The sequence below is a fragment of the Lissotriton vulgaris genome, chromosome 1_1 (genome assembly GCF_964263255.1).
Source record: "Lissotriton vulgaris chromosome 1_1, aLisVul1.2, whole genome shotgun sequence".
Lineage (NCBI taxonomy): Eukaryota > Metazoa > Chordata > Amphibia > Caudata > Salamandridae > Lissotriton > Lissotriton vulgaris.
The window spans coordinates 102,104,310-102,176,398 of NC_141685.1; positions in this window are offsets into that span (position 1 = coordinate 102,104,310).

Consider the following 72,089-nt stretch of genomic DNA (forward strand, 5'->3'; position numbering starts at 1 on the left):
GTGTGTGTTCCTGAGTCCAAGGGAGGGCAGTCGAAGTCGCTGCCTCCTGTGTCGTTAACTGGATGAGTGGTTTAGCTAGAAATGCATATTGAGGAATCCATTGTCTGCAGTATGAGGTGAGGCCTATGAAGGCCCGCACTTCCTTTTGTGTCTGGGGTTGTGGCATATTTACAATTAACTGAATGCGATCGGGAGTGAGCTGTCTCCCCACTTTGGACAGCAAGTGACCCAAGTACACAACTTGCTGAACACAGAATTGTAGCTTCGAAGGAGACACCTTGTGTCCCTTGTCGGCCAGAAAATGCAAAACTGTCAGTGATGCTTGTTCACATTCGGGCTCACTTCGTGCGGTGATCAGTAGATCATCGACGTATTGCAGTAAAGCGGTGTTAACTGGCATTTGAATACAATCTAGTTGTCTTTTCAGTGCTTGACTGTAGATGCTGGGGCTTTCTGTGAATCCTTGAGGTGCGCGTGAAAATTTGAAGCTGCGTCCATTTAAACTGAATCCGAAGAGATATTGGCTCTCTGGATCAATAGGCACGCTGAAGAAGGCGTTCTTGAGGTCAATTACAGTAAAGAACGTCGCTTCTGAATCAATAGCAGTCAATAGGGATGAGATGTCGGGAACCACAGGGTACTGTGGAATAATGCATTTGTTTAGTTCTCGAAGATCAATCACCAGCCGATATACTGGCGGTGCATTGGGATCAGTACGTTTAAGGATCGGAATAATGGGTGAATTACAGACATTGGAGTCGGTCTCTACGACCACTCCTTGGGTAATGAGCTCTTCAATGATTTTCAGTAAAGCCACTACAGCATCGGGTGGTAACTTGTATTGTCTGATTCTTGGTAAAACAACACCTGCCTTGAGTGTAACGCGGTATGGGGTGATATGCATGCAACCTACATCAGTTGGGCCTTTTGCCCACAAGTAATCTGGCACATTTTTCAATCTGACATCGAATTCTCGCAAAACATAATGACCCTTGAAATCCCGTAGAAAGAGTCTAACTCCCTCCGGGGAACAGCATATTATAGCTCCTAGAGCCTTCAATGTTTTAATTCCTAACAGATTTTCCGGACATGATTTTGTAAGTAACAAGTCTGTAACACGTGATAATGGACCCACAGCCAGGGGGACTGGTTCTGATACCTCATTTACAATAGGCTGTCCTGAAAAACCCAGGGAAACATTCTGTGAGCCTGAGAGGGGTGCCCCTGGGACTTCATCATGGCTGATCGTAGTGCGACTTGCCCCTGTGTCAATTAAAAACTTTCTGTCTTTTCCCAATACGTGACTGTGTACATAAGGACCTTCTTGATCTACAGGAATTTCAATAAGAGGCAAGCCACCTTCCCTCTCTAGGCTGTTTCATGTATATCGGGGATAATCTGGATATGCGGACTGGGCATACTGGTACATCTGCTGTGAAACTTGCTGAGACGCGGCAATGGGCTGTGGCTGTGGTACCGCTACTGTCTGTGCTGGAGGTGAAGAAGCATGCATAGGCTGTGTATTCTGTGTATTCTGTGAAGACTGATGCTGGTTATGGTCTTGTCTAGGCGGATGCGGTCTTTCTTTAGTTTTACCTGTCGCTATATTATGTTTCAGGACTGGGCATTCATGTACGTAATGACCTGGCTGCTTACAGTAATTACATGTCCCTTTAACGGGAGCTGTAGTGTGACTTGTCTGGGTCCCACCCTTTCTCTGACCGTCGGCTGGGACTGTCTGAGCTACTAACATTTTCATCTTCGTGTCTTTCATGCGTTTTTGTTCCTGATCTTGTTCTTCCCTAATTCTGTTCTGATGATATTGGAGCATCTGTAACATCTGGGATGGCGTATTTGCCTGCCAAGTACTTTCAACTTTGTACACTCGGTTTTTAACTAATGGTAGGGAATTCTCGACTAGTTTTGATACAAAAAGATGCGGATAGGACTCGCTACTTGGTTTGAGGCCACTATTAATAATGAAACATTTCTCGAATCTTGAATAGGAGTCACTAGTATCTTCATCATGTTTCTGTTTACAGGACGAGATCGCGTCCCAATCTTCCTTTCTAGTTGTCAATAATCTTGGCAGGACCTGTACTATCAAACCTGGTAATGCTTTAGTTTTGTCCCCAAGGCCTACCCCTGGGACCCGTTTACTTTCTTCATCTTCTATTTCTGCCCATGCAATCTTTGTGTCTCCCACCTCCCATTCCTTTTCTTTTAGTTTCTCGTAGATGCCCGTGGGCAACAGTACTTTTAACATTTTCATGATATCATCATATGTGTAATCCCCCATCAGTAACATGTCTTTAAGCTCTCTGTGAAAACCTGCGGGGTCTTTATCATGACACGGTACTAGTTTCTTCATTTCTAACAGTTCTAACTTGGTCAGAGGCGTGTGTACATATACACGTTTCAAAAGGTGATCCGTACCCATAACAGGGTGTACTTCTCGTAAGGGGTTCTGACTTTCAATGCCACCCCCGCATTGCATGTGATACATTTTCCTTTCTGGGGGCGGGGCGGGAACATATTCGGAGCTGATGAAAGTGTCATATCTACGGCGTTGTTCTAGAATTATTTGTATTAACTTGGTACTTAAGCCTCTCCATCTATCCATGAGTAGTGCTTCTAGTGTTTCGTGTAAGGGACCTGGATCAGAATGATGTTTTCTGTATTTGATGAGGAGGTGCTGAATCATGTATACACCTGCTAATTTCTGCTCATCTGGGGAGAGGTTCAGAAATGTCTGCGCTACTGTGTCATCATTATATATGTCTGGATTTTCGGCCCATGATACAGCTGATCGGGCTAGTTCTTGTTCATCCATAGAATTGAGTACGTGGTACCCAACTCGATCTCGAAGCCTTTTATCAGTTTCCTGGAACTGATGCTCAGCAGAATTCGGATTTGTCAAGGCAGAGAAGAAAACTCTCTTGCTTTCTGGACGGATGCCTTTCCTAAGGTAATTTCCCTTACCTACATATGCTATAGTATCTGCAGCTCTTTCTGGTTCTTCAAGTTCTTCTTCCTCCTCGGAGGAAGCTTTTTCTTTCTCTTTTTGGTGTACTGCTAGCACTGCTTTCCTAATTTTCCTATACATAGTGGCTATGCAGGTCCCCTTATCATGTTTTCCTTCAGCTATATTTTGACCCCACTTGTTCAGTGCATCTAATTCACTCTGATCTGTTCCAGGCCTATCTCGTTCTCTTATTAGACAGTTTATGAAAAATCGTAGTATCTGTGCTTGAATGTCAACTTTCTGTTTCTCCATGGCCTCCTTAATACTGTCAGGGTCTTTCCCTGTCTGAACAAACTCATATATTCTATCTAGACGATCCTTCATACCTACATAACATAGCAAGATATCAGTAGCAGATCTTAACCGTAGCGATGCCAATATCATTAGGTCGTCTTTTCCGGGTACTGGATCGTATCTGCAAACTGAAATGTTTTCTTTAAATGCGTCAAAGCGGGGTGACCTGAACGTGAGAGGACTCTGCATATCCCTGAGATTTAATCTGTGTGTCAATGGCGGGGTCCGAGGACCCGCGGTCGCACCTCCTGAAGCGGAGGCTTGTGCAGTATCTCCCTGTGGAGTCTGTTTTTGAACTTGAATTTGTCGTTTAGTTAGATCAGGTAAACGTGGTTTCGGTAGGTCTGTTTTGGGTGCGGGAAGTGGCGGGGCTGGCGGAACGGGGGAGGTCTGTCGCGGTACTGGCGGAACATGATCTGGGGGCGGGGTGCCCCCGTCCCCGTCATTAGGCAAGGTGCGAACAGGCAGATTGGTGTAAGCCGGTGCTACATCCTCTAGATAAGAATTTAGGAATATATCTTTAGTAGTCTTATGCATTACTTTAGTTGGAACTAATGGTGGCGGTAAGTTTTTTGGTATTTCTGATAGGGCCTCAGGTGTACCCTCGGCCACAAGATACATACCGTTTACAAGATTATGTCGTGCGCGGTCTATCTGTTCAGTTTTTACTCGGATCCCCTCGGTAACTAGTTCATTTTCTTGTGCTTTCTCTGATTCTTTAAGTCTGTCTTCTCTACGGAGTGCTCTTTCAGCACGTTTATGTGATTCCTTACGCCAAAATTCTATGGCGTCTTTCTGAGATTGTCTGGCTTTCTTTTTCCATAGTGCTTCCTCTACCTTCATGATGCACTCGGCATCCCATGTTCCGTTAACGGGCCATCTGTGTCTTTCATCTAGGTGTTTAGTATAGTCAGTCCATAAGTCTAGATACAATATGGCGTCTATGCCATGTTTATGGTATATAAAGTTACCTGGAGTGTCCCTAGGGGGGATAGGAATTTCTTCCTCTAGTATCCCTTTCCTAGTTCCTATCTGCTTTAACTTGTTGAAAAACTGCATTTTGCTTACTTAGTACTGAATGCTCAATCCTTAGTTTACTTAATACTGGGTATAGCTAATTGTACAAGAGACACAATAATTCACATTAAAAACGGTCACATCCACATTCATACCACGACATTAATCACATGAAAAGACATTTGAGACATAGATGACTACCCCCTATACTGGATGTACTGCTAAACAGTACAGATACACTGATGTAACAGTGCAGAAATTCAGAAATTCAGAATACTAGATATACTGCTAAACAGTACAGATACACTGCCTAAAAACAGTGCAGACCGGACTTGTGTACCCAAACCCGTCTAGATACGTCCCAGCAATGGTACTCACCGGGAAGCACGGAAAACAGAAGGCCTCGGAAAACTCGACTGGACTCGACTCAACACTTCGGAAAACTTCGGAAAACTTCGGAAAATTTCGGAAACCTGGTGGGCCTCTCGACACCTCGGACCTTGCTTCTTTCGGCTAGGCTCTGGTCGGGATCCTCCGCACTCCTCACCGCCTCGTCTGGGTACTGATCGCAGTCTTCGTCACCTCCGTGGGTCAGAGGGAGTTGCAGGAAATCCTGCCGGTACGCGTAGTTTCCATCTAACTGATGGCAGGGGACACAGCTTGCAAATGCACCAACCGGCGCGTGAGGTGGGGGAGGGGTCCCTATTCGGGCGCCAAATGACGTAAATAATTAATTTACTCTCTTAATTTCTATGCAGGTAAGTACTTAATAAATAATAACTCAATCGGAAAGAAAGAAAACAGAGTCCGTGGTGTTAGAGTTCTTAGGGGTTTTATTCCTCAAAAAGGAATGGTCTAGACCAGGATATCATGTTCTGACCACCACAGGGGTGTCAGAAGGGATAGAGCGCTCTTTTATTACATTACATAGCTTATATACGTAATTCATGTCATAGGAAACAGTTATAATGGGCGTAACAGCTGAGAGAAGACAAGATAACAGTATACACGTGTTACAAGTACGTAATCAGAAGGCGTGAACTAGAGGTGTGTGCTAGAAACGTCACAGGTAGGTGTCACAAAAGGGGTGGCACTAACAGAAATGTTGCAATGTCAGCAGAAATCGGAAGCTTGGATGCGCGCGCAGCTGCATGACGTGTGATTGACGTGAAGCTGGAGGGTGCAGGGGACTTGACATTTATACTGACGGAAAGAGACAGAAGTCTGGCATGTCAGATCAACTTGTGCTTCTATCATATCTGATATCTGGTGTTTAGGAACTAAGCTATCTGGGCGGAAAGGTCTCTAGGGCAGAAGCTATTCTATACTTGCTGTGAGTGCGTGTATAAGCGCCTGAGTGTCTGTATGAGAAGCGTGGGGGCATGGGCCTTCCATGGGAGCATGGCAACAAGAGCTATGAATTACTTGAATTATTTGCACAGAGACAGGCCGGCCCTTTGGCTCTGCAGCTGAGGGGAATGTTTACTGAAGCTAGCAGGCAGGAATGTATTTTCGGGGAGCGGAACAGATAACTCGAAGGTTATAGTCAATCTTGGCAGGCAGCAGGCTAAGCTGAGCGCGAGGGGCCGCGCTGAAAGTAAGTCAGAGTTCACGGGTACAGAGGCAGCCTGGGCAGAGGCCCTTGGAGTCAGAAGCCAGGAAAGAGGCTCGGTGGCAGAAATTCAGGGCCTACTCAGCTAGAGCTGAAAAACGTAGAAGTACACTACAAAAAGACGTTGGCATAGCATACTTAGGAACGGACCATTCAACCCATTCAGGGTGGGTCTGAAAGAGGACATGTTGACGTTGGACGCAAATGTATTTGCGTCTTCATAGCTGGTACAGGAGGGAAGTTACATGCACTTTAACTCGTACATGGAGACGGTGGGGTACGCGCTAGGGAACACATCTTGACCATAAAATGTATATTTCCTCACATAAACAAGCAAGGCGGAACGAGATCTTGCACCCTTTCGAAGGAAGCACAGAGGCTTTGGAATTGGGTAATCCAACACAACATAACCCTTTCAGCGGAACATCTGGCGGGAACACTCAATGCCACATCGGACGCTTTGAGTCGCCAAAAGACTATCAGACACGAATGGGAACTGGATCAGACCATTCTAGAGGAACTGTTTGCACGTTGGGGGACCCCAACCATCGATCTGTTTGCAACTCCCCGAAATGCCAAATGCCAGTCCTACGCAAGCAGGGTTCACCATCGGGGATCCTTGGGGAATGCGCTTTTGATTGCCTGGTACGGCGCATTTGTTTATGCCTTTCCTCCTGATCCCGAGACTGATCCACAAGCTCAAGGCAGAACCGTGCGGAATGATTCTGATCGCACCAGCATGGCCCAGGCAGTTTTGGTACACAGAACTTCTTCTCCTCTCCCAGGATCAACCAATTCTCCTGCGTCCTGTTCCATCACTGTTGACAATGACTCATGGACAGGTTCTGCATCCAGACCTGAAGTCACTACGATAGACAGCGTGGCTCCTGAGTTCAGAGAGTTCCAGGGTTTAAGTCTTTCAGGAGAATGTAAAGACATTTTGGCCGAGGCCCGAGCGCCTAGTACGAATAAAACCTATCGGGCTAAGTGGAAGAGATTCTGCCTTTGGTGTCGGAGAGAAGGTCTACATCCATATACTTCTGCACCGCACCAACTCTTGCCTTACATCCTTTCTCTTGCGAAATCTGGATTGGCTCCTTCTTCTGTAAAGGTACATCTAGCGGCCATTTCTATATTTAGACAATCATCATCCGGTCCTTCCCTTTGGTCTGCAAGGATCATTAAACAATTCCTGAAGGGTTTATTCAGGGTTTTTCCACCAGTCCGGCCTCCACCCCCAGCCTGGCATCTTAATTTGGTCCTATCCCATCTAATGAAGGCCCCATTTGAACCTATTCATAGGGCCGACCTGAAGTTTCTCTCATGGAAACTGGCTCTTCTCTTGGCCCTCACATCGGCTAGAAGAGTTAGTGAGCTCCAGGCTTTCACAATTGAGGAACCTTTTCTACAATTCAAAAATGATGTTCTCATCCTAAGGACAAATCCTAAATTTATTCCGAAGGTACCCTCAGAATTTCATCTGAATGAGCCGGTGGTCTTAAAATCCTTCTTCCCGCGACCCTCCACGCCACCTGAAAGGGCTTTGCACTCTTTGGACATTCACAGATGTCTCAAGTTCTACTTGGAGCAAACGAGTCTATTCAGAAAATCTTACCAGCTTTTTGTTTCATTCAGTGCTCCACGGAAGGGGTGTCAAGTTTCTAAACCCTGCATTTCCCACTGGATATCCAGTGCAATACACTTTTGCCATCAAGCAGCGGGGAAACCACTTCAACGAGCAGTTCGTGCTCATTCTACGAGATCAATGGCTTCATCTGTGGCTCTATTCTCAGGTGTCCCGATCACGGATATATGTAGAGCGGCGACATGGAGCAGTGTCGACACCTTCACTCGTCACTACTGCTTGGATTCTTCTGTGAAAGAGGATGCAGCAGTGGGCCAGGCGGTTTTGAGGAACCTTTTCCAATAAGTCGGTGAGCTTTCCTTACTATCCCGCCTTCCTGTTTGCATATTTTGTATTACTTGTCATTGTTCTGCTTTGTGATGCAAATGTGTATCTGTTTTTCTTATCAGGATTATGTATGACATTTACAGGTACACATGTTACAAAATATGCTTCTTTCTTTACTGCTAGCTATTCTGATACAAAGCATGGGAATCTATGAAAGTTCCAATACTGGGGTAAGAAAACGAGTTACTTACCTGTAACATTGGTTCCCGAGTATTGGTAACTTTCATAGATTCCCATGCGCCCACCCTCCTCCCCTGGAAAAGCTCAGCCTTATTGTCCTATGATGTTGCTGTTCACAACGGCTACGAAAATCTGAGGCTCTCAGGCTCTCTCAGGAAGGTTCTATGGGGTGAGGCTGCTCTGATTGGCTACTGCAAGAATTTGTTCTCTTTTACAAAAAGAGGTGGATAAGCTACAAAATGAGATGAGGCCTAGGCCTATTTTTTCACTTTGTGCTTACTACTAAGGTATTTAGGCTTCGTTCTGGGCAGATCAACTCTAAGCCCCACTCTACTTCTATCCTCGTGTTAGTGCAGCCCGATGTAAACAGTAATTGTAATGTATTTGCATTTATATAACGCTTACTACCCCTGACAAACTTTGAAGCGCTTTTTCGATGAGTAGCACACTACTCCAGGATCCAAAAATGATTAGTGGTGAATTAGTGTAGGGAAATATAAAATGTATTTGAGAGCTGGAATGTTGGCCTGTTAGTTGGGTTGAAAAAGATAGCGGAGGGGTAGAAGAGGGAAGGTTTTGCATTTATATAGCGCTTGCTACCCCTGATGAAGTGTTGAAGTGCTTTTCGGCAAGTAGCATGCTACTCCTGAAGCCAAAAAGATGAATAGATAGATCAATTATGGTGGGTAGGTTGTTTTATTATATACACACAACTGTACGAAAATTTATAAAAGTCTGTTGTAAAGTTGTATCCAAGATGCAAGTATAGTCTCTGATAATAATGTATACAATACTAATACGTTTTAAGTTGCCTTTGCATCAAGACTGGTGCCCCGTAATATTGATGCAAAGTCCGTTGTGCTGGAGTATCTTAGACTCTTGTTGAATTGTACCATCCACCTTGTAGGTACTGCTATTTGTATCAGGTCCATATTGTAGGCAGACACAAACGCCAAAATTGTGCACTATTTATATTAAGCATAATGTAGGTGAACAGATGACAGTAACCACTGTACAAGCTGTATTAGGTGCTTAGAAGTAGAGTGACATAGAGGGCAAAAAACACTCCACTAACTCTGTCACTCGCTTAGTACAGACGAACGCCAAAGGCTTCGTACATGATGAAGCATCAGAGTGCACCCCCTTTCTGCGTCCCATGGGCATTTTGGTTTTTGTTCTACAGAGGAGGCTGCAGACACTTCCATAGCCCTTTATGTAGTGTGGATCACGTAGGAGAGATTCTCAACGGCATGTTTTCCTTTGTATTGGGCATGGCCACATTCAAATGTGGGAAAACCTTTTGTCTTGCGACTGCACTGTATTATTGACACGGGTGAAAGAGAAAACAAGCAGTCAGGAGGCGCACTGATTGTATACCACCACCTGACAGGATGGTGACAGACCCCAACCACCTGCAAGGGAAACGGGCCACCTCGTTTAATAGCTGCCAGACGCTTTACTTTGTAAGCAGACTGGTGGTTTACAACTGTACCTACGTTGGGGCACCACATGCTTTTTCCAGCATATTCTGGTGTACTCCCCCTGTGTGGCATGACAGCACACACTGAAGACTGCACCGTTGTGTAGTCTGGGACAGTGCACCTTCCCTGTAATTTTGAACTGGGCCTTTAAATACGGTACTATTTTGTGTGCCTATTTAATTCAGGTATACAAAGAATGTGGTACAACTTGTATACTAAGGTAGGACAAAGAAGATTGAATTTCTATGTTGGCAGAAATGTTTTTGTCAAAGTGCTTTATGCCCTCAACACCCTCCCGTACCCTGAACATAATGAGATTACGTAGAATACACCTCTGCGTGCCTAATGCTGCCATTTGCATTTCAAGACCAGTGATTAATGTGGCTTTATCAAGTTCAAAGCCATTAGGCTTTCCCGACCTGTCTGGTACTTGCATATGGAAAAGATGGGTCATTTGAACATAAAGATAGATAAACATATTCATAGTTCACGATTTATGTCTGCATCTAAAACAAAACTGTACATTAGGAGAGGTTAAAAGCAGCCGCTAATCGAGCTGCATTTGTACATAGTCCTTCCTATATTATGAGATCTATTCCTGCTTCAGTCTTTAATTGCAATGAATACTTTAATACTCAGGCATGAAGTCATCGTCGAGCTGTTGAAATAATCCACCTGTCTCGCCACCTCTTCCCCAATGCATCCTTAACCAGTGGCCTAGCCAGTGTGCCTTGGGCCCTAAGGCAGGAAAGAAAATGTGATCCCTGCCCTCTGTTTGCACTGTGGAAAACAGCAACCGTCATTGTTCTGTGGGCCCCTCAGGTCTCTGAACTGTGACAAATAGCAGTTATCAGGGTTAAGTGCTCTTTTAAGGCATCTGGGACCTGGTGCTACTGCACCTGCTGCACCAATGGGAAGCTAAGCCTCTGTCCTTAACAGCTTCTATTCTAGCCCCACTGGTGAACTGAAACAGCCAAGTACTGATCTGGCCATTTCTGCAGGCATGCAGCCGCCTCTTCCTCTGAAGGGATTTAAGTCGCATGAAAGCAGCATGCGAGAAACAACCATTTCTGAGGCAAAGTCAACAAACACCTTGATTGTTCCAACCTGAATCAGTTTAAAACCAGGGACGAAGAAAGGTTGATTGTCATACATTGCTTATCAAAAGTGTAAAACAGATTCATCTAACATTACAGTGTACCACATTAAAAAAATGTGATTCTGTGTACAAATTAAAACTAGCATGCATAAAGAAAGGAGAGCCTTTGGCCAAAATAGCATTTTTACCTACCCATACTTCTAACACATCTTATACAAAAAAAATGCTAACTACATTGTCATCCGGAAATAGTCATTAGCACCTATTCATAAGCAAATGACATTTAGAATTGTCTTTCACTTCAAGCTTTCAAAAGTAAATTGATATAAAAGCAGTATTGAATTTTTTGACATTGTGTACTCTTACCAGAGCATCAATTGTATATGACACGCCATAGAAAAAAGGAGTTGTTGTTATATACTAACACTCCAGAAACGTTTGATTAACCAGTTATAAAGTCACGTCTAGCTTAGTTAGTTTATAGTCTTCTTTTTTTTAAAAACGTTTTATTGAAAATTAAAGAAACAAAAAAGGCAATAAACACGATACAGAAGGATACCAGTCTGAACGAGGAAGGAAAAAAACAATATAGTAAGGTACTGTTGGAACTGGGGTCACCAGTCCCCTAGGGTAGCATGGCACGAGCGGGTAGGCATCAGGAAGCATATGTGTAAAGCAACCATGCAGCACACGCAACCACTGAGTCAGAAACCTGGGCACGCAATTAGTGACACCACTCCAGTGAGTTTGTGTAAAAACTCAAGTTAACTTTATTAAGATAGATAATCAAGTAAATGGAGCAGGATCAGGGTATTAGGAATTCATCATAAAATTAGCTTATCCGCTTTCCACTAAAATACATGTGTGAGAACACTTGGCAATAAATACTGGATGAATAAATAATAAATATTAGATGTTCCATAAATATTAAATATTGATTAAATACATTTTTAGAATAACACAGGCCTGACCTACGCCTTGCTCCTGGTCAGCACCTGCATCAAATACATTAAGGAGTTATGACAGAAAGCATTTCAATAAATAACAGTAGGTTTCCACTTTCCTTAAATATGAAACATCACATCAGTGGAAACCTTAGCTGTGCATAACTCTTCTCCCCTATTAGGAGTAAAACATCTCATAAATAAATAAATGAGGTATCATAACTGACTATTGGTCAAAGGTATCATTCTCCTTACGCAGGGGAAAGACTTCCTGAAGAAGTCAATGTAAAACATTTCATTTAACCAGCATTACCCATGTCATCAGGTAAGAATAAACCTTTCTTTTAACTAGTGTAAACTATCACAACACCTGAGGCTGGTATAGCAGTGCGCTATCCCTATTAATCAGGAATAAACCTCTCCTCAAATGGGAGTAACCATCTCCTTATATACCTAGAGGTCTTTGGGAACCATTGCATTAGGCAGGAGTATGCATGACATATGACCCAGGAACCATGTAATTAGGTAGTATAAACATTTCCTGAGGTAGCAAACAGCATTCAGATAACAGTGCCTTAGGCAGTAATATACATGTCATGAGAGTACAGGCAGAACATTTCATTAGTCATAAACTAACCAGACAGTTAATTACCAGTTTCACTTGGGAGGAATAACCATTCCATTACCTAGAGCTTTACGCAACGCGTATTTGAATGAACCTTACATTGGGCATTCACTAAGGCATTTAGCTAGAAATAAACAGTTCTCTAGGCAGAAGTTAGGACATTTCTAAAGGCATTGCCCTAGGCAGGAGTGAACATTTAATTAGCCAGTACCCAGTATTTCAATAGGCCCCAAGTATTTCCTTAGCACCCTATAAGCCCTGCATCAGGCTTCAAATAGGCATTACATCACTTCCAACCTGGCATTAGGCAAACTACACATCGGCTGGTGCATAAATGAGCAGCAAGTTGCTCCTATTAATCAGGGAACATTCCCATAAGGCAAGGGAGAAACATCCATCAACAATGCAGCCCAATTTAATAATTAACTCATGGCAGGAGTACAAGGTTCCTACTGCAGAGGACCCACAGTGACCTTCGTGGGCCCAGTCCCCATGCCTGAAGGGCTTCTGTAATTAATTAAGGCCAACAGGACCCAGTCACCAGTTTTCCCCAGGGAGGGGCGAACTCGGGGCCTCCCGGGGCCTTCCGCCCTCCTCCCTGGGGGTTTGCTATCTCCTCTCCGTTAATCTGAGCCAACCGGGCCCAACAACAATCTTCCCCAGGGGAGGGGCGAACTCGAGGTCTCATGCGACCTTCCGCCCTCCTCCCCGGGGGTTTACCTTAACTTCTTTGGCCACTCGCAGCAGTGCAGCCGGTGTGAAGGGCTCCGACCCTCTGGTAGGCCTCACGCGGCCTGGGGACTCTCCCTCGGCACCTTCCGGTGGATTGCGGCTAGTCAGGGGAGGCCCGCGCTTCTCCAGCGCTCTTCTCGGGGCCTCCCCACAGCTCCGATGTTGCTCCGGTCCTCGTGGGTCTCCTTCGTGGTCCCCGGCTGGGAACCAATCAGCGGCTGCTACGAGAGGGGGCTCGCCCGCGACCGCCAATGGCAACGCGGCTCGCAGGGCGTCCCAGCCCTTCTCCAATCACCAGCAATCCAGGGCGATGACATGGCAGGAGTCTCCCGCACCACGTGACGGGGGAGCGGCCGGCTTCGGCCTAGCGCAGCCTGACTGAAATCCACTGAAGGGGAATTCCTCTCACTCGTGGGCCGGGCGCGGCCCTCAGCGATACGGCGGCGGCCCTCTCTCGGCACCGGGGGCCGCCGGGGGCAAATCACGACGCCGGTCAGGGCAGCCTGGGCTGCGGCGGTGAGTGGGGGCAGATAGCGCTTCTAGGAGACAGCGCTCCTTGGCACACGCAGCACTGGTCAAGTTGCCGGATACAGCGCTTCACAGGCTCGACAGGGGTCTCTGGCAGCACAGCGCTTTAGCTAGCGCCACACGGGGCGCAGACACAGTCCAGTCAGTAGCGCTCGAGGAGTACAGCGCCTCAGGGGCCCTTCAGCAGCTTTTGCAGATCACAGTTTACAGCGCTGGAAAGCAGACAGCAACTCGCAGCGCTTCTTAGGGCATGTTAATCTTCAGAACCTCAGCGCTTCTCACAGGTGCTCAGCAGGGGAGCGCTGGGTAGGCAGGGCAGGCACTCTTCAGGTAGATTATTTGAAAGCGAGCAGTGCCAGCCGGACAAGTAGTTCAGGGTGCTAGCGCTAGGGAATGAGAGCGCTAGCCAGCAGACAGTTCACTTAAGTTAGAAACAGATCCGCAGGTTCCACAGGTCAGCTCACACAGCAGTGGCAGGTTAGCGCAGGAACCCCAGGTGGCGTCAGAGGGCACAGGGAGCGACACAGCACCAATACCTGGGAAGTTCCTCAACAGTCCTGTGGGGATTTAGTTCTCTTCTTGGCGTGATGTTTCCTGCGCCCTTAGTTCAGTTACGTGGTTTCTGGTTCCTTGATTTCTTCTTGGCACAGCTGTTTCTGGCACCCTTGTAAATAGCAGTTGGGTTCTTGTTTCCTTGAAGGGGGGTTAAGTTGGTGGCTGGTGTTGGATCTCCTCAGCCAATCCCCTCAAGTGGTCCCTGGGGGTTCCCTTCCGCTGGGCTAGGTCAGGGGGGATTTACAGGTGTGCTCAATACTTGAAAGGCAGCACTCAAAGTACTGTCACTTCCAGTATCATAGTCCCTGACTAGGCCCCTCTGCCTAAACTCCTGCGTAGGTTCCTCCCCCAGGTCCTCCCCTCAGCTTCTCTCCTTCTTCTCCTCTCCTCAGGAAAGTTCCCTCCCTTTCCTTTTATAGTGCCAGTTGACAGTTGGTAGTGTCAGTTGGTGTCAGTTGGTGTCACCTCACCTCTCCCAGAAGGTTCCAGAGGCTTCCAGGAGGTTCCACCATTCTACCTGTGGACAGGCTGGCAGGCTAAGATGGATACATTGCCTGAGGGTTCCAGCCTGCCCCTGGCTACTAGAATGCGCCCTCTAAACCACGCTGCTGCAGCAGTGTTCTGTGGCAGCCATATTAGGTGTAGAAGGCACCTGCATTTTAACACTAGTTTTAAACTAAACAGGGCATTCTCCACCACCCAAGGCCTACACACTGTTGTTTAAATAGGGGCATCCTAAATTAACAGGGGATAAAAAGCGAAACATTTCTGGGGAAAGGGCCAAGTCTCACACATCTCCCCCCCAGCCAAAAGCCAGGGTAGACTGATCATTCCCTTGACGGGCTTCCCTGCTTGGGGCGGAAAAAGGTGGACGCAGGCCCAATACCACCATGACATCCTCGCTAATCCAACCACCCCACTGGTGTTCCTAGTGGGATGCGGCCAGGACAGACCTCCAATCCAGATGTCTCTGGCCCTTACTCTCTCTCAGAGTGGGGGGCAGTCGCCCCAGGCCCGTGGTACCTCTTTCCACTCTCCTCCTCAACCTAGGGTCTAAACCCTTAAGTTGAATTGGTGACAGGGGCGAGACTTACCTCTCCCTGCACCCCCTCCCAGGGTTCCGCACCCTCCCACCTGGAGTAGTACCCCTGAGAGTCACAACCGGAGGAACTCTGAATACAGAGATTCCTCCCGCCAGGTCAGGCAACCCCTGAACCTGGCCACCCAACCCAGGATCTTAACCCCATGGCTGGACCGGTGCCAGAGGAGAGACCATCCTCCCTCTGCACCCCCTCCCAGAGTTCCGCACACCCCCCTACCCGGAGAGGTACCCCTGGGAGTCACAACCGGAGGAACTCTGAATACAGAGATTCCTCCCGCCAGGTCAGGCAACCCCTGAACCTGGCCACCCAACCCAGGATCTTAACCCCGTGGCTGGACCGGTGCCAGAGGAGAGACCATCCTCCCTCTGCACCCCCTCCCAGAGTTCCGCACACCCCCCTACCCGGAGAGGTACCCCTGGGAGTCACAACCGGAGGAACTCTGAATACAGAGATTCCTCCCGCCAGGTCAGGCAACCCCTGAACCTGGCCACCCAACCCAGGATCTTAACCCCGTGGCTGGACCGGTGCCAGAGGAGAGACCATCCTCCCTCTGCACCCCCTCCCAGAGTTCCGCACACCCCCCTACCCGGAGAGGTACCCCTGGGAGTCACACCGGTAGGGTCCTTAGTTACCGGTACCCCACCCTCCAGGTCAGGCAATTCCTGATCCTGAAACCCCAGTCCAGGTTCTTCCCCCTGTGACTGGTCCAAACCCCGAACCTCGGGTACGCTGCCACCATGGAAGTACCTGGCACACATGATTTCAAGGCCTTCAGCTCTAACTCTTCTAGCTGAAGCCTGTGCACCAGCTTCCTCTCATCCATTGCAAGGTTCTCACTCTCCCTCTCATGCTCTATCATCTTAGACGACGCACACCCCCAGTTACTCTACTCCCTGCCCCAGAACATCCTCCCGGTAGCACCTTGTCAGAAACAACAATTTTGAGTAGGCCTGGGTCTTCTGGTGTGCCCGCCTCCCTGGGTGTGACCTGCCCCTCCTGTTCCCCATCCCCTCTCCCCTCTGGGTGGGCTCCTACCCGTGCCCCCAAAGTGGTACGGAGTTCCTTCTTACCTCCGCCCAACAGGCACCCCCATCCCCTGACAACACTCCAGTATGCCAGGTGGGGACTCAGATAAATCTGGGAAAAGATACCAGGACGTGGGTGACAGGATTAGGTCTAACAGATCTTGATACACTCACAGGCTAGACAGTGGAGGGGTCAATTACTTAGGCTTGCACACACAATAGGTGTGCAGCCTAATTGCTGTGCACCCTGTCCCAATGGAGGGTGCTGCATGGTCACAAGTCCTGGATCCCACCGCTCGACACCAATATGTTGGAACTGGGGTCACCAGTCCCCTAGGGTAGCATGGCACGAGCGGGTAGGCATCAGGAAGCATATGTGTAAAGCAACCATGCAGCACACGCAACCACTGAGTCAGAAACCTGGGCACGCAATTAGTGACACCACTCCAGTGAGTTTGTGTAAAAACTCAAGTTAACTTTATTAAGATAGATAATCAAGTAAATGGAGCAGGATCAGGGTATTAGGAATTCATCATAAAATTAGCTTATCCGCTTTCCACTAAAATACATGTGTGAGAACACTTGGCAATAAATACTGGATGAATAAATAATAAATATTAGATGTTCCATAAATATTAAATATTGATTAAATACATTTTTAGAATAACACAGGCCTGACCTACGCCTTGCTCCTGGTCAGCACCTGCATCAAATACATTAAGGAGTTATGACAGAAAGCATTTCAATAAATAACAGTAGGTTTCCACTTTCCTTAAATATGAAACATCACATCAGTGGAAACCTTAGCTGTGCATAACTCTTCTCCCCTATTAGGAGTAAAACATCTCATAAATAAATAAATGAGGTATCATAACTGACTATTGGTCAAAGGTATCATTCTCCTTACGCAGGGGAAAGACTTCCTGAAGAAGTCAATGTAAAACATTTCATTTAACCAGCATTACCCATGTCATCAGGTAAGAATAAACCTTTCTTTTAACTAGTGTAAACTATCACAACACCTGAGGCTGGTATAGCAGTGCGCTATCCCTATTAATCAGGAATAAACCTCTCCTCAAATGGGAGTAACCATCTCCTTATATACCTAGAGGTCTTTGGGAACCATTGCATTAGGCAGGAGTATGCATGACATATGACCCAGGAACCATGTAATTAGGTAGTATAAACATTTCCTGAGGTAGCAAACAGCATTCAGATAACAGTGCCTTAGGCAGTAATATACATGTCATGAGAGTAAAGGCAGAACATTTCATTAGTCATAAACTAACCAGACAGTTAATTACCAGTTTCACTTGGGAGGAATAACCATTCCATTACCTAGAGCTTTACGCAACGCGTATTTGAATGAACCTTACATTGGGCATTCACTAAGGCATTTAGCTAGAAATAAACAGTTCTCTAGGCAGAAGTTAGGACATTTCTAAAGGCATTGCCCTAGGCAGGAGTGAACATTTAATTAGCCAGTACCCAGTATTTCAATAGGCCCCAAGTATTTCCTTAGCACCCTATAAGCCCTGCATCAGGCTTCAAATAGGCATTACATCACTTCCAACCTGGCATTAGGCAAACTACACATCGGCTGGTGCATAAATGAGCAGCAAGTTGCTCCTATTAATCAGGGAACATTCCCATAAGGCAAGGGAGAAACATCCATCAACAATGCAGCCCAATTTAATAATTAACTCATGGCAGGAGTACAAGGTTCCTACTGCAGAGGACCCACAGTGACCTTCGTGGGCCCAGTCCCCATGCCTGAAGGGCTTCTGTAATTAATTAAGGCCAACAGGACCCAGTCACCAGTTTTCCCCAGGGAGGGGCGAACTCGGGGCCTCCCGGGGCCTTCCGCCCTCCTCCCTGGGGGTTTGCTATCTCCTCTCCGTTAATCTGAGCCAACCGGGCCCAACAACAATCTTCCCCAGGGGAGGGGCGAACTCGAGGTCTCATGCGACCTTCCGCCCTCCTCCCCGGGGGTTTACCTTAACTTCTTTGGCCACTCGCAGCAGTGCAGCCGGTGTGAAGGGCTCCGACCCTCTGGTAGGCCTCACGCGGCCTGGGGACTCTCCCTCGGCACCTTCCGGTGGATTGCGGCTAGTCAGGGGAGGCCCGCGCTTCTCCAGCGCTCTTCTCGGGGCCTCCCCACAGCTCCGATGTTGCTCCGGTCCTCGTGGGTCTCCTTCGTGGTCCCCGGCTGGGAACCAATCAGCGGCTGCTACGAGAGGGGGCTCGCCCGCGACCGCCAATGGCAACGCGGCTCGCAGGGCGTCCCAGCCCTTCTCCAATCACCAGCAATCCAGGGCGATGACACGGCAGGAGTCTCCCGCACCACCTGACGGGGGAGCGGCCGGCTTCGGCCTAGCGCAGCCTGACTGAAATCCACTGAAGGGGAATTCCTCTCACTCGTGGGCCGGGCGCGGCCCTCAGCGATACGGCGGCGGCCCTCTCTCGGCACCGGGGGCCGCCGGGGGCAAATCACGACGCCGGTCAGGGCAGCCTGGGCTGCGGCGGTGAGTGGGGGCAGATAGCGCTTCTAGGAGACAGTGCTCCTTGGCACACGCAGCACTGGTCAAGTTGCCGGATACAGCGCTTCACAGGCTCGACAGGGGTCTCTGGCAGCACAGCGCTTTAGCTAGCGCCACACGGGGCGCAGACACAGTCCAGTCAGTAGCGCTCGAGGAGTACAGCGCCTCAGGGGCCCTTCAGCAGCTTTTGCAGATCACAGTTTACAGCGCTGGAAAGCAGACAGCAACTCGCAGCGCTTCTTAGGGCATGTTAATCTTCAGAACCTCAGCGCTTCTCACAGGTGCTCAGCAGGGGAGCGCTGGGTAGGCAGGGCAGGCACTCTTCAGGTAGATTATTTGAAAGCGAGCAGTGCCAGCCGGACAAGTAGTTCAGGGTGCTAGCGCTAGGGAATGAGAGCGCTAGCCAGCAGACAGTTCACTTAAGTTAGAAACAGATCCGCAGGTTCCACAGGTCAGCTCACACAGCAGTGGCAGGTTAGCGCAGGAACCCCAGGTGGCGTCAGAGGGCACAGGGAGCGACACAGCACCAATACCTGGGAAGTTCCTCAACAGTCCTGTGGGGATTTAGTTCTCTTCTTGGCGTGATGTTTCCTGCGCCCTTAGTTCAGTTACGTGGTTTCTGGTTCCTTGATTTCTTCTTGGCACAGCTGTTTCTGGCACCCTTGTAAATAGCAGTTGGGTTCTTGTTTCCTTGAAGGGGGGTTAAGTTGGTGGCTGGTGTTGGATCTCCTCAGCCAATCCCCTCAAGTGGTCCCTGGGGGTTCCCTTCCGCTGGGCTAGGTCAGGGGGGATTTACAGGTGTGCTCAATACTTGAAAGGCAGCACTCAAAGTACTGTCACTTCCAGTATCATAGTCCCTGACTAGGCCCCTCTGCCTAAACTCCTGCGTAGGTTCCTCCCCCAGGTCCTCCCCTCAGCTTCTCTCCTTCTTCTCCTCTCCTCAGGAAAGTTCCCTCCCTTTCCTTTTATAGTGCCAGTTGACAGTTGGTAGTGTCAGTTGGTGTCAGTTGGTGTCACCTCACCTCTCCCAGAAGGTTCCAGAGGCTTCCAGGAGGTTCCACCATTCTACCTGTGGACAGGCTGGCAGGCTAAGATGGATACATTGCCTGAGGGTTCCAGCCTGCCCCTGGCTACTAGAATGCGCCCTCTAAACCACGCTGCTGCAGCAGTGTTCTGTGGCAGCCATATTAGGTGTAGAAGGCACCTGCATTTTAACACTAGTTTTAAACTAAACAGGGCATTCTCCACCACCCAAGGCCTACACACTGTTGTTTAAATAGGGGCATCCTAAATTAACAGGGGATAAAAAGCGAAAAATTTCTGGGGAAAGGGCCAAGTCTCACAGGTACACACTTAGCAATAGGGGAGGGAAGCAGGAGGGGAGAAACGAGCTCTAGACAAGGTATGCATAATACAATACTAGGAATGGTAGGTCAGGGGGAAAGTGGAACTTCAGGAATATCCACAAGAGGAGGAGTGCAAATGTCCCCACGGTAAATGTTCCAATGACCCCAGATCTTACTCCACTTCCTGGGTCGTCCCCGTGCCACGTAAACAGTCTTCTCCCTAAACATGCACTGCACCAATCCATGTTTTACATCCATGACTCGACCGCAGGTGGCCTCTGGGAACCCCACAACTGTGCTATGTCTCTCTTAGCTACCATATTTCCCAGGGTCGCCCACTGCATCTGCGCAACATCATAGACAGTTGGTTCCCAGTCATTCAGGAGACAACGTCTGGCTTCCGGCAGCAGAGCAACACCAGTAGCTTCCTCCATCTTATTGTGTATCCCAGTCCAAAAGGCAGCTACCTCAGGACATTCCCAAATAAAATGCAGAAACGTCCCAAGCAGCCCACAACCACGCTTGCACGGACCATCCTCCGAGAAACCCATTCTAACCAAACGGGGGCCAGTCACATAAATTCTGTGTAGGATTTTGAGCTGCACCAACCGGAGACTGGCCTTAATCGCGACCTCGTTAGGAGAGGAGGTCGCAGACTGCCAATCCTCATCATCCAACTCAAGGCCATCTCCGGTCCATACGTCCCGGAGCTGTACCAACAGATCAGTCCTATCGTTGATTAGTTTTTTATAGATCAAAGAGATAGTACTATCTGGTACATGACCATCCAATATTCTATCCTCGAGCGGAGTAGACTCCGGAATCTTCACACCCTCAGGAAAAACAGACTGCAAAGCATGGCGGACCTGGGCATATCGAAAATACTCCCTTTCACTCAATTGGAACTCCGCCCTCAATTCCTCAAAGGATTTAATCTTGCCCTTAACCCAGAGGTCACTCACCCTACTAATTCCAATCATATCCCATTTCTCAAACAAAATACCCAGCTTCCCAGAAGCGAAAAGCGGGGTCGCTTGGGTCAGTCGGTCCTTCCAACCCATCGCACTATTTGCACAGTTCCATACCCGTACTGCAATCTTCGCGGGCCCCGAGAGCTCCCTCCCAGCCGATCTGGAATAGAAATCGCCCCCCCGGCAGCAACCACCTGTCCATTGCAAACGCGGGGTTCAATTCGGGACCATACATGCCATGATTAATGGCCCCCAATTGAGACGCCCAGTAATATCGTTTGATGTCAGGGAGAGCGATACCACCATCATACCATGGAAGCGTCAGCTTGGCAAGGGCGGTACGCGATCGCCCATCCCAGATCAACCTCCTCTGGAGACCCTCCACTGCCCGGAAATAGCTCGCCGGAACTAAATCAAGGGTGTTCTGGAGACCATACAAAAAGCGTGGCAGCGACATCATCTTAAAAAGAGCCGCACGGCCGAGCGGCAGCTTGTGCCAGCCCACCACGTCAAGCTTCAACCGATTTAGCGGTGGGAGCAGATTCCGTTCGTATCTAACAACCGGGTCCAACGATACATAAACCCCGAGGTACTTAAAACCCATCTGCGTAACCTGGATGGGACACACACGTGGCAAAAGGGGGACATCCCCCGAAAGGAGGTATAGGTAAGATTTAGTCCAGTTGATAACTAGGCCAGAATTCCTACCAAAAGAGGTGAGGACATCAAACACAACTATTAACGATTTCCGGGGCGACGTCAGGTACAACAGTATATCGTCTGCGTAAAGCGAAATACGATCCTCAAAGTCCGGGGCCCACTGAATAACCTTCATCGACGGTTCCCATCTAATCCAGGCGGCAAGGGGCTTAAGAGCAAGGGTAAACAGGAGCGGTGACAAAGGACAACCCTGACGCGTACCCCTCCCGAGAACGAAAGGCTCAGAGACCCGACCATTCACCACAATTTGCGCCAGTGGGTCCTCATAGAGGAGTCTCACCCAGCCAATGAAGCCAGGCCCAAAACCAAACTTGGCTAGTACGGCCCACAAATACGGCCACTCCACAGTATCAAAGGCCAACGCGGCAGCCAAGGAAGCCAAGATGGCCGGCTCACGCAATGACTCAGTTCTCGCGAGAACCCCATGCAGACTCCGTAGATTCAGAGCTGTATTCCGACGCGGGATGAAACCGGATTGATCCGGATGAATCAAGTCACTAATCACCTTTATTATACGATTGGCTAATAATTTTGCAAGAATCTTGGGTTCCGCGTTAAGGAGTGATATCAGCCTATAAGAGGCACATCGGTCTCTTGGCTTCCCTTCCTTGTGAATCACCACAATGGTCGCAAGATGCTGATCATGGAGAAGGGAGCCCCTATCTCGTGATTCCAGGAACATATCACGAAGATACGGTGCCAGTTTGTCAGGGCGCAATTTGTGGAGTTCAATGGGTAGACCATTCGGACCCATCGCCCTCCCCGAACGAATGGAACGGACAGCCAGAGCCACCTCATCCGCAGTTATTACAGTATCCATCAGCTCCCTATCAGAATAAGACAAGCTGGGCAATGCAATGTCGCGCAATAATAAATGTGAATCTTCCTAGGCTAACCACCTCCTCATTCTTATTCTTCTTAGCGCCAGCAATCAATGACAACGCCTGACCTCGAATGACCGTCTTAAAAGCTTCCCAGAGCGACACCGCCGAAGACACCGATCCCTCATTCTCAACAAAATACTGGTCAAGAGATTTTACCAATGCAGCGCAGGTCTTAGGGTTACGGAAATACCATGGATTAATCGGAGCTACTCGTCCCTCCGCACCTACACGCAACTCCATCTGAAGCCACAGCGGAGAGTGATCGAATATTCCCCGAGCCAAATGCAAACCTCAGTAACGGAGGGGGCCTGCGCAGCTGGCATCAAGACGTAATCAATTCTAGAAAGGCTACCGTGTGCACCCGAGTGGAAAGTGTATTGGGTCTGGGTAGGGTGCATCAATCTCCAACAGTCCACCAAGCCCAGAGTATCTATAAAGCTGCTAAGCCAATTCTGTGATCCCGTGAGGTCCCTGGACGGGTGTCGATCTTCCCTGCCAGAGACAACTGAGTTAAAATCTCAGCCCATGACCAGAGTCCCTTCGCGAAGTCCCAGTACTGCCCGCCCCAAGTCCGCAAAAGTAGTTGACTGCAAACCCGGGGGAACATAAACCGAGAGCAAGGATATAGTTCTACCGTCCAGTGAGAGCGACGTAGCACCCCCTATCATCCAGGACCGTTGCATCAATTTCCAAAGGGAGAGAACTCCTAACAAGGATACCCACCCCTCTGGATCCAGAGGAGAACCCTGCGTGGGCGACCAGACAATACCCTCTCCGGTTCATGGCATGACAAGTGCTACCGATCAAATGTGTTTCCTGCAATAATACCACATCAGGGGAAAGCCGTTTCAACAGTTGTAACACAACCCCACGTTTTATCCTGTCCCCAACCCATTCACATTCCAACTCATTAGTCTCAATCCCCTACCCCATCCCGAAAGTGAAAGCAAATCCAACCCCCGTCAGAGCTCAGCATCCAGATCAAATGATAGAACAATACGTTGCCTTGTACGAAATCAAAACACACTTAAACAAACACCCCCTCACCCCCGAACCAAAGAACCGTTACAAACCCCCCCCACCCTGCACCCCTGCGTAAGACTAAATAGCCACCCCAACTTGCAGTGTGCCTGTCGCCCTAGCATCAAACTAATCTACTAAAAGAAACCCAGAGGAGGAAAGAGTCCCACCAAATGCCCCGCCGTGACACATCAAATCACACAACAAAAGTCATCGAACCACAGTCTGAGGCTATCAGTAAAGTTCAGAAACCGGAAACCATGCTCCTATTCCTGCTCCGTCGGACCGCCCTCCGCTCCTCCAGATTGTTCCTCCCGACCACGTTGATGGGGCAAAGTGTCGAGCCAGTCTCCCACCACCTCTGGACAATCAAAGAAATATGTCCGTTCCTCCAATTCAATGCGCAGCTTAGCTGGAAAAAGCATTGCGTACTTCAGTCCCTCCTCTCTCAGTCGCCGTTTAACACCCACAAATCCCAGTCTTTGCTTTTGAACCGCCTGTGTAAAGTCCGGGTAGAAACTTACAGTAGTGTTCTCGTATTTCATAGGTCCACCCACCCGTGAAGCCTGCAGGATAGCGTCTCTATCCCTAAAGTTAAAAATTCTGGTGATAGGCCGCGGCGGGGCACCCAACTTCGGTTTACCACCCGGTACTCTCTGGCACGTTCAACCGCAACAAACTTGCTCAGTCCTTTAGATGCGAGGTGATTGATTATAGGATCCTACACAAAAAAATCAGCCACCAGATCCTCCGACTTCTCCGGGACCCCAATAATACGTACATTGTTACGCCGGGGCCTACTTTCAAAGTCCTCCAACCGGCGAGCAAAAAGATCGTTGGATGTCCGCAAATTGCGGACCTCTGTCTGCAAGTCAGACATGTCACCCGTCAGGCTGGAGGTCTTCAGATCTAAAGATTTGACCTTCTTATTAGTTTTTGATAAATCTGCTCGGATCAAATTGACATTGATCGAAACAGTGTCCAGCTTGTGGGCAAGAGTCTCAAATTGTTGGCAGATGGAGGCTTTCATTCCGTCAATGGCGCCCATGACATCCTGCAAAGTCAATTCCGTCGAGGAGGTCGGGCCATCCCTAGTTTCTTCCAGTGACCTACCCGGTCCACTGGGGGATCCTTTAGATTGGGCATATCGGTCCATGTTATTTGGGTGTCGATCTTCCCTGCCAGAGACAACTGAGTTAAAATCTCAGCCCATGACCAGAGTCCCTTCGGGAAGTCCCAGTACTGCCCGCCCCAAGTCCGCAAAAGTAGTTGACTGCAAACCCGGGGGAACATAAACCGAGAGCAAGGATATAGTTCTACCGTCCAGTGAGAGCGACGTAGCGCCCCCTATCATCCAGGACCGTTGCATCAATTTCCAAAGGGAGAGAACTCCTAACAAGGATACCCACCCCTCTGGATCCAGAGGAGAACCCTGCGTGGGCGACCAGACGATACCCTCTCCGGTTCATGGCATGACAAGTGCTACCGATCAAATGTGTTTCCTGCAATAATACCACATCAGGGGAAAGCCGTTTCAACAGTTGTAACACAACCCCACGTTTTATCCTGTCCCCAACCCATTCACATTCCAACTGATTAGTCTCAATCCCCTACCCCATCCCGAAAGTGAAAGCAAATCCAACCCCCCTCAGAGCTCAGCATCCAGATCAAATGATAGAACAATACGTTGCCTTGTACGAAACCAAAACACACTTAAACAAACACCCCCTCACCCCCGAACCAAAGACCCGTGACAAACCCCCCCCACCCTGCACCCCTGCGTAAGACTAAATAGCCACCCCAACTTGCAGTGTGCCTGTCGCCCTAGCATCAAACTAATCTACTAAAAGAAACCCAGAGGAGGAAAGAGTCCCACCAAATGCCCCGCCGTGACACATCAAATCACACAACAAAAGTCATCGAACCACAGTCTGAGGCTATCAGTAAAGTTCAGAAACCGGAAACCATGCTCCTATTCCTGCTCCGTCGGACCGCCCTCCGCTCCTCCAGATTGTTCCTCCCGACCACGTTGATGGGGCAAAGTGTCGAGCCAGTCTCCCACCACCTCTGGACAATCAAAGAAATATGTCCGTTCCTCCAATTCAATGCGCAGCTTAGCTGGAAAAAGCATTGCGTACTTCAGTCCCACCTCTCTCAGTCGCCGTTTAACACCCAGAAATCCCAGTCTTTGCTTTTGAACCGCCTGTGTAAAGTCGGGGTAGAAACTTACAGTAGTGTTCTTGTATTTCATAGGTCCACCCACCCGTGAAGCCTGCAGGATAGCGTCTCTATCCCTAAAGTTAAAAATTCTGGTGATAGGCCGCGGCGGGGCACCCAACTTCGGTTTACCACCCGGTACTCTCTGGGCACGTTCAACCGCAACAAACTTGCTCAGTCCTTTAGATGCGAGGTGATTGATTATAGGATCCTACACAAAAAAATCAGCCACCAGATCCTCCGACTTCTCCGGGACCCCAATAATACGTACATTGTTACGCCGGGGCCTACTTTCAAAGTCCTCCAACCGGCGAGCAAAAAGATCGTTGGATGTCCGCAAATTGCGGACCTCTGTCTGCAAGTCAGACATGTCACCCGTCAGGCTGGAGGTCTTCAGATCTAAAGATTTGACCTTCTTATTAGTTTTTGATAAATCTGCTCGGATCAAATTGACATTGATCGAAACAGTGTCCAGCTTGTGGGCAAGAGTCTCAAATTGTTGGCCGATGGAGGCTTTCATTCCGTCAATGGCGCCCATGACATCCTGCAAAGTCAATTCCGTCGAGGAGGTCGGGCCATCCCTAGTTTCTTCCAGTGACCTACCCGGTCCACTGGGGGATCCTTTAGATTGGGCATATCGGTCCATGTTATTTGCTTGAGTATAACCACCGCGCCGAGTGGTCTTGGACTTCTGCTTGTCCCCATCAGGCCTGGCCGCCATTGTGGACAAGGAGATCACCAGAAGCAATAGACAACGAGAGAAGATGGCAGCACTCGGAACCGCAACCAAACTATCAGTGGCAACCAGAGGGCACAGGCACTCAGGACAGCACCCTTGATCATCGTGCAGTCCGATAGCCCTCTGCCCGCAGGGAACGCTCTCATCCAGGATCAGACTGGAGCCTCAAAATCGAAAGTGAAAGTCCAAATCAGCACGACAGTCCTTACCCCCTCAGGCCATTGTTGTTCAACTTCTGCCTGGGCACCATGCCAACTCGAGCCCCGGGCAACTCCGAGGGGCAGGCCGCCATCTTCAGATCGTCGTTATTTCGGTCCCTGAAGTCCGATTCAAATTTGGACAACGGTTCTCGTCTCAGCTGTGGTTCGTCTTCAATAGCCCGTCAACGAAGTCAGGATAATTATCAGGTTAAGTATGGGAGGTTGCGAGGGTCTCGGGAGCCCTGTGCTCACGCGGCCATCTTGGTTGCGTGCGAAGCTCCTCCTCCGTCTTCTTTTTTTTTAATAGAAATTATTTCACATTGTTACTGGATCTGCATTGCTAAACACTTATAAGGTCCCAAAGGCGAGACCTATTGGCTATGCCAATGCTTGTTATTGATTGAGTACAATGAGCAGCAGCACTTTTGATTAGGTCCTGAAGAAAGCCGCAAACACTTCTTTGAAAGGTTAATAGGCTGAAACATGTTGACCTCCTATTAACACTAACAGTGCATATATTTTTCTACCACAGTGCCCTGTTTTTAATCGTGGCCCAAGGGAGTACAAATAATGGAAACCATCAGCCTGATTCATCAAAGTACCGTTTTGCGAGTCTCTAATAGCGATTCATAAGGAATCGCTATTTGAGACTCGCAAAACGGTATTCATGTAGGAATCGCAAAATAAAATGCGATTCCTACACATTCCTTATTTGCGATTAGCAATTTGCTAATCGCAAATAAGATAGCGATTTTAAGGGTGCCAGGGGTGTCCAAAGGACACCCTGTAGCACCCCTTAAATGCAAATTTGAACAGGTGTTGCGCACACACATGTCCAAAGGACATGTGTGTGGTGTGTGCAACATGCAACCTAAAAAAATGCTTTTAAAAGCATTTTTCTAAGTTTTCGCTATTTACCACGAGGTTTGACCTCGCGGTAAATAGCGGGCCGAAATTGCGAATTCGCTATTTAAAAATGGATGATGAATTGCATTTAAGGAATCTCAAATAGAGATTCCTTAAATGTAATTCCTCGCTAAATTGCGAATTCGCAATTACCGATTTTTGCATTTGGGATGATGAATCCCAAATGCAAAAATCGCACTCGCAAAGGGCCAGATTCTCAGAATCTGGCCCTTTGCGAGCGCAATTACCTTTGATGAATCAGGCTGCATATACCCTTTACCAAGTTTTAACTTTCATTCTGCTGCCCTCCCTACCCTGAGCTCATTATTGTGGTATTTAGTATACCTTTCTCTATAACAAAACATGCCTGAACTCCTCCCTCTCAGTGAGGGGGTTGTACCCCGTACCGTGACTAGGTATAACTGTGCGAGGAGATTCCGAATGAGGAAGCATGGCAGCTATGGTGGGTGAGGGAAATCCTCCTTTTAAAGGGATATTTCATCTTCGCTAGGTCTTAATTTGCAACAGTAATCCTCATAGACCCAAGGGTTTCTTGATTGTGGTAGAAATACATTTTTACCCCTTCATTGTACGTTTAAGCACAGACCATTGCTTGAAATGTTGTGATCAATGTAGGAAAAATACTCTGTGCACTGAGAAAATGTGTTAACATAACGGAAAGTTGATAATCTCAGTTAATACCTTCTCAAACCTGGATTTATCTAGAAGAGAAGTCTGTCAATTGTAGCAGATTTTTGATACCACAAGGTATAAGAAATTAGGGGATCTTTATCTGATATCTTTATCAGTAAATTATCTGAAATTATATAATATAAATGTTTGCAAGTATTATTTCTAAAGATAAAGGAAGGTCAATATTTGTCTTTTTAAAACGAACCCCAGTGCATATGACTACAATAACCACCTCTCAAATCAATATTGTGCTTGGTTTAGTGAGAAAGCTAAATGATCTAGGAGAAACCAGGAACTGGCGTCAGTATTGTTCTTAGGACGCTTTAAGTTAGAGAGTGAAAACATTTTTTAGAATGCCCCAAAAATTGTGATAAAGATATTTCAATATGTTTGACAAAAAGAATAGGTACATTTCATGACAATATTGAAATGGGAAATAAAATAACAGAAACAAATATTTACGCCACATGACAAAAATATTAGAGACTACATTTCAGCAATATAGGAAATACTGAGGTTCATGTATTAATAATCCATTTGGTAAAAGTGGTTGTTCGTGGAGTCAGCACACTACTTTGTCTGTGATGGCTTTTAAATAAAGGCATTTTTAATGCACCCCATTTTACTTTCAGATTCACAAATGTCCCCTTGGGTTACTACCTCGTGTTACTGTTTTTCAGCCCACATATGGTTTCAAAGCTTAATACATACCTTAAGGATGTATTACATATTCGGAAGGGACACTATTAACATTCCCCTTCCAAATTCTGAATTGTTAAATGGGCTTAGTACATTTCAAAAAGGGGTTTAGCATTTGCAAACTCTGTGAATTACCGAACTAGTGGATTTTTGAACAATAAAACCCTTGGTACATGATGCAATTTTTTCAATTCCCTCCAAAATAAGTTTGCTAATAATGTTAGTTGAATGATAACCTGTGCACATACCTATTTTATGATAGTGTTGCTTCAGATCAAATAAAAATCATCACACATAACTCTTACACAATACTTAAAGACAGAATTTCTGACATCCAGCTTTAATGTTTTGTTAAGTATATTTGCAAATGTTGTCACTTAAACAGGAAAGCATCTAAAGCGGTCTTTGGACATAAATTGGATGTAATCATAATCTTTAGATACATTTTCTGAGTTTTAGGACCAATGTGTGTCTTCTGGGTTTACTCTAAACCACTATAATAAACATATTCAATCCTTTTATATTTGATCTGTTTGTACTGGTTTCTATTGCAGACTATAATCTAGATTTAGACCAAGGATCAATTCTACCCATGGCTTTTAAAATCTATTTTTCATTGATCTCTTTTAGTGTTATTGCAAATAAAACTGTAAATGAACTGATCTGAGAGATGGACCTTCAAGTATTATGCCTAGTCAATTTATTGAACAAACTATGGAGTTAAAATCTGAATAGATTAGATCCACAAGCATTGCCTGACCACTGTATTATACATCAATAGATTACTAATCAGCACATTTTCTCTAAGTACAATTCACTCAGCTTCAATTTTTCGCAGAGCTCGTGCTGAGTCTGTTTGAACTCTTTTAAAATATGACATTTAAATGTCCAAAAGTTCAGGAACTCTAGTTTCAAGCCTGGTCAAACCTTAATGAATGCTATACCTAAAAATGCCCTTCTGTTCCTACATTTTATTGTGCACCATGATTCAGAAATGGCATGTTTTTCCTTGCGGAGGTAACATTCTAAACATATTTATTGTTGTTGCCATCTGAAGCATTATCACTAATTGGGAAGATAAGAACAAGTGGTCCTGTGATGGTGGCTGGAATGGGAAGTGTTTAATCAAAAGGTGGATTGAATTCAAGTTTAGGTGACAATTTTACAAAAGTGTATGGATTTTGTATATATTTAAAATTGCTGATCTCCAAAACGGCCGAAATCAATTAATTGAATTGAAATTCAAGTTTATCATTGTAATCCTATTGTTGGAAAATATGTGATTTTGAACCCCATGAGGCGGTTCCTTTCCAGAAAGCATTCAGGTTGTAATCATGAGTCAAATAATGCTGAGTAGGTTAAAGTATTCAAATTGAATTCAAATTTCACATGAAATGTTCATTGTTCAATATATTTCTCATAGTATTTTAGTGTGCAGACATTATTGCTTAAGGAAAATAATTAATTTTGTTTTTCTATGTGTAGGAAGCATTACATTAATGAAATTACTGTATCCCACCTTCTTTCTTCCCTTTCCTGTTCTTATACACATAAAATGTTCATTTATCAATATTTTTCTCTTAGTATTTTAGTGTGCAGACATTATTGCTTAAGGAAAATAATTAATTTTGTTTTTCTATATGTAGGAAGTATTACATTAATGAAATTACTGTATCCCACCTTCTTTCTTTCCTTTCCTGTTCTTTATGAACGTTTCTATCGTTGAACTTTAAAGATTGCCCGAAATTAGGAATTGTGCTCTACATAACTTTGCAGTGTTACAGTATGTTGATGTTTATGTACAATTTTTATCTCTTATGAGTATGGCAACGGATGTTCTGTTTTGCTTTAATAATCAGATTATGTTTATTAGGTTTTATTATTCAATAAAATGTTTCAAACACAACAAATGGTAGTTAATATGTATTTACAACTGCAGCATTTTTATTGTATGGGCAGTTTCAAAGAGGCCAAAAATATTGTCTGTGGGTTGACAGAGGACCACATTGGCATCATTAGGGGGAGGTTTGGGCAGGTGATTAGGGGTATATGTAAGGTTGGAAGTAGGGGGAACAAAGCATGTACATTGTGTGGACTGTGACTCCTGGAGTTATTGTGAGGGATACCATGCTACCCTGTAAATGAATCCCCTAGTGATTATTATCAACAAACTTTATTCGGTTTTACAAAGGAAAACCATAAAAGTCATACAAAATAATAATAAAACCACTTTTAGAGCGCCTGGTTACACTCAAGACAGTGGGACCCCGAACTTAGAAATGCTACTGCTCCCTGAAGAGGCCGAGGTCCGGAACTAGTCTGGGTCCTAGGGTACGAAGATACAATTATTGGCTTGGGAAAAGGTAAGTAAAATGATAAAACATCTTCCAAGTTGCAGATTGACAAATAAAATATGTCCAATTTAATCAAAACATAAAATAGAAATTCATGAATTACAGTACAGAAGTTAATCGCAGCTTGACCTGAGTCTAACAGCGACCCGTAAAAAGTGAAGCGTATGCGAAACAGTGTCATTAGAGAGGAGTTGTAAAAAGATAAGAGCTGGTCTCACACGCCTTACACCCACTTTTTTGAGAATGGGAATAATAAATAACTTTCTAGGGACAGCATAAAAACTACAAAACATTATAAAGTGCATCATGTCTTGAGGAGACTCACTGTTGCAGCCACAGGGCAGGAGGCACTGGCCTCTGTGGAAGCCGCGAGGGTGTGCCATGAGGTAATGGATGAGGGTGAGCCGAAACCTGGTCAATAGAAAATGACTAAGGATGCTTTTAAGCCCTAGAAGATAAGGTTCGCTGGTTGGTACAGTTTTTAACACGGTGTACTTACGCACACTAGGCTTACGCGCTTGTTAGCAGTACCAGCTTGCCAGTCACCTCCTGCTCTCCCGGTGTTGCCGTGAGGGATACGGCTCCGGTAGTGCCCCCGGCTACTTTGCTACCCTTGTTTGTTTCCTGCCATGGACCCTGCACTCCCGCAGCGACCTTGACTACACCTCCCAGGGGGCTCCGCAAAGCGCGCGCTGCTGTCGTCATCAAGAGGGCGCCGGGGGCCTTGAAATTCGGCCCGGCCCTCCCGCAGCGCGGGACGCGCTTGTTAGCAGTACCAGCTTGCCAGTCACCTCCTGCTCTCCCGGTGTTGCCGTGAGGGATACGGCTCCGGGAGTCCCCCCGGCTACTTTGCTACCCTTGTTTGTTTCCTGCCATGGACCCTGCACTCCCGCGCCCGCAACCCCCGTGACTACACCTCCCAGGGGGCTACGCGAGGCGCGCGCTGGTGTCGTCATCAAGAGGGCGCCGGGGGCCTTGAAATTCGGCCCGGCCCTCCCACAGGGCAGGGCTACCCACCTAACTCTGGATTTTAGGGACCCTACTACAAGGTCTATAAGGACTAAAAGGTACTGTGGGGTCATTGAGGGGGTTATGTAGCCCTTTATGTAGTGTGGATCACGTAGGAGAGATTCTAAGCGGGCATGCTTTCCTTTGTATTGTAGAACAACAAACAAGATGCCAGTGCTGATATATGTCAATTAGAAACAAAAATTCCAGGACTGCAAAGGAAAATATACAATGCAACCATATGCTATTTAATAGCTCTTTTATTTCGACCAATATTCTCTAAAGAGTCATTTGAAATTCACACAAGGAATACAATTAAATCATAAACCACAATGGGAGTGGACAATCGACATTGAGAAAACAATCACACATTCCTCAAGCGTTTCACAAGCATACCTCACACATCCATACAAACACCACACTCACTCAGATGGGGAATGAATAGACCAAATGAGGAGAAATGAGTCTGCCACAAAACACAATCTACATTATTATGAGGTTAAAAATACACCAAATATAAATCAGAACATATTCCTGAAAACCTATCACACCAACTTAGAATATTCCAGAAGAGCACAATTGTAGGAGAGTAGGGTCTGCAATCCTATGATCACCCGGACTTCTTGCTTTTGTTTCACTGGTTTACGACTTTCTCGGGCTGTGGGCCTGCTAATCCGACCCACAGCCTAGCTGTTCTCTCGCTAAATTAATGTGTGTACCTTAGGTGCACTACCCAATTGGAACTGGGCCACCCTGTCAGACCCTGTAACTCAGGGCATCGGTGTACCCAGGGCCTACCAGGGGCCGAAGCATGTATTATGCCACCCCTGGATGGCCATCTAAATCTGACACAACTGGCTGCACGACAGCTGGGGCAACGTGGCGTACTCGCCCGTTGCTGTAGGTATAGTATCCCTATATCTAACCTAAAATGGACACCCGAGTTCCTATCAGTCACTCCTATGGCAGGCCTTGACAATCCTGAAGGCAGAGTGCATGGAACCGTGTGAGTTGGGCTCTGGCACGAGCCGAGCCCGGTTGCAGCTTGCGGAACCAAGACCCAATGGCTGTTCCATGATAACGCGTACCATGTCGGTAACTTCGGTATCGCGTTATCAAGACATGTCGAGTAAGGTGTCATACGAATCGGGATGCTGCCCCCTCACCAATTCTGGCGACGAGGTTAGCATTCCGCCCTTCTAGAGGGACACGACATGTACGTAACTGTGAACCCCGGTTAAAGTTAACTGAAGCCTCAGCTCCACAAAATGGATGCTGCCACCACAGACACGAGTCTGACCTCCTGCTGCTGGGAGTCCTTCCAGCGAGGAGAGCTTGGACAAAGGGTTTCCTGTCAGGGGCGGTGTTCGCACCATCCTAGACAGGGTTTTGTGTATTCTGGGTAGGTAGGGCTGTGTGAGAAGGTGACTGCGGAGTGGCACCCCGGTGCTCACTACGCATCTGCCGGCTAGAACCAGTTCCAGGGGTGCGCAGCCCCTGACCTGGGGAAAGCCCGGCAGGGGAGATGGGTGTAACTGCCCCCCTTCCTGGTCCCACCCCTAGGGCAGGACCTAGTTGCGTACCCACCCCTTTCTTTAGGATAAAGGCCGGAGCGGGGACCCTTCCAAATTAGATCATCTTTGAATCAAGAACTACTTTCTACGAAAGGACATTCGAGACTCTTCTCAAGATATCTCCCTTGTGGCTAAGGAGTAGTCACCCTGCATCCTCAGGCACCATCTAAGAACTCTGCGGTTTGCTGCAAGTCCTTCCTCAGGAATCCGACGACCCAGCTCGACGAGAACCGGCTTCCCTGGCACCTCTGACCTCTACCCACATCGTCAGCTTAGCTGAGATCTGTGGGTGCGACGAGACCTCGAGGGACCGGCCATCATCAAAACCTGCACGCTTTCTTAACCAGCACGATCACCGAAGGAATCCTCTGGTGAGTGCTCAGGGGTCCGAGAAGCCCCGACCCTGAGCCGCTCCAGCATCGAAGTGCAGTCTCCCAGCATCTCCACGATCTGCGTGGGGCCCTTCTGCTTTGCCGCTCAGCACGTTGTCCGGTTACTAGCCGCTGGCCTGTGACCTCCTTGACGACATCCGTCAACCACCGCTGCTGGTCTGGTTGCTCCAGACCGGCCCTTGCTCCCTTTTACGAGAGGAGCACCCCGGACCCTCCTGGTCCACTCAAGACGCCATTTTAGGCCCACCACGTGGCCCTGAAATCTGCCAAGGCTTGTTGACCCAACCCTGGGCCCAGCGACGCCGACAGCATCAACCTTCGTGGGACAGCTCGCACCTCCATCCTGGTCGCCGACAACGCCTCCTGGTCCGTGAGACTGCAGAGCCTAGCGTCGCCCACTCACCTAGTCGAGGTGACGGCCATCCGGTGCCCTCCTGGTACCCTCTGACTACTGGCTAGTAGTACGAACTTGGTCCCCTCTGCTTTCAGGTATCGTCGATCTCTGATCCAGGCTTGGATCTCTACGAACTATTCTTCACTGGTCGCCGGTCAGGAACTCCTTCCTTCCGGCTCCTGGCTCGTCAGCGAAGACCCCCGACGCCTGTAAGACTTGTGCAGCCGCAGCCCTTGTGGCTAGGTAACTTCGGCATTTCGGTGCCCGCATAGCCTCCTTACTTAAGGGTCCCGAGTCCCTCGCTTCCGACTTGCCTTATCCGGTCCGCCCGAGACCTCTAAACTTTCCGTGCCCTCGGGCACTTGTATTGATTGTGCACTTGAAGTATTTTCCTAAGAGTTTTGTTCTGTGCTTAGTACCCTGTCCTCATAAAGAGTACAGGGCTGTTGTGATTCTAATAAATATACTGTTTATTTTCATAACACTTGTGTGGTGTCCTTTCACTTGGTGTTCAAGGGGTATGTGATGGTATAACAGCTGGCTTAACACGCCCTCTAGAGTTTAGCCCGAAGACTGCTCGTATCCACGCTACTAGGATAGCTGGTCTAAGGTTGACTTACAACCAATCACCATAAGGGTCGTTTGGACCGATGCATAGTGGTCGCTAGAATAGTGAACACTGCATATCGGGCCAACTTCTCACATTGGTGGCAGCGGTTGGGATTTGAGCTTGCTGTTGTTTTACCACGCGTATCCTAAGAATATCTTGTGAAAGATCGCATAAGTACTTCAGGTACATATAACTTAGCTTAGAATACTCTGAGTTCTACTGAACCAGCTGTTGTAGCTCCTCAAGGCTTAGCACACCTTGGCTACAACTCTTAGCAAGGGATCAGTAGGTAAACATATAGTGTAGGTAGGTGCATCACTTACACCACACTAGAAGCAGCATGTCAGACAAAGGAGGAAACTCTGAGTCTCCCCTTGTGTCAGTCGACCCTCCACAGGTCACGTCCAGATATGCTGCACTTAGCTTCCAAGAGATGCGACAACTCTGTACGTCTCGGAAGCTAAAACAGGGTTCAAACCCTACAACTCCGTTTCTGATTGGTCTCTTGGAGACTTATGATGCTAGGAGGGCGGGTAACACCGACCCTTCTCATCCAGAAGAGAGTATGCCACCCCTCGAGGGAACCCGAGGTGACCCTGACCTTATCCATCTCTCCGCAGAAGGTGAAGAGGAGGACGGGGAGCCAGAGACATCTGGGGACGAGGCAGACAAAGGTCCAGTCATAGTTAGCCAGCTAACCCAGGACAACTTAAGCCGGCACGAGAATGGTACCAGGAGACCCCTGGGGCCTCTCTCAGGCCAGCTTAACATTGGGAATGGACGAATTAGGTCTCTGTCGAGAGGCTCTAATAGATCCGTTCAAACCAATGGCTCTCGAGGCTTTGCTCGAAGAGGGATGACATCCCCTCAGAGGAGAGTGTACGAAGCGAAGGAGCGGGAAGTCAATCTGCGGATCGAAAGGGAAGAACTGGCCCTAGCCAAAGAGAGACTCGCCTTTGCTAGAGAGCAAGAATTGAGTGGGACAATTCCCACTGGTGGCAGCACTCCCCCACGGGAACCCAGGAGTTTAGACACTAAGCACCTGAATAAGATAGTGCCCCCCTTTAAGCAAGGGGACGACATCCACAAGTGGATTACTGCTTTGGAGCGGGCCTGCACTGTACAGTGCTTCCCCCAGAGTCAGTGGGCAGCTATCTTGTGGCTCTCCTTTGAAGGTAAAGGTAGAGATAAGCTCCTCACTACTAGAGTAGAGGATGCTAACAATTACCAGGTCCTGAAGAACACACTGATTGATGGATTCGGCCTAACCACTGAGCAGTACAGGTTGCTGTTCAGGGATACCCAGAAAACTCAGTCTCAGGACTGGTCTGATTTCGTTGATTGTGCCACTAAGGCTTTGGAGGGCTGGTTGCTGGGCAGTAAGGTTACTGATTACAAAGGATTGTATAATTTGATCATGCGAGAACAGATTTTAAACAATTGTCAGAACCAGTTGTTGCATCAGCACCTTGTCGACTCGGATCTGACCTCTCCCCAAGAATTGGGAAAGAAGGCAGACAGATGGGTCAGAACAAGGGTTAAGCAAAACCAGGGCCAGAACCAGGGTGGTCAGAAGAAAGCAGACCAGAAGGGTAAAGATTTGAAAGGGGAACAAACTGACCAGAAGTCTTCGACAGGTCCCCAACAACCCAAAGAGGGGGGGGGGGTCAGGCTTCCCAGAAAAAGAAGAATCAAGAAGGCCAATCGAAAAGGTGGTGCCAATACTGTAAAAGTAAAACTCACTTGGCTCCGATTTATTGACGATGTGTTCATGATATGGACAGGTGATACCAACACTCTATCCCTGTTCCACCAGTGGCTTAACTCTAGGACAACCGACATTAAATTCAGCCTCACTCAGTCCATGAGTAAAATCTCTTTTCTAGACGTGGAAGTCTTCCCGAGAGAAGGTAAATTAGCAACCACGCTGTTTACCAAACCCACAGACCGCAACAAAGCCCTGATGTTTAACAGCAATCACCCGCGCAGCCTTAGGGAGAATCTCCCTTACGGGCAGTTTCTGCGGGTCCGCCGAAACTGCACGTACACTGAGGATTTCCATCTACACTCAGAGAAACTAATATCTAAACTGTGCGAGAGGGGGTACCCGAAAAAGCTAGTAAAAAACTGCAAAAAGCGAGCCCAGTGGACCCCTCGTGAAACCCTCCTAGAACGCAAAGAGAAAGCCAAATTGAAACGACAGGTTTGCGTAACTACATTCTGCCCGAATGCTAATCAACTCAAAAAAATCATTAATCAAAATTGGCATTTAGTGAGTAAGTTAGATGACAACCTTCTAGAACCACCCCTGTTCGCTTTCAAGAAGGAAAACAACATAGCCAATCACATCGTACGTGCGGCTTTGCCTACACCTAAACCGCCCACACTGAGACAAATGATGGGAATGCCACCAGTGACGGGACACCACAAATGTGGCAGTTGCTTATGTTGTGCCTCCACAGTGGAAGGTTCCCTTTTCCAACATAATGGAATATCGTGGAGGCACAATCCTTTCAGCAACTGTAAAAGTAAATATGTCGTATATGGCATATTATGCCCCTGTCTACTTCTGTATATAGGTAAAACCAGCCAAGAAGTGCGGCAGCGCATTTCACAACATAAATCCAGTCTGAGACATAAAACCGAGAACGCACCATTGGTGCAACACTGGACACAATTACAGCATAACATCAGTGACCTCAAATGGACGGTGATATCACGGATTGAAAAAGATCCCCGTGGGGGGGACATGGATTTACAGTTGTCCAAAAGAGAGGCATATCTCATCGTTAAATTCGATACGACCACATCCGGCCTGAATGAATTAAGTGAAATTTTCAAACTATGAAATCCTTTCTTTCATCCTTGATCATTCACTACGTTAGGCCTGCAATCCAGCCCGGGATTTGGTTCCGTCCTCAAAAGCGCGCGATGTAACCCTATATAGTTGAGTTAGCCACAACCGTTGGCTCGTGAGACGCATGCGCCAGAGACTAGTACTCCTTACAACGCCAGTTGACCGGCGGTTGCCGGCTGACCGCACGAGTAAGTTAACAAATCTCTTTCTGCTCTTGTTCCCTTGGTGGTGCCACTAAATTCTTCTAAAACCCAGCCTGCTTTTTTCCAGGTCGGACGAAAGTTAAAATCTTCCGAACGTGTCAGAATTAACAACATTAGAAAGTCTGATTGAGATACTAGGCGGTAAGCGCTTTCTGCTTATATTATACTTCAGCCTAAGGTAATTCCACCGTGCCCGATTTCATCCTCTGTCTTATCCCTTTCGATATAGGCATTTATATATCCTTCAGAAACTCTGAGCGTCTCTTCTTGCCCTGTGAAGAATTTAGAAAATCTCTTTAAACGCGCCTCGCTGGATGAACCCAGGTAATAATAGTTGGACAACCAAACAACCCGAAAGGTGGCAAGCGAAGCGCTGTCTATAACCGCTTTTTCCTCTGTTTAGCACGGACGATAAAGCACCAAATTGCGGGTTCTACCTTGAAACATCAAGGCCAGCTCACACTATTGGTAAGCTCGACAACAACTTTAGATCTATCATCGTGCTATGCATTTTAGCATATTCTAAAAATATTCCTTGCTCTACAGAAGGAACTCCGTCCCCCGCTCGATTCTCTACGTCTCCGCCGGTACCTTAAGCAAGGACACCAGGCAAGTAGGATTGTCGACTAGGTTTTAACCTCTCCATTCCATCGAGTCACATAAGGTTAAACTAAAAATATGCATTCTTATTTTAGATACCAAGACTACTGTATTGCCCCCCGCTTTAGTCCAACATTGGCTTTGTTTCCACTGGTAAGAAAATATAAACACGGAGACTCACTTTGTCGGGTTTACTGATGTTGAGTCTCATGATTACTTTAAAAACACTTGTTTCTTGTTGGTAATTTGTTCTTTTCGTACTTTTGTTTTCCCCCTTTTTTCATTCAGATACTACAGAAGGCCCTGAGGAGAATCCCTTACAAACCAGCGGGATTCGAAACGCGTAGGCCCCAGCCACAACGTGTCTGCCAGAGCGACAAGAGTTTATTTGTTTTCCCTTGGTCGCTAGTACAATACCGTGTTCTACCATTAAGAAGTTTTTGTTTGTCAACTTGCATAGGATTGTACAATACATAACGATTTGCTTTGTTATCTGGTCTCGAAAAAAAAGTCTCCGCAGACAGTGGCCTATTGTTTGATTTTGTAGTATATCCTGGTGTACAGATTTTTAACCGTGCTTTATATTCCCCTTCTCCCTGAATGGTGTGATTGTGTTTTGAATGGATGTGACATGTATGAAATTTTGTATGATTGATGGTTTCCAAATCACTTTCTTAGCTTCTTGTGTCCTTTTTGTAAATACGTCCCTGTGTAAATGAAAATATTGAAACTTCTTGCTTGCTTTAAAATTTTGTTTAAAATAAAAAACTATTAAATAGTGCACCCCGTCCTTATTCTTGAGTTCAGGTTTGGACATTAGTTGTTTAAATAGTATTTACATCAGCACTGGCAATTTCTTTTGTTCATTGATATTTTGGCTCAGCCTTGCTGATTAGAGCCCTCCCGTAGCTGTTTTCCACTGCAGCCCCTAAGGCACCTGTGCCCCCTAGTACAGCCAGCAGTAGTAGTGCGCCTCCCAAGGGACTAGTTGGGTTAACCTTGGGTTCTGAGGGGTGTGACAACTTAGTTGGCACGCTCACTCAGGCTGTCCTTGTCTGTACGGGGGATGTGGATATATCCCCTGATGTCAGTCCCAATACTTTGGGCAAATACCGACAGACGCCTTTGATCAATGGAAGAATGGCTCAGGCCTATAGGGACACTTGTGCCAGCGTCACCATGGTGACGCCTAACTTTGTGGACCCTGGACAGATCATGCCAGGTACAGATTTCCTGGTGACCAATGCCAGCAACGTCACTACCAGTCATAGTATGGCGATTGTTGCTTTCTCCTGGGGAGGGGTAAATGGCCAGAAAAAGGTTGTCGTTAGTTCAGACCTCCCAGTGGATTGTTTGTTGGGCAATGATTTGGAGTCATCACAATGGTCAGAAGTGGAGCACCGGACTCACATGGAAATGTTAGGCTTGCCGGCACATGTGCTTGCTGTGACTAGGTCACAGGTCAGACGATGCCCCACTGAATCGGTGCTGGATCCTGGAACAATGGACCAGACACCTCCCAAGAAGAAGAACAGTCGGGTTAAGGCCTCGCCTTCCCCCTTGCCCCAGGTCGAGGATCAAGTCTCAGAGGAGGCTGACCTCCAGGAATTGCGGGAAACTGAACCTAAAGAACTCGAACTTGATCAAGTTGAGTTTCTGGGCTCAGGGGGACCCTCACGAGAAGACCTGAGGAAGGACCAGTTAGACTGCCCTTCCCTTGAACCCCTCAGACAGCAGGCTGCTGCTGAGGCTGCTGGGAACGCCACAGGTACCCACAAGGTATACTGGGAGGATGGACTCCTGTACACTGAGGCAAGAGACCCCAAGCCTGGCATGACCAGGAGGCTGGTTATCCCCTTGTCTCAGCGTGGTTTCCTTCTTACCTTGGCCCACGAGATTCCCTTAGCAGGACACTTAGGCCAGACGAAGACGTGGGACAGGCTTGTCTCGCACTTTCACTGGCCTCACATGAAAGAAGATACCAAGGAGTTTTGTCACTCCTGTGTCACTTGCCAAGCCAGTGGTAAGTCAGGTGGCATGACAAAGGCCCCCCTTATACCAATGCCTGTGGTGGGGGTGCCCTTTGAACGAGTGGGGATTGACATTGTCGGTCCAATGGAACCCCCAACAGCATCAGGGCACAAGTTTATACTGGTGGTAGTGGATCATGCCACCAGGTATCCTGAAGCTATTCCCCTTAGGACCACTACAGCACCTGTTGTGGCAAGAGCCCTAGTTGGAGTGTTCTCCAGAGTGGGCTTCCCTAAGGAGGTTGTCTCTGACAGAGGTGCAAACTTCATGTCGAGCTATTTGACTGCTATGTGGAAGGAATGTGGTGTCAACTACAAGTTCACTACACCCTATCATCCACAATGCAATGGGCTTGTTGAGCGGTTCAACAGGACCCTGAAAGGGATGATTCATGGACTACCTGAAAAGCTCCGGCGTAGATGGGACATCCTGATTCCCTGCCTTTTATTCGCTTACAGAGAAGTCCCACAGAAGGGGGTTGGCTACAGCCCTTTTGAACTTTTGTACGGGCATCCTGTAAGAGGACCCCTGTGTTTGGTGAAGGAAGGATGGGAGAGACCTCTCAAAAAGCCTGCAACCAGCATAGTGGACTATGTCCTTGGTCTCCGCTCGCGGATTGCTGAGTACATGGAGAAGGCATCCGAAAACCTTAAGGCCAGCCAAGACTTACAAAAAGCTTGGCATGACCAAAAGGCTGTCTTGACTGTTTATCAGCCCGGACAGAAGGTGTGGGCGTTGGAGCCAGTGGCCCCAGCAGCACTCAAGGACAAATGGTCCGGGCCCTACACCATCCTGGAGAAAAAGGGAGAGGTCACCTACCTGGTGGACCTTGGAACTCCCCGGAGCCCCCACAGGGTGCTTCATGTCAACAGGCTCAAGGCATATGTCGACAGGAAGGACATGAGCTTGCTCATGGCCATAGATGAGGGACAGGAGGAGGAGAGTGACCCTCTCCCCGACCTTCTCACTCAGAATCCTGACGATGGATCGGTGGACGGTGTTGTCTTTTGTGGCAGCCTCTCCGAACATCAACAGGGGGATTGTAAACAGGTTCTTCAATCCTTCCGGCATATGTTCTCTCTAACACCCAGTCAGACCAATTGGTGTACCCATGAGGTTGACACTGGTGACAGCTTGCCCATCAAGAGTAAAATCTACAGGCAGCCCGATCACGTTAGAGACGGCATCAAAAGTGAAGTGCAGAAAATGTTGGAGCTGGGAGTCATTGAACCCTCGGATAGCCCTTGGGCTAGTCCCGTAGTTCTAGTGCCGAAACCTCACACCCCGGGCGGTAAGAAAGAGATGAGGTTCTGCGTAGACTACAGGGGTCTCAATGCAGTCACTAAGACTGATGCCCACCCAATACCAAGGGCAGACGAGCTTATCGATAGATTGGCTTCGGCCAACTACTTAAGTACGTTTGACCTGACAGCTGGGTATTGGCAAATCAGGTTAGCTGAGGACGCCAAGCCTAAGACCGCATTTTCTACCCCTGGTAGGCATTATCAGTTCGTGGTGATGCCCTTTGGTTTGAAAAATGCACCTGCCACCTTCCAACGGTTGGTGAATCACGTTCTCACTGGGCTGGATGACTTCTGTGCGGCGTATCTTGACGATATTGCTGTCTTTAGCTCCACCTGGGAGGATCACCTGGTCCACCTGCAGAAAGTGTTAGAGGCTCTGCAAGCAGCAGGTCTCACTATCAAGGCTACCAAGTGCCAGATAGGGCAGACACAGGTTGTATACTTGGGCCACCTTGTCGGTGGAGGCCAAGTTCAACCACTGGAGAGCAAGATACAGTCAATCAGGGACTGGGCTCCTCCAACCACCCAGACTCAGGTTCGAGCTTTCTTGGGCCTGACTGGTTACTACCGAAAGTTCGTCAGAAATTACGGATCGATTGTGACTCCGCTTAATGAACTGACGAGTAAGAAAATGCCAAAAAAGGTTCAGTGGACAGCGAGCTGTCAAAAAGCATTCGATGACCTAAAACAGGCCATGTGCACGGCACCTATCCTCAAGAGTCCAGACTACTCCAAACCATTCATTGTCCAAACAGATGCTTCTGAGTTGGGTGTGGGAGCTGTTCTATCTCAACTGAATTTTGATGGTAATGACCAGCCCATTGCTTTTATAAGCAGACGGCTGACCCCCAGAGAGAAAAATTGGTCAGCTATAGAGAGGGAGGCCTTCGCTGTGGTGTGGGCCCTGAAGAAACTGAGGCCATACTTGTTTGGCACTCATTTCAAGATTCAGACCGACCATAAGCCCCTCCTATGGCTAAATCAGATGAAGGGTGAAAACCCCAAACTGCTTAGGTGGTCCATTTCCCTACAGGGGATGGACTTCACAGTGGAGCATAGACCTGGCACTGATCATGGCAATGCAGATGGGCTCTCCAGGTATTTCCACTTAGAACAAGAAGACTCACCTGGTCAAGGTTAGTTTATTGTCCCAACGTTTGGGGGGGGGGGTCATGTCGAAGAGTAGGGTCTGCAATCCTATGATCACCCGGACTTTTTGCTTTTGTTTCACTGGTTTACGACTTTCTCGGGCTGTGGGCCTGCTAATCCGACCCACAGCCTAGCTGTTCTCTCGCTAAATTAATGTGTGTACCTTAGGTGCACTACCCAATTGGAACTGGGCCACCCTGTCAGACCCTGTAACTCAGGGCATCGGTGTACCCAGGGCCTACCAGGGGCCGAAGCATGTATTATGCCACCCCTGGATGGCCATCTAAATCTGACACAACTGGCTGCACGACAGCTGGGGCAACGTGGCGTACTCGCCCGTTGCTGTAGGTATAGTATCCCTATATCTAACCTAAAATGGACACCCGAGTTCCTATCAGTCACTCCTATGGCAGGCCTTGACAATCCTGAAGGCAGAGTGCATGGAACCGTGTGAGTTGGGCTCTGGCACGAGCCGAGCCCGGTTGCAGCTTGCGGAACCAAGACCCAATGGCTGTTCCATGATAACGCATACCATGTCGGTAACTTCGGTATCGCGTTATCAAGACATGTCGAGTAAGGTGTCATACGAATCGGGATGCTGCCCCCTCACCAATTCTGGCGACGAGGTTAGCATTCCGCCCTTCTAGAGGGACACGACATGTACGTAACTGTGAACCCCGGTTAAAGTTAACTGAAGCCTCAGCTCCACAAAATGGATGCTGCCACCACAGACACGAGTCTGACCTCCTGCTGCTGGGAGTCCTTCCAGCGAGGAGAGCTTGGACAAAGGGTTTCCTGTCAGGGGCGGTGTTCGCACCATCCCAGACAGGGTTTTGTGTATTCTGGGTAGGTAGGGCTGTGCGAGAAGGTGACTGCGGAGTGGCACCCCAGTGCTCACTACGCATCTGCCGGCTACAACCAGTTCCAGGGGCGCGCAGCCCCTGACCTGGGGAAAGCCCGGCAGGGGAGAGGGGTGTAACTGCCCCCCTTCCTGGTCCCACCCCTAGGGCAGGACCTAGTCATGTACCCACCCCTTTCTTTAGGATAAAGGCAGGAGCGGGGACCCTTCCAAATTAGATCATCTTTGAATCAAGAACTACTTTCTACGAAAGGACATTCGAGACTCTTCTCAAGATTTCTCCCTTGTGGCTAAGGAGTAGTCACCCTGCATCCGCAGGCACCATCTAAGAACTCTGCGGTTTGCTGCAAGTCCTTCCTCAGGAATCCGACGACCCAGCTCGACGAGAACCTGCTTCCCTGGCACCTCTGACCTCTACCCACATCGTCAGCTTAGCTGAGACCTGTGGGTGCGACGAGACCTCGAGGGACCGGCCATCATCAAAACCTGCACGCTTTCTTAACCAGCACGATCACCGAAGGAATCCACTGGTGAGTGCTCTGGGGTCCGAGAAGCCCCGACCCTGAGCCGCTCCAGCATCGAAGTGCAGTCTCCCAGCATCTCCACGATCTGCGTGGGGCCCTTCTGCTTTGCCGCTCAGCACGTTGTCCGGTTACTAGCCGCTGGCCTGTGACCTCCTTGACGACATCCGACAACCACGGCTGCTGGTCTGGTTGCTCCAGACCGGCCCTTGCTCCCTTTTACGAGAGGAGCACCCCGGACCCTCCTGGTCCACTCAAGACGCCATTTTAGGCCCACCACGTGGCGCTGAAATCTGCCAAGGCTTGTTGCCCCAACCCTGGGCCCAGCGACGCCGACAGCATCAACTTTCGTGGGACAGCTCGCACCTCCATCCTGGTCGCCGACAACGCCTCCTGGTCCGTGAGACTGCAGAGCCTAGCGTCGCCCACTCACCTAGTCGAGGTGACGGCCATCCGGTGCCCTCCTGGTACCCTCTGACTACTGGCTAGTAGTACGAACTTGGTCCCCTCTGCTTTCAGGTATCATCGATCTCTGATCCAGGCTTGGATCTCTACGAACTATTCTTCACTGGTCGCCGGCCAGCAACTCCTTCCTTCCGGCTCCTGGCTCGTCAGCGAAGACCCCCGACGCCTGTAAGACTTGTGCAGCCGCAGCCCTTGTGGCTAGGTAACTTCGGCATTTCGGTGCCCGCATAGCCTCCTTACTTAAGGGTCCCGAGTCCCTCGCTTCCGACTTGCCTTATCGGGTCCGCCCGAGACCTCTAAACTTTCCGTGCCCTCGGGCACTTGTATTGATTGTGCACTTGAAGTATTTTCCTAAGAGTTTTGTTCTGTGCTTAGTACCCTGTCCTCATAAAGAGTACAGGGCTGTTGTGATTCTAATAAATATACTGTTTATTTTCATAACACTTGTGTGGTGTCCTTTCACTTGGTGTTCAAGGGGTATGTGATCGATTTACAAAAGGGGGTGGTGATGAACAGAGTGTCTGAATTGAGCAGACCACTCTTACCCAGTCCAAAGATCAGGGCTTGATCCATCACCGTTATTTATCTCACTGCCCCATCCCAGCTCAGAACCTGGCTATATGCAAATCAGTCTGTCCCTGGCCCAGTGTATCATGGGAACAGGGTAGACTAAACTACCAAGCCAATTCTTTACCAGAAAGGAGACAAGCTACCGGGGACCGGTTTCTGGCATTTCAGCCACTTCGGCCCGGCTTGCTTGAATCCTGATGGAGCAGTGAGAAAGGGACTCATGTCTGAGTATACCCTGCCACACCTATAGTGGCCAAAATCGATTTACAAAAGGGGGTGGTGATGAACAGAGTGTCTGAATTGAGCAGACCACTCTTACCCAGTCCAAAGATCAGGGCTTGATCCATCACCGTTATTTATCTCACTGCCCCATCCCAGCTCAGAACCTGGCTATATACAAATCAGTCTGTCCCTGGCCCAGTGTATCATGGGAACAGGGCAGACTAAACTACCAAGCCAATTCTTTACCAGAAAGGAGACAAGCTACCGGGGACCGGTTTCTGGCATTTCAGCCTCTTCGGCCCGGCTTGCTTGAATCCTGATGGAGCAGTGAGAAAGGGACTCATGTCTGAGTATACCCTGCCACACCTATAGTGGCCAAAATCGATTTACAAAAGGGGGTGGTGATGAACAGAGTGTCTGAATTGAGCAGACCACTCTTACCCAGTCCAAAGATCAGGGCTTGATCCATCACCGTTATTTATCTCACTGCCCCATCCCAGCTCAGAACCTGGCTATATGCAAATCAGTCTGTCCCTGGCCCAGTGTGGTATAACAGCTGGCTTAACACGCCCTCTAGAGTTTAGCCCGAAGACTGCTCGTATCCACGCTACTAGGATAGCTGGTCTAAGGTTGACTTACAACCAATCACCATAAGGGTCGTTTGGACCGATGCATAGTGGTAGCTAGAATAGTGAACACTGCATATCGGGCCAACTTCTCACAACAATGTCATAAGTTAATCCACAAAGTCAAATCATTTTCACCCCGAGTGTGCTGGGTATACTCAGACGTGAGTCCCAGGCTCTCCACACCACTGGAGTCAAGCTATCCAGGCTGAATGAAGGCTGATAGCCAGAAACCCATCACTGGAGTCAAGCTATCCAGGCTGAATGAAGGCTGATAGCCAGAAACCGGTCCTTGGATGCTTGATTCCGGTCTGGGAAAGACATGGCTTGGTAGTTCGGACTGGACTGTTCCCATGAGGCACAGGGTCAGAGCTGATTTGCATATAGCCAGTGTCTAACCCAGGGTGGTGTGGAGTGCAAAAAAACAATGGATTTAGGCCCAGATCCTTGTACTGGGGTGAATGTATGACATTGTTCTACATTCTGTCCATCAACTGTGTTTTTTGCTAGTGTTTAGAATAGAGCTCATAAGTCGAAGTTCCAACCGGAGGTATCGGACATGAATCCTCCAATCGGGAATCCCTGTTGCAACCACAACCAAACCAAGTACCAAATTTACTACGATTAGGCATCTTCGCTCACCAATCGAGCTTCAAACTTCAAGGGATTATCTCTACTGATACACTCGTAAATATACAAGACCCTCAGTTTTGGAAATTGCAATTTTCAAATCAAAACTAAGGACCAAACAAACTAAGAACCAAAGAACCAAAAACTAAGGACTGGGGGCTACCCACTTTTACTTAACTGAGGTATCAGTCACGCCACCAGAAGACCCGTCTATCGTCTCGCCGTACAAAGCATCACAAGTGGGTCCAAGACAGGGCGACAGTCAGGGCAGCAGTCCTTCGTAGCCGTCAGGAAAGCGGGAAGCCTCGCAGAAAAGACCTTCAGTCCACATTCGACATGCCGGGGTCGATGAAGTGGTGGCCGTCCTCCAGAATTTCCTCACGAAGCTCCTCACAATCTTCAGGCTTGGACCGGTACCGCTGAGATCGCCCCACGTTGGAAGCGCCAACTGAAGAACCGGGTTATTTAATACCCAGCGGCGCCAGGGGTACGCCCAAAGTCTTCGGGTTCCACCTGTCTTAGAATACAGAGACACAGTAACTTCTTGGTGGTGTCAAAGATCAAATTTATTGGCTGCAGCCAGTAACAGAAGTCCTAGAAATCATCACGGTATGAGTTCTCAGGAGACTGCTCAATTTTACACAGCAAGTCGTCCCTTTTTATGCCAAAAATCACATTCCAGACAAATACCTAATATTTACAAACTGTCCAATCACATGTATTCACACCAAAGGTATCGCATGACAGTAAAACCCACTTTTCAGTTGCCCAGCCCATGATCAATCATCGGTCAAACCCAACATTCATCTTTAGACAGGTCGAACGAACCCATAATAAAAAAGGCCACAACCCAATCAAAATAGACCATAAAGAAAGGAGCAGAAACAGGTGAGAGTAGGATAAGGCATATTTGTGTGCAATAAAACTTTACGATGTCCTGTGCTCTGATCCTTAATCTTGATCAGCTAGAGGGCAGGACCTGGTTTAACAAGGTCAGCTTCAGGCAACAGGGTCAGTTCACTCAGGTCAAACAGGAGTCGGCACGAACTGGAGCTAAGGTGTACATGTCCTTAAAAAGACTAGTTCAGCCACGGTCATCGGCCTATGTGAGGGCAACCACAAAATGGCTGCCATACACAAAATGGAACCCAAGGGTTCAGAACGAAATCCCTAAATACGTAGTGAATCCATCTGTCTAACGTGATGAAAACACTCATACTTGCCGCACTAATAAGTTACGGTTCGCTAATATCAAATTCGTAACGAAACCATCACCTTTATGAAACGGGTTCAGAATTCACGGCACCTCACTTCTAAAGCCAGGACACCATATCTAAATATTTATACAATTGAAAATAATTGCTAGTGAGGCTGAGTCATTTGGAAATTTTAGAGAACCAAAACATTTGACACAAAAAATAGTGATATGAAATTAATTGCATTTGGTTCTTTTGATTTCTGTAAACCTTTTTCTGCCCCTGGTTCTCTTTAAAACAGGTGCTAGCCGAAAAGCCTATAAAGCTGGTTTGAGATACAGCCTAGCACACTAGTTCTATGTCCAGTAGAATAGGACGAGGTCACTGTCAGAACTTGGAAATGAAACCGTTAGTTACCGTAAAATGCTAGAAAGAGCATAGCACAGCCACAGCACCAGAGTTCCATCCACCATGGCTCTTTTGGTATGGAAGGCTTTGTGAACCAATGATATTCAACTAAAGAGAGATGGCTCCCTATCGACTTGGCTGACTGTCCTGTATGACATGGTGGGTGTTCACCGAGAACTGGTTTCTCAAGCTAGGTGGCGGGCTCGCGGATGCTCAAACTAATTTAAAAGGTAGTCTGATTGATGAACAAGACAGCTGTCCCTAGCTTTTATTGCAGTGTACAGAATAAAAAGTTCATACATTTCTGAAACACCTAGTTGCTGACTCCGGAGGGGAGGATAAAATGATAAGAAAACGGCAATTTGCCAACAGTTATGTATTGAGATACATTTTCACTGTATTAAAGCCCTTAAATGGCTTGTAATTGCTGTTATAAGTCCAGAGCTCCAACATACCAATGTTTGTCTTCATGTTTTTTCTCTTTTTAATTTAGAACAATCTACCCTCAGTGGGTGGAATCTTCTAATTGCCTTATAGCCCTTCTGCCACAGGATATACCAGTCGTTAAAGGCCCTGAACCCGTTGCAGCCCCGAGACGCATGCCCTTGCAGGGGGCCATAAGGCTATATTAAAGCCTGCCTGACCAGAATAGTATGTTTGGCAATCATGTACTTGATTGCATTCTTAAAACAGTACTTAACTGCAATGTTTAAATAAGTCTAGACATATTTAAACATTGTCAATTGAATAGAATAATTGAGAAAAATTCTGAGGGGCGCCCGACGATCGCTGTGGGGTTGGGGGCGTGACATTAAAAGGTTTTAAGACCACTGGTCTAGGGTGTTCCTCATCAGAGAGGTGTGAGGGGCCTGATGTAACACTGTTGGTTAGTCAAATCTTAAAGGAGAGGGCACAGAGACTCAACGCCGATGGATTTCAATGTCGAACCTGTTTATCACCACTTAATCATCCTCACAATTGCAATAAGTGACTAGATCAGGACACATCCTCCCACGTCCATATGGGCTGCCAGCTAGGTATATTCAGCACAGGTTTGGAAATCAAGGTTTGAGATGTAAAACATGAAAGTAATAGAAACATGTACGATTTACAAAGGAACGGTGATGGTGATGCCAAGTGACACCGTTAGTACTGCCAGCAAGAGTGTGTACATTTATCTGCTAACAGCGCCGCTCCATGGGAAAGGTCAGCCGCCCCTCATCATACCTGCAAACCAAACCTATTCTAGACCCTCTCCAGCTGCAACGGTAGGCGGCTGGAGAGAGAACACTAAACTCTCTCTCATAAACCCACCTTTAGCAGACATGGGGGTGAGCACTACAGGCAAAAACAACAAAACTAGGGCTGCTGATCGACCCCGATCACAGGACCAGAGTGTTTGGTCCTAGAGATCCACGAGGACTAGTTTTGGCTATTCTGGCCTGGTCAGGTCTAACCAGGACCATCATTAAGTATTCTTAGTCCTCAATGCTTACACCTTAAACCCCAAGCATATAAACCTTAAGTACATATAAATTGAGTAACAGAAAGTGCCGTAGCACTTCTTACGAACATTGAATGTTGGGAATTGGAATTCCAGTGATAAGTGACAATGATAACAGTGTGTTGGCACCGCTAATTCAGGAGCAAAAACTAAACTCTAGCTGCAAGAGTCGTGGTTTAACATGGGGTTTGAAAATTAACAGGACTTACCACCCTTACACCTCTGAATATGTCTAACTGTATAGAAGTACATCATGCAGGGCTTCTTTGGATGACATTTGTGCAAAAGCAAAGTAATGGTGTAAGTGTTGTGTGACAAAGAATACAAAGTAATGGATATCAAGTTTTTCGCTTGTTTGACGAACCGCCAGAAAGGTCCATCTCCTGGGCAGGGTTGTCTTCCAGGTGACGTGCGAGGTCTTGGGGGTTTGTAAAGATGCTTGGTTTTCCATTCTCTAATATTCTGAATTTCAAGGGTCCTGCAAAAAAGAATTGAATGTTCTTCTTCCTCAGAATGTCCCGAAGTTGTAGGAATCCTTTCCTTGTGTCAACTGTGTCTTTGGAGTAATCCTGTGTAAAGGTAATACGTTGGCCTTCCCAGGTGACATGATGATTTTTCCTGGCGTAGTTTAAGATGGCTTCTGTGTATTGGTAGCGGAGCGGTTTGCAGATCATGGGGCGAGAGCCTTTTCTATTTAGAGGGTTGAACGACGGGATTCTATGGGCTCTGTCCAGTTCCAGGCCCTGTTGGAAGTTTATCCCCATTATCATTGGTATTCAAGCTTCGAGGAAGGCTACGCATGATCCTGCATCAGACTCTGACCCTTCCAGAATACCGAAAATACGTATGTTCCCTCTCCTATTTCGGTCTTCCAATTCCGCGTTCTGTTTCTTAAGCTCACTGGTGATGTTGAGGAGGTGTTTGATCTCTTTGGTGGCCTGGGAGGTCGTGTCTTCAACATCGCTTATTCGTTGTTCCGCTTCATCAGTTTTCGTGTTCATAGTGTTCATATCGGCACGGATTGCGGTTAGTTCTAGTTGCATTGCATCAGTGTTTTGTTTCGTTGATTTGGCCAGGTCATGGACTTCTGCTAATTTTTTTAATATCATGTCCATTGTGCTATTTAGGTCTGGTCTGGCTTCTATCAGTGATTCTGAGATGGTTGTTCCGGTTTCACTTTCTTGTAGGAGGATCTGCTCTCTTTGTCCGCCATTTCTAGTCAAGAGGTGGTTGAGATGGCTAGGTGACGCGATGATTAAGGGCAGGCTTACTCTCATTGAGCTATATCTCGTAGGCTGCAAGGTCGATAAGGATCCCAGGGACTGCGCTTGTCAATATTAGCACATAGATACAGTTAAAGCCCAGGTAGGTCCACAGGTAGGATGATGAGTGTGCCTATGATATCAGCAGTAGGAACAATTGGGACAATTAGTCAGCGCAGACACAGTAATGCAGATAATGTTAATGTCCAATTGGCAAAGTTAACATCCAAGCCAATGGGTCAGAGGAAGCTGCAACCTTGATTCTGACCGTACACCGCCTGTGAAGGCTTTATAAAATGTTGTCTTTCCTGAATGATAGGTATTGTAAGGCAGACAGACTTAGCTGGCAATGGAGTTGGGTCACCATCAGGAGAGGCTTGCCCCATTACTTGCGCCCAGTAACTAGCGACAGCAAACACCTACATGACGCAGAATAGAGCCGTAGCAGAGAATCTTAATATTGTATCTCTGAACGTTAAAGGCCTCAACCATCCAGTGAAGCGCAGGAAATACCGAGCGAAACCCAAAGGGGACATCATCCTCCTACAAGAAACCAAACTCTCAGAAGAAGACTTGGGCTTCATAAAACATAACTGGATCCCTCATGTCTTATGCTCCCCAGCAGACCATAAGGAACAAGCATTGGAATAGCTAATAGGTCTCGCCTTTGCAACCTTATAAGTGTTTGGTTATCCAGCACAATATCCTTGGTGCAACAACCTCAACTGTTGCATGGCTAAACACTTATAAGGTCCCAAAGGCGAGACCTGTTGGCTATTCCGATGCTTGTTGGTGATGTGAGGAACTTCGGTGTTGTACAGGAACAATGGTGAAAAGGCTGGCACCATAGTTGGGGACTTGAACAGCTGTGCCATGGGACAGAGAACTTGAGGATGGAGCCAAGCTGTTACCAAAGGACAGCATGCAAGCGCCACTGGGAAGGTGAGAGTTTGAAAGAAGGCAATTAGCTTGATGATTTGGGGTCCAAGAGGCAACTTTTTGCAGGAGGAACATGTGCATTTCCGGTGCCAGGTCCTACCCAGGCAGGTCATAAGGTAAAGTTAGTCTAGACAAAGTAAGTGTGCAATTTCACAAGGCTAGGTGACTGCCTAAAATGTATCTTATAAGATGGTGCGGGGAGTGGGATTAGTGCTTTCTCATTTTCTGGTTCCTACCAAAATACAACTTACACCCTGATGCTTCTTGTGAGGGCTATGGATGACAATGCTTTCAGCAAATTGAGGCCGGAAGGCAGGTCACCTGTCTGGGGCTGGTGCATGATATACTGGACTATTGTTGATTCACATATTGATCAATAATGCAGGCAAGACATACTCAGGCTTTATCAGTCATGAGAGGTATGGCGCACATGCTGTCCTGTTAACAAGAAGGAGAATCCTCTGTGAACGTTTTATACAACCCCTTAGACGACTCATTTTGTTTAAATTTCAGGCAAAATTTATAGAAATTTGGAGCTTTAACTTTTGTCAAAGCTAAAGTAACCTGCAATTATTATATTCATGAGCAGGAACAGCCCATATTTAAATATTGCACGGCAGAAAGGGCTTCAAATCTTTGGCCATGTGTATTATGTATTATTCAATGGGCAGAATCATCCCAACCAGTTACTCATTACATGGTACTGAGGGAAGGCAAATCCAGAGAGAGAAAAGTAACTCCTTTTAACCAGATTTTCAGAGGTGAAACTGTGCCTGTAGTAAAAAGAATGATGAGTTAGGGGCCCAATTTAATTATTGGCAAACAGAGCAATCACCATTGGCCTAAAAAGGACTTTACTTTAGGCAAGACAAGACTACTCCACCCGCTAAATTTATAAATACCACCCAGCAGGCAGTTCTTTTCAATTTATTTTATTGTTTGTTTCGATGGAGCCCTGTAACAAATAGTAATCAATTTTTATTTTCAAAAAGAAAATCCCAAAATTTGTTGTTATTTATGTAAAGACAAAAACGTAATGCTCCCCTCGCTATGAATTTGATGTAATGTGATTAAATAACATTCCCTTATGACATAATTGTTGCAGATTCATCTTTTCACTTATATGTTTCTAAGTTTATAAACTTCAGTTTGTCATTAGCTACTGGGGCCACTCTATAGCGTACCAATTCTCACCCAGGCCCCAGTACCATTGGGTCTACTCTTTTTTATGTAAAAATGGCGGGGGGAGTCTTAACATTTTTTTTTGCTGCAATGCGTGCAAGTTTTTGGCAGCCAAACGAAATCGATGGCTAAAGGTCTTTTCCCAATGCAGCACATGTGTGCTGCGTATGCGAGACCTAAAAAGGACATTTAGTGGGGCTCACACAATTTTCCATCGCCAGCTTTTTACTGGTAGTTTACTCCCTTAACTTTCATCAGCCTCTGACAAACCAATAAAAAGTTACCCAGGAAACTTGGTATATCCACCAAAATAAGCACCTTGAAGGGTCTGATTGGGTAGTCAGCCAATCAACGGAGGCCCGAGGCCCAGGGCCTACCAACCATTGGCTTTTTCCCCCCGATTTGTGTGTGTGGGCCAACTTTCACAGCTTCCACGCAGTCCAGCAGCCTGCCGCCACCCAGAACATGCACACACTCTGGCTGGCTCAGTGTCATACTGAGAAGTATGATGGGCTGACCTGGGATGGCAGAACATAAAGTGTGGTTTGTGTCTGCTCTCTTGCAGCACGGCTCTGAGCAGGGACACTTCCACAGAAGAGTATAAGTTAGAGTGTGTGGCAAAGGAGGTTAATTTGCCCTAGCACAGAACTTTTCCTGTGTTTCTTGAGGTATGTTACGCTGCTAATGCTGGTCAACACACAAGGAGTGGTAGGTGCAGCTAAAACTACATTCAGGTAAAGTTTTGTCAGCAGGCTCATTTGTTTTTTTAAAGTGTTGACGTTTGTCCATTAGCTTTGGGATGGGATTCACCTTTGCAGGGTCATCTCTGCCCTTCCCCTACCGCCCTGATTAAGGATTCTGAAAAGAAGAGCAATCCAAGTTGAGAATGCCGTCCGAGCAGAGATGTAAGCCATATTAGTGCAAATGATCCTGCTGAAAACTGCAAATGTGGAGATGATCAGTAGAGGGTTATTATCATGAACAAAGTGTCACTTTTCAAACCACATATTAATACAAAACATAAATAAAAAGTATGACTGGGTGGAGGAAAAATAGAAAATCAAAAAAGCATTTTAGCTTGCTTTTTAAACTACTGGGAAGTGGCTCCATGTCATGTAAAATCATCGATCTGTCTTGGCTTTTGAAACATGGAATCAAATTCCCTCACATGCAAAGTGATGTTGCCTAAAACAACAGGAAAGACTGAAGATGTCACATATGAAATGGAGTCACTCATTTTACAAAGCAGTCCAGTCAATTTCTAAAACAGTTTCATATGCAAAATCAAAGTAAACTCTGTTGACCTATTGTGTCAAAGTTCATTCTTTGGCATCATGCATTGATTATTGGCAATCCCACTCATTTTGGCGTTTGTGGAACGAAAATATATATTTCAGCCTTCACCAATAGTCTAATTAGCTTCCCCACCACAAAGAATAGTTAGAAGTCAGGAGGAAAGAGCATCAGGGGCTGTGGTGTGGGCAAAAGGTACTGTCATGTACATGGACGGTGAAAAACCAGGTAGCAACAGGGCGAGCTTTTTCCCTCTCAGAACAAATACAAGAAGGGAATGACAGGGCAGGAAGGGGGTAGAGAAAAGGAAAGGAGAACAGACAACGTGGGAGGAAAGACACACAAGCTGAATGGAGAATACTGGTGGGGTGAGACGGTGCAAAAAGAGGGATGAATAGCTAGAGGTGCAGGACAGAAGGTAGAAAAATTAGAGTTGTTAGAGGGTGGGTGAAGAACTGAGTTGCATGAGGGTAGGTGAAGAAATTAGTAGGGCCGAGCAGAGCTAAGGGAAGAACGCTTGTCATTTATCAAATACTTTGTCACAAATTAGCCCTCAGCTCTAATAAAGCCACAGTTCGCGAAAAATTGCGATCTACAAATGTGGGACACTTTTTTGGTGTGTCCGGGCCTACTTCTGGTCTCAGTTTATCTCTGGTTCCTTGCTACAGTAACACTTTAAACATACACAGATGCCTTCAGTGAATTCATGTGATATTGTACACCCCTTCAGTGAGTATTTGTCAAAAAGCAACTGATCATCCACCAGGAAACAAGGAAGATAATTACTGCCTGGGTTAAACGCAACAACCTGAAAGCTAGTGCTTAATTTGTAAAAGAAAGTATGCCTGTGTCCGAAGCTCAGCGGCCGGTTTAATAAAATGTGGACGTGCCAAGTGCCAGGCTGGTAGCCTTAAATACCCTAATAGACACCCTCACACCCTCTCTCTCCCTTGGCCCTTTCTCTAACTCTAGAAGGTTCCTGCTTTCTCCCTCTGTATGGTTCTTTTGTCTTTCTGATCTGTGTGTTTTCCTCTCTTCAGCTCGGTAAAAATCAGATGTGTTATAAATAGGTACAGGTGGCCGCCACCGGAAATCACCGGCTCAAATTAAGCCCAGCAAAAGCTTGTTTCATGTACTCTTATGCTAACATGACCTCCTTGGCTTTGCAACTTTCCTTCTCTGACCTTGCTAAATCAAAAATATGTAAGAAAGCGAATAGTACCCTCCTTGTCAAGCAACAAATGTGTGAACAATTTACTGCAACTTGGGAAGTAAACAAAAGAAGCATGTAATCAAACCCAGTGAAATAAAATTAAATAGTTCACATTCTACAAATTGTGAGTAAAGCAATTTACAATAAAGCACAAATACATTATTTTACATTTTCCCAGTGTCCCATTAGCTACAGGGAAGGATTTACTCAGTCTGGGGCCTCTTAGTTTGATCTAGATTCTGGGGCGTAAAACTTTTTTTCTAAATGTTAGAATGTCACAAGCCTGTTCTCTGACTGGCACGAGCTTCTACCCTTGGCTTACCACTGTTAAAACATATTTTTTCCCAGAACTGTGTATCAACACAGCTATTGCAGTTCTCAGGGGATCGATGTAGAGGAAAAGCGGCCAAACGGATAAGGATTCTTCCTGCGAAATCGGATTGATTCAATTCCCGAGCTGTAGAAAAATATCCCATGCCAGTGTTTACCGTTAAAGTGTACGAGTGCATGACTGAAGGAAAAGTTTGCGAGCCTGTTTGTGGGAGCAGCACGAGCGTTCGCAAAATGTATCTAAGTGTTCCAGACTCGTGCACAGCATCAAGGACGCTTGGATGAGACCCCTAAAACTGTTCAAAAACCCGCTAACAAACTTGAAAAGTGCGCCATGGCTAATTAAATCCAGATGGACCTGCACCCCTCTGCTGGCTCCCGAGAGCAAATCGCTCTAGGAGTAAACCTTTTAAAAGAGGCTGGGACTTCCACACACCTTTGGCCAATTGCGTGCTAAAGCCAGAAGCAGAGGCCAATGGCGTGCAAGCCCCACAAGCATGAGCTTTTAGGAAAGCTGTGCTGATGGCAATAAGTAGTTTTCCTAGTGCTGCGCATGCGCTGCACTAGGCTCGACATAAAAAGGAGTGATTACCCTCATTGTTAAAAAGGCCAACATCACAACTGTATCGAGCTCCTATCGAGTAGACTTTTAGTCACACACCTCCAGAGAGGTGATGACCCCATCCATGTAGTCAACATATATGGCCCTAACACCGACTTACAAGAATTTGATTTGTCACTAAAACCCACCTTACTAAAACTGTTCAACTCTATTGCTAAGGACGGCTGTGTAACCAAATCAATGGGTGAAGCCAACATCATCGTTATTCCCAAAGACGGTAAGAACTCCCTTTTAACCAAAAATTACAGGCCAATCTCGCTTATCAATCTTGATTGCAAGCTCTATGCAAAAATTCTAGCCAATAGCCTAAAGGCGATTCTGCCAAAGCTGATTAGTAATTCGCAGGTGGGGTTTCTCAAGCATCGCTTGTTTAAATATAATATAAGTTTACTGTTCCACATCCTGGAAGAAGCTAAGATAACGCCCGTCCCTTCCATCGCCATTATCTTAGATGCAGAAAAAGCGTTTGATAGAGTATCATGGTCTTTTTTAAAACAATGCATGTCATCTTTCAATCTAGGTGAGGCGTATATCAATATGGTCCTGGCCCTGTACTCTTGCCCTACAGCTCGAATAGCTATTAATGGCACCCTGTCAGAACCCTTCCGCTTAGAACAGGGAAGCAGACAAGGCTGTCCCCCTCTCCTGCATTATTTCTTTTGGACTTGGAACCACTGATCACGGATATCAAATGTAATAGCGATATAAAGGGTGTGTAATTCGGAGATACCATAGTGAAGTTGGCCGCTTACGCGGATGATATCCTAGTGGTTACAGAGAATCCGAGTGATTCCATCAAAGCACTTATGTCCACCATAGAAAGATATTCTAGTCACTCTGGATACATATAAAACCACGACAAGTCCGAAGTCAAACCCTTGAACATCCTTGGTACCCAAGATATGTTAGGGGACTCTGGGCTTGCTTGGCAACCTGGTTACATAAAATATCTAGGGATTGAATTTGGCAGTACGATCCTCGAGACACTCCATCGCAACGAGGCTAACACCCTAGGGAGAATTTAAGGTCTCCTTGATACATGGTCCCCAAGATTCATACCATGGTGGGATAGGATTGAGACCATCAAAATGATGATCTCGCCCCTAGATAACTATATAATCACTATGCTCCCCCTCCTTTTAACTAAGGACTCCCACCATAAATTAGACACCCTGTTCTCCAAATTCCTGTGCGAGAATTAGCATGAAGAAACTTAGATTAGATAATTCACAGGGTGGGATCAATCTTGCAGATTTCAAACTCTATCAGACGGCTTTTTTTTAGCAAAACAAGGCTCCTATTGGCTCGTTAAATCAGAGGACTACACCCCAGTTTGGCTGGACAATGAGAAATCAATCCTCATTAATCTCTCCCCTGTGTCCCTGCTGACCACGAATCTCAAGGCGGTTACATGCTCAAAGCCCTTGTTTAAGATCATAAAATGGGCCCTATTGAAGATCGATAAATTTCTGGACAACAGTAATAAGCGCTCCAACCTTGAATCACTTTGGAACAATTATAAAATACTCCACAAGGGAAGCCCTCTATACAATGACTCCTGGGTTAACAAGGGCATCTTTTTTCCACACCAACTCTTCAACAGCGCTTACCCCCTCTCGTTCAAAGAAATACAAGCTACTTATAACCCGGAACCAATTGAGTTCTATAACTTCCTAAAAATAAAATCAGCATTAAATAAAGCGAAGTTACCTCTGCTCTCTCTTTCCCCCCGCACTCTCTCGAAGGTAAATAGGCTAGGTCATCAGGTCTCCTGGATCTATAAGCTAATGCGCCCTCAACAATCTTCCCTTAATAAGAAGTTGGTAACCTTTTGGGGATCGCAGTCCTCCTCCCTGATCTCAGAGCTAGACTGGTCCAAAACTTGGGCCTCAACGCTGAGAAATAAAATCAGCCCGGTACTCTCCCAGAGAAAGTGTAGGCTCTTGCACAAGGCCTACTGGACAGCAGCCCGACTCCACTGACACAAAATTAGGGAGGACCCCATCTGCTGGAATTGCAAGGACAAAGTTGGTGACCTTGATCATCTCACACTCCAGTGCGTTTGTGTGACACCATTCTGGGATAAGATCTTCGACTTCATATCTAACCTTTTCTCTTACTCCCCTAGTAGAGATATCTCGTCACTAGTTTTTGGTTTCCTTAGAGCAGAAGCACTGACTGAAAAGGACAGGACACTCCTAGACTTACTTCTAACTGCGGCGATTAAGATTATCCTCAACAATTGGAAAGACACATGCAAAGCCTCCTTCAATTGCTGGTTAAACTGGGTCATCAATCTAAGAAGCGCCGACAATATATCCCTCCGGAACTCGCCATGGAAATCTTCTACCAGACATATGTGGGACACTCTCGACTCATATCTTAGCTCACACAAACTGGCCTGATTCACCTCAATCACGCTAGGCCGGCTCACCTCAAAGATCTGACTATCGCACCAAGACCTACTAGCAGCACCGGCTATCTTAACCCCCGCTCTCTGTGATAAGCCTCTACAACCGGGTATCTGTTCACACCTCCTGCCGGTACTGTCATGTCGTTCACCTTAAGGCACTCTTCCCCTGACACTACATATGCCTCAAAATTGTGTTAAGTATGTATTAGTTTTGTTTTTATCTTTGATTTTCTACAGTACCATTCTGCGCAAGCATGTTAACTACGATACCATTACACTTGTTATTTCTTATATGACTAGTTGATGTTTGTCCTTCAGTATATATCCTTGTATGTCCTTATATGATTTACTGTATGTAATTCTGTCTGGAAACAACCAATAAAAACTTGTTTGAAATCAATAAACCACAAGGACAGCGGCTGATGTCAAACTATTGAAGGGGGCAGAGTCACGTTCGCTAAACCGCTGCAGTTTGAGCTGACCCTAGGAAACCACCCAAACTTTAGGCAACTTGGCCTCCACTGGTACTTTTGGTCTGGCACCGCCAGAACCTCCTTTAGGCTTACTTGAGGAAGTAGTGGGTTTGAAACTCTGTGACTTGGATTACAGTGCGTCTTTGTGTAAGTAGCCCCAAAGTTGTAGGGTGCTTCATAGGGTTAGCATTAGATTTGGAATAAGAATGTCCCCTGCATTTTTTTTGGAGTTTCATTAAGTTCGCACTCGACCCAGAGGTATCGGGGATCATAGGGCTTTATGTGAGACCCAGGTGCGTTACAGATGATACACATTAATTTTCCTTAGAAACGGGGACATTGAATGATTTGCCCAGAATCACAGGATGTCTCACGTGACAGATCGGAGTGCCATGCCGGAACGTAGCTAAACCAGAACCCCTAAAAGTGCGCTGCCAGCTTTGCTCAGTTTGACTTCTAATTATTATAGCATCGCTCCAGCATTTGACAGTTCAGGAAGCCATAAAAAGGTGACTTTGCATTTCAGTACGGTGATGCTGACCAACCCATTGAAATGTGTTAGTCTAACCCCTGATGCGTAGTACTTGTCAGGCCTGTTCCCCTCAACGCAGGCAACCTTGCACTAATGTGCAAGGCTGCCTGCATTGGCGCTAGGCAGCTAAATTTAGCTCCAGCGCAGGGAGAAATGCAGGGCTGCACAGTATTCTTGTAAATACGGTGTAGCCCTGCATTTCAGTAGTGGAGAGCGTGGCGGGCCAACGCCATGCTCCTTCACTTCCTTGTAAAAATGCCCCTTAATGTCAACATCCTGACCTATTTTTTCAAGAGACAGAAAATCCTCTCATTTCAGTAGATGCAACGCCTTGATGAAGCATTGTTCCCGGACACACACCTGTCACCTAGTGAACATGATAAACTCAGAAGGGATTGGATGAGCAGGTACTACATGCCAGCAGGGTCCTGACTACCCTTACACAGCCATCTACTTCTTTGGAACATAGGGAGAGTGGGTTGGACATCTGTTTTCACAAATCCCTGGGGGTTTGCACACTGCAGACATGCTGGGACCACCCTGTGCAGATATATTTTTGCCAAGGTTCAGATTCTCAATGAGTCTTTGTGTGTGAGCTCTATCTATGCCCGGGCGGCTGACCAAACTCCTGCTCTCCTTTGGACAGCCAGGGTATTCATGAAGGGGTGCTGGAATATGGCACCTTGACAAGTCCAGAAACCATACGACCAGGCAGCATCAAGATCGGTTCATCCTCTCTGACATTATTGATGATCATGCCTTGATGGATCCATGGTGATGGACGCACCTGAGGGACGCGGGCTATACTTTCACCTCCTGCGTCCATTGCAAACATTTACGCCTTGATCCTCCCAAACAGTACCTCTGATCATGATCTTCTGCTACTCGATCATGAACTTTGATTGTTGCAAACACCTCAGGCCCGTTGGCGTATGCATACAGCACGGTATAAAGCCCCTGAAGAAAAGCACAGATGGTGCCAATATCTGAGCCAGTACTTGGAGGAGAACGCTGGGTCCATGTCCGCTGCACAGGTGCGGTGGGAGGGCAGGAAGGCCTTTTAGAGGTAATTTGATGAATGATTTGGCTGCCTATAAGTGCCAATGTGAGGCATAACAGCGTTGGTTGACTGACCTCATGCTTCTCCTGGCTCAGACGTGTAACGCACTGCATTCACCTACTCTTCTCAAGGAGCTGCTTGGGACCAAGTATGATCTGAACTCCGATTACATAGTGGAAGACCAGATGGATACGCTCTGCTGATGATATAGTAAGGGACGGTGGGTTGGCCCTCTTTGCTACACTCATGCGTGATTATGGGCTGCCACAATTGCATCACTGACAGTACCGACAGCTCCTGCTTTGCCTGCGACAGATGCTGGGTGCTCCCCCTTACGATCTAGAGACTGACCCAATGTTGAATTATATCCTGATGTGGAAAGGATTCAAGGACACTATGGTGGGATTGTATGTTACCACTATGGACAGCCTTTTTTCGAGCACCACTGCCCACACTTTATGCTGTTTGTGGGAGCAGAGGCCGTGCCTCTCACTGTCTGAGCAGGACGGACACAAACTTTGGAAAGGCCATGGCAGTTTCCTCCAGGAGGTCAGGTTGAAATTCAGTTATTTCAAGTTCCTACACCACTGGAACTGGACGCCGGAGTGGACCTATAAAGCACATACGGCAGACGATTCCAAGTGCTGGAGGTGCTGAAGGTGTGGCGCACTCGCCTGCGACATTTTAAATTTCCTGTGGACTGTACAGTGCTTTGTGCTACGGGGGCTTCGTTTGGGATACCTTGATGACCAACCTAGGGGTGGCACCGCAAATTATGGCCCGTCTCACCTTGCTTCACAAAATGTCAGTATTCCAGGATTTAACCCACCACTGTAAGAGTTAGCTGGCTATGGCCTTCATAGTGGGAGTTGGCTTTTTGGGCGCGACCATGGGGCTTGGCACCATGACATTTTTGTTTCCTGTTCCCATGTCCCTTCCCCTCGTGTTCTCACTCATCCTCCTTCCCTGATCATCTGCTGGATCTTCTGAGCCACCTCTATCTAGAGGGTTTATTTCATTTATTGTTTATCCTGTTTTCAATGTCTTCTCACAAGTTCTAGTTTACACAGTATCTTGGACTCTGCTGAATCGATAAACTTAAATCCCTGTAATATGCTCATTGTATATGAAAAATCAATATGCACCCCAGAATTTAGGTATTTAAAAAAGACACAGGGAGTGGTGTCACTTAACATTTGACAATTCCAAAGGAAGAGACATTACTGAATTTATAAATATGATCAGCAAACATGTAAAGTGATAAAATTAACAACCAAGTCTCACTAAAATAGACATTCAATTTAACATTCTACTGAACTGTGTGCAGTACTCATGGTGAAATATGAGAAAGGTTTTGCACCAAAATGTGGGACAGAGGGTCTGCTCTGTGCCGAGTAGTCATGTGTGAAGTTCTAGTTAATCTCCATAGTTTGGAAGAATGGGCCAGGTTTGTGTGAGACCTCAGCACGACCTCCAAATGTGTTAGTGTCACTCGTGATGAGTGACGCTTGAAGGCTCTGATATATACACGTCCAAATTAATGTCGCTGTCGAGGTACTCAAGGTTGCTTGCATGACAATGTTACAAAGAGTTGACGCACTCTCTAATCAGCGGTGTATTGATGACGAGCGTACTGTGATATAGGGGCCTATGTGAAGGAGTAGAATATTTTAGAGTCGTGAAATGTCCCTGCCCTGTTCTTCAGACCAGTAATACCCACTCATTTTTATGATACAATGTAAACTGTGTGAGAAATGTCTGGTTCATACTTGGCTGCCCTATCTTAGGAATTAATTGTTTCAAAGATATATTGCTTTATTTTTTGTCGTTGAATCTTTGTTGAGAGAGGATGGTGGTTACAGTAAACAAAAAAACAAAGCCTGGAAGAGGCCGCTATCTTAATATTTTAGGAGACAGTTGTGCTCTTAAACCAGGAACTCAAAACCTAATTAGAACCTACAATTCAGTCTTGTTTGAGGATATAAATATTAAATATAAGGAATAAGCCACAGACATAGGAAAATTAGAAATAAGCTGTTCCTTCAATTGTCGCTTATACACATGACCTATGCCTCATTGCCACTGATCTGGTGTTTAAAACTCCATGGTATTTACCTTTGTTTACTTTGCTATCTAGTACGTTGTGGATTTGAAAAACTGCAAATAAAATATTTTAAAGAATAAATAAGCTGCCCAGTTTAATTGGAAAACTGACTGATATTCTGATATATTATTTGAAATACAGATATATTCTTTGAAATACAGACTGTCTCTTTCAGTTGTCGCCTTTCTACGTCAGTGTTTGGAAGATGCAATATGAAGAGAAGCTATAAATACTTTTTTACAGCAGCAACGTGTGAGGCTCTGTACTTGAACTGTCTGACTCTTAAAAACATTCACATCTGTGACATTTGAAATCCCAGGTCTTTACAGGTATAAATGCTTGTTTGCGTTAAATGTATTCACTGCTGGAGCCTAGAGGTTGCAGTTCCGTCAGGGGCCACCAGAGGGCGCTCCTCGCCTGCTGATGAAACCCACTGAACTGCACACTGTATGAAAGGGAGAAGGGTTTCCTCTTCCGGGTCAGTGGCGGCAGAGACAGCACCAGCAGCGGTGGTGACATCACTTCTTGTCTCTCCTCGTGTGCTGCAGAAGAGGAAGGAGCCCTTTCTGTCTGTGCAGTTACCTTCATCTTCAGACCCTCACAGACCCCAGATCGGCCCCCCCAGGAGGAGGAGAGAGCCTGGACAGTTTTCTGCTCAGGTAGGAGAGCTGCCAACTCACTTGGCTGCAATTTATTAATCCATGGATCAGATTCCCCCCCCATCACCCCCACCCCCTCCCCCTGGCATTCATGGTGAGGCCTGTCCAGAGGAGGTGGGGTCTGTCCAGAGGAGGGGCAGAGGAGGAGAGGCCTCACCAGTGGTGCAGAGGAGGAGGGGCCTGTCCAGGGGTGCAAAGGAGGTGAGGTCTGTCCAGGGGTGCAGTGGAGAAGAGGCCTGTCCAGGGTTGCAGAGGAGGAGAGGCCTGTCCATGGGTGAAGAGGAGGAGAGGCCTGTCCAGGGGTGCAGAGGAGGAGAGGGCTGTGCAGGGGTGCAGAGGAGGAGAGGCCTGTCCAGGGGTAGAGAGGCGAGGCCTGTCCTGAGGGGTGCATAGGAGAGGCCTGTCCAGGAGTGCAGAGAAGGTGAGGCCTGTCCCGGGGTGTGCAGAGGAGGTGAGGCCTGTCCCGGGGCATGCAGAGGAGGTGAGGCCTGTCCCAGGGTGCAGATGAGGTGAGGCCTGTCCTGAGGGGTGCAGGGGAGATGCCTGTCCAGGGGAAGCAGAGGAGGTGAGGCATGTCCAGGGGTGCAGAGGAGGTGAGGCCTTTCCAGGGGTGCAGAGGAGGTGATGCCTCCCCAGGGGGAGGAGAGGAGGTGAGGCCTGTCCATGTGTGCAGAGGTGATGAGGCCTGCGAAGCGGGTGCAGAAGAGTTGAGGCCTGTTCCGTGGGGGTGCAGAGGAGGTGTGGCCTGTCCAGGGGTGCAGAGGAGGTGATGCCGGTCCTGAGGGGTGCAGAGAAGATGCCTGTCCAGGGGTGCAGAGGAGGTGAGGCCTGTCCTGAGTGGTGCAGAGGAGAGGCCTGTCCAGGGGTGCAGAGAAGGTGAGGCCTGTCCCGGGGTGTGCAGAGGAGGTGAGGCCTGTCCAGGGGTGCAGAGGACGAGAGACCTGTCCAGGGGTTCAGAGGAGGTGAGGCCTGTCCAGGGGTGTGCAGAGGAGGTGAGGCCTGTCCAGGGGTGCAGAGGAAGAGTGGCCTGTCCAGGGGTGCAGAGGAGGTGAGGCCTGTCCAGGGGTGCAGAGGAAGAGTGGCCTGTCCAGGGGTGCAGAGGAGGCGAGGCCTGTCCAGAGGTGCAGAGGAGGTGAGACTTGTCCAGGGGTATAGAGGAGGTGAGGCCTGTCCAGGGGAGCAGAGGAGGTGAGGCCTGTCCAGGGGTGCAGAGGAGAAGAGGCCTGTCCAGGGGTGCAGAGGAGGTGAGGCCTGTCCAGGGGTGCAGAGGAGGTGAGGCCTTCCAGGGGGGTACAGAGGAGGTGAGGCTTATCCAAAGGGTGCAAAGGAGGCGAGGCATGTCCTTTTCAGGGGCGGTTGCAAAGAAGGTGACACCTGTCAAGAGGTGCAGAGGAGGTGATGCCTCCCCAGGGGGAGTAGAGGAAGAGAGGCCTGTCCATGTGTGCAGAGGTGATGAGGCCTGCGAAGCTGGTGCAGAAGAGTTGAGGCCTGTTCCGTGGGGGTGCAGAGGAGGAGGGACCTGTCCAGGGGTGCAGAGGAGGAGAGGCCTGTCCAGAGGTGCAGAGTAGGAGAGACCTGTCCAGGGGTGCAGAGGAGGTGAGGCCCGCCCAGTGATGCAGAGGAGGAGAGGCCTGTCCAGGGGTGCAGAGGAGGAGAGGTCTGTCCAGGGGTGCAGGGGAGGTGAAGCCTGTCCAGGGGAGCAGAGGAGGCAAGGCCTGTCCGGGGTGCAGAGGAGGTGAAGCATGTCCTGTCCAGGGGGTTAAGTGCAGGTGAGGCGTGTCCAGGAGTGCAGAGGAGGTGGTACCTGTCCTGAGCTGGGGGTGAAGAGGGGGGTAAGACGTATCCGGGAGGGGTGCAGAGTGGTTGAGTTATGTCCAGGAGGATACAGAGGAGTGGAGGCGTGTCGTCTGCTGGGATGAAACCTGCCCTGTAGGTGTCGGAGGTGAGGCCAGTCCTGTTCTCTTGGTATGAAGAATGTGGACCTCCTCAGCCGCTACTCTCACCGCCCAGAGATGCTCCTTTCCAGACATATCATTTTATTTTAAGAGCTCATAATTCGAGTTTTCGAAAAGTATCTGGAGTTACCATTGAGCCGCAGATGGCTTCTGACAAAGGCACACATCTCCTCCAAGCATGGAGTTTATTTTTTAAACCACTGTCTTTAGTGAAGTAACCAAGACTACAACCCCCAGAATGCACTTACGTATCGCATGAAAGTACAGGCATGAATATTCGGGAGACCACTTCATGTGCAAGGACGTTCATTCTCAGCCTCTTTCTGCAGATTGTGAGTCCTGTGAGATCTGTGATAATATGAATCTCTCTCAAGGAGATTTCACACAGTTTTATCTGTTTCATGGAGAAATACAATGAAAAACAGGGGGTGCAAGTCCAGCGCCCCAGTCTCTAGTGTCTTTGGATCTCTGGACTGACCCTTCCCTGGTCCTGCAAGAGAGGACAAACCAGGGGGCAGATTTATGTTAACTCGCGCATCCCGAGGGATGCGCCAGTTAACATGCGCCACAGCGCGCCACAGCGGCGCCACCCATGGTGCGCCGCATTTACGATGTGGCGCACCATGGGGCAAAAACGGCACAGATGCGTGACGCATCTGTGCCGTAAAAGTGACGCATTGCTGGAGTTGTGTCGCAAGCGCGACGCAGCTCCAGCAAGGCTCGGGGTTGCCCTATCTGACCAATGCTGCGTCAAGCCTTACGCCTGCTTCAAGCAGGCGCAGGGTTTTGACGCAGCATTGGCCTAAAAGTGACTGAGTGAAATCTTATAGATTTCACTCAGCCACTTTTGCGAGGCGCACCTGCCCCGGAACGCCCACCCTGCGCCGGAACGCCCACCAGCGGCGCAGGGCTTTACAACGTGACGCATCTGCCTAGATGCGTCACGTTGTAAATCGGTCGTAAGGATGCGCCACGTTTACGCCACAGTTGCGTGATGCAAACGTGGCGCATACACAACATAAATCTGCCCCCAGGTGTTTAGTCCGGCCTCTCTAATGGAGCGAGAGCTGGCTCAGTATCCTGGTCCACCAGGTCCCGTCTCCCATCCTGGTCCTCACTAGGCCCCAGCTCACCTCCTGGTCTTCACAAGGCCCTGGCTCACGTCCTGGTCCTCACAAGGCCCCGGCTCACGTCTTGGTCCTCTCAATGCCCCGGGTCACGTCCTGGTCCACCAGACCCCGGCTCACATCCTGGTTTACCACGCCCACGCTCACATCCTGGTTCTCACAAGGTCCACCAGGCCCACGCTCACGTCCTGGTCCTCACAAGGCCCCGGCTCACGTCCTGGTCCACCAGGCCACGGCTCACGTCCTGGTCCTCACAAGGCCCTGGCTCACATCCCGGTCCTCACAAGGCCCTGGCTCATTTCCTGATCCTCATAAGGCCTCCGGCTCACGTCCTGATCCTCACAAGGCCCCAGCTCACGTCCCGGTCCTCACAAGGCCCCAGCTCACGTCCTGGTCCTTACAAGGCCCTGGCTCGCCTCCTGGTCCTCACAACGCCCCGGGTTATGTCCTGGTCCACCAGACCCCAGCCCACATCCTGGTCTACCAGGCCCACGCTCACATCCTGGTCCTCACAAGGTCCAGCAGGCCCACGCTCACGTCCTGGTCCTCACAAGGCCCCGGCTCACGTCCTGGTCCACCAGGCCTCGGCTCATGTCCTGGTCCTCACAAGGCCCTGGCTCACATCCCGGTCCACCAGGCCCCAGCTCACGTCCTGGTTTACCAGGCTCCAGCTCACGTCCCGGTCCTCAAAAGGCCCTGGCTCGCGCCCTGGTCCCCATAAGGCCCTGGGTCATGTCGTGGTCCACCAGACCGTGGCTCACGTCCTGGTCTACCAGGCCCATGCTTACGTCCTGGTCCTCACAAAGCCCGGCTCACGTCCTGGTCCACCAGGCTGCAGCTCACATCCTGTTCCACCACCAGGCCCCGGCTCATGCCCTGGTCCACACAAGGCCCTGGGTCACGACCTGGTCCTCACAAGGCCTTGTCTCACGTCCTGGTCCACACAAGACCCCGGCTCACAGCCTGGTCCTCACCAGGCCCTAGCTCACATCCTGGTCCTCACAAGGCCCTGGCTCACGTCCTGGTCCTCACAACACCCCAGCTCGCGTCCTAGTCCTCACAAGGCCCCAGCTCCCGTCCTGGTCCACACAAGGCCCTGGGTCACGACCTGGTCCTCACAAGGTCCTGTCTCACGTCCTGGTCTACTCAAGGCCTCGGCTCACAGCCTGGTCCTCACCAGGCCCTAGCTCACATCCTGGTCCTCACAAGGCCCCAGCTCACATCCTGGTCCTCACAAAGCCCCAGCTCACATCCTGGTCCTCACAAGGCCCCAGCTCACGTCCTGGTCCTCACAAGGCCCCGGCTCACGTCCTGGTCCTCACAAGGCCCTGGCTCACATCTTGGTCCACTCAAGGCCCTGGCTCATGTCCTGGTCCTCACAAGGCCCCAGCTCACATCCTGGTCCTCACAAGGCCCTGGCTCATGTAATGGTCCTCACAAGGCCCTGGCTCACATCTTGGTCCACTCAAGGCCCTGGCTTACGTCTTGGTCCACTCAAGGCCCTGGCTCGCATCCTGATCCTCACAAGGCCCTGGCTCGCATCCTGGTCTTCACAGGGCAATGGCTCAGGTCATGGTCCTCACAAGGCCCTGGCTCACGTCCTGGTCCTAACTAGGCCCCAGCTCACGTCCTGGTCCTCACAAGGCCCTGGCTCATGTCATGGTCTTCACAAGGCCCCGTCTCACGTCCTGATCCTCACAATGCCCTGGCTCATGTCATGGTCCTCACAAGGCCCTGGCTCACGTCCTGGTCCTCACACGGCCCCAGCTCACGTCCTGGTCCTCACAAGGCCCTGGCTCATGTCCTGGTCTACCAAGCCCCTGCTCACGTGCTGGTCCATACCAGGCCCAGGCTCACATCCTGGTCCTCACTAGACTCCGGCTCACGTCCTGGTCCTCACTAGACTCCGGCTCACGTCCTGGTCCTCACTAGGCTCCGGTTCAAAGGCTGGACCTATACCAGGCCCAGGCTCACGTCCTGGTCCTCACAAGGCCCTGGCTCACGTCCTGGTGCTCACAAGGCCCTGGCTCACGTCCTGGTGCTCACAAGGCCCTGGCTCACGTCCTGGTCCTCACAAGGCCCTGGCTCAGGTCCTGGTCCTCACAAGGCCCTGGCTCAAGTCCTGCAGTTTTCTTCCAAGATTCTCCAGGCACTATTTATAATCTTAAACTTGACCTTCTTAAAGTATGATGGTTCTACCTGTTTTAGCAAGGGGCCTTTTGCCTTATTGCCTAACGCTAGTTCATAGATTGACGGTATGGGATTCACTTCTATGGTTGACTCTGTTGTTTTTATATTGAATAGCGGTGACATTTGCTGGAGTAAAGTAGCCCACAGGTAGAGCATTATATTAGGGATTGCTAACCCCCCTCTGTGTGAGGGAAGGGATAGATAGGTCAGAGCTCTCCTTACTTTCCCATAGTTCCAAATAAACTTACTCATTTGGGATTCAAATGTTTTGATGACTTTGTCTTCCACTATTAATGGGATAGCACGAAACAAATACAACACCCTAGGAAGAATGTTCATTTTGAGAAAGTTACCTCTCCCAATTATTGAGAGGTGCAGACTGTCAACCCTCTTTAGGCCTTTCTTAATGGTTTTGAGGAGGGACTCATAGTTTAATTCAATGATCTTCCCTATCTTGGGGGATATACATATTCTTAGATACACTGCGTTATCTACCTTCTTAGGGTCTTCGAACTGTATATTTTCAGTACAAATAACCACTGTTTTATCACGGTTGAGAGAGTACCCAGTGATCTGACCAAAAGCTTGAGTGATTAGCTCTATTTTCGGTATTGCCTCGGTGGGGTTAGGTGTTACTACCGCCACGTCATCGGCGTACGCCAGTATCTTAGTATAATGGGGGCCAACCGTGATTTGTTTAATTACATCACGTGCGATTAGCTTCAAGATCAAGGGATTTATATAAATGGCAAATAAAATCGGGGAACAGGAACATCCCTGCCTTGTTCCTCTTAATATATCAAATAGCCTAGATTCCTGGCACATCACTATTACCCAGGCCTTTGGATAATGGTACATTGCTCTAATTGACTTCATAAGACATGGCCCAAAGTTATTTTTATCAAGCACTGCCCATAGGAATTCCTAAGAAACTCGGCCGAAAGCCTTCTCAGCATCAAGGAGGATCATCGGCATATGGCCCCCCGTCGCATTCATGATATCAAATAGCGTTATGGCCCTACGTGTATGATCCGTGGTAGACTTACCGGGGATAAAGCCATGTTGCCACGGGGAGACCAGATGTTCGGCGATCTTCCTGAGCCGATGAGCCAAGCTTCGAGTCTGAGTTTATTAAAGAAATTGGGCGGTATGATGAAGGTAGTTTAGGGGGCTTTTCCTTTTTTGGGAAAATGACTATATTCGAATCCTTCCATGAATCCGGAGTGATGCTGCTCCCTTGAATCCCTACAAATAGATCTAACAGATAGGGTGTTATAAAATCTCCCAACATTTTATACAATTCTAGAGACAGTTTGTCTGGGCCCGCGGCTTTACCCGAGGCCAGTTCTGATAGGGCGTAATATTCTTTTCCAGGTCTTCCCTAGTAATATCGTCTATGACCTTATTGGATCCAGACTCGGTTAGCCATCTAGATAATCGAGTGTATCCTCATTTTGATATAGTTTTTGGTAGTATTTTCTTAAAGTTTCTAATATATGTTCCGGCTATGTATATTCATGACCCTCTACTTCAATGATGGTGATTGCATTAAGAGACTGCTTCTGGCAGGCACGTAAAGCAAGCTGCTTCCCAACTTTCTCCCCATCTTCGTAGATCTTATTACGATTTGACTGGAAGGTCTCAGCCGCCTTCTGGGTGAGCCTACTATTTAGCTCAGTTTTAAGAATAAGCATTTTTCTTAGAGTCGATCCCCCATCCTCGCCTCGCATTATTAGAGTGGTGTGCTTTTCCTCTATTTTAGCTAACTCTTGCATGTGTAGCTTATTAGCCTTATCCACATCTTTCCTGCGCTTAGCTACAAAACGAATTGTCTCCCCCCTAAGTGCGGCCTTGAAGCAATCCCAGACTGTGCCCCTGGATGCACTATATCGGTTACAGTCAAAGAAACCCTGAGATCATATCTTAATGTATTCGATATAGTTTTTATATTCAAGCAATTTTTCTATCAAAAGTTCATACTGACCGAGGTCTGTTAAGATTGGTGATATCGAGTGTAAGGGCTAAAAGATTGTGATCTGAGATGATCTTTGGGAATTTACTAATTAGTGCCTTGTCTGAGCAATCTCTGGTTACCCATATGTAGTCGATCCGGACATATTTGTTGTGAGGA